The following is a 72,089-nucleotide window of genomic DNA, read 5'->3' as shown; positions in this document are numbered from 1 at the left end:
GGTTAAAGACACAGTCCACTGACCAAACATGTGTTTTGAGGGCTCTTCTGGCCACTTTTATTCAACACAAAAGCCCTTTTACAATACAGCCTCCTAGCTACTTTGGTTGGGTTGGATCCACAGTCTCTCGGCACCGACTGTAATATCATCTGGATAACTGGACTACATTGTCCCTGTCTGCTTCCAGGCCTCTTTCAAGCGATGGCCTGGGCAGGTTGCCTGTCTTAAAGGGGTTGTAAAGCTTCACGTTTTTTCACCTCAATGCATCCTTAAGAAAATGCCTCACTGACAGGGCTGGACTGGGACAGAAATTTGGCCCTGGACTTCATCCAGACTGGCCCATTTTGACAGGTCTCTCCCATGATGGTGGTCTGACAACTCCCGCACCCCCCCCTGGCCACCCAAGCCCCCTCTCCCTCTTCACTAGCCACTAGCCGTTCTACTTTATAAGAGTAGAACGGCTGGTACTGGCACTCTTTTAGCAGTACCAGTGGGGAAGCTAGACATTATTTCACCTGGGGCAAAGAATCAGTTCGGTGCCCCCCCTTATGGGACAAGATTAGGCAGAAGTAAGAAACTCCCAGGCCATAGCTGTTGAGTCAGCTGTCTGTCCCCTCCCCCCATGCTCCTCTGTCCCCCCCCCTGCTCCTCTGCTCCTCCCCCTGCTTCTTTGTTCACCCCAGGTGAGCGATGCGGGGAGGTAGAGACAGAGGGGCGGAGGGGGAGGCAGTCCGCTGTCACTGAAGCCGGCCCACTGAGCCATCGGCCCATCGGGAAACTCCCTGTAGTCCCAATGGCCAGTCCATCCTTGCTCACTGACCTCCGTAGCTGTATGCAAAGTGGGGCTATTTAGTGTCAAATTTCACAATAGAAGCAGTTAAGTCATCCAAGTTGGTTCTACTCTCCCCTCTTGTGTGCCTATTTTGTGTTTACATCAGATATTAGGAGGCTGATAGACTGTCCAGTCACTGCTGGGATGGGAAAGCTGAGCTGTGGAAATGAAACAAAGTACTTTCTGCTGGAAATCGTTAAATGATTGATTGTACAGGTTTGTTTTTTTTATTTTATTAAAATTACAAACATGTCATACTTAGGCCGTGTACAGACGACCAAACAAGTACGATAAAAAGGGGTCCGCCGGACCGTTTTCACCGTACATGTCTGGCCGGGGCTTTCTGTACGATGGCTGTACTAACCATCGTACAGAAATCCGCGCGTAAACAATACGTGGGGCGTGTCCGCGGTGTCGTGGGTGGGCCTGCCAGTTAAATGCTTCCACGCATGCGTCGAAGTCATTCGACGCATGCGAGGGATGGCGGGCGCTCAGACATGTACGGTAGGTCTGTACAGACGACCGAACATGTCCGAGCGGGCAGGATTCCAGCGGACTGTTTTAAAACAAGTCCAGGAATATTTGCCCGCTGGGAAAAGGCCCGGCGGGCAAATGTTTGCTGGTATCCTGCACGCTCGGGCCTACACACGACCGAACATGTCTGCTGAAACTGGCCCGCGGACCAGTTTCAGCAGAAATGTTTGGTCGTGTGTATGGGGCCTTACAATACTTGCTCTGGGTAATGGTTTGCCCAGAGCAGTCCCGATCATCCTCTTCTCAGGTTCTCCTCTGGTGCTCTTGGTTCCACCCCCCCGCTGAGTGCCCCATAGCAAGCGGCTTACTATGGGGCACTCATGATTCGTCACTCCCAAGCCCTGATCTGTGTGTCCACAACCACACAGAGTGGGGCTCGGCCCCGCCCCCCCCCTTCACTGGCTCTGATTGACCGCATCGGGGCAAATGACTCCTGCTGCTATATCTAAACCAATGAGGAGTGAGAGAGCCAAGGCAGCCTCAGCTCTCATTGGATCAAAATTGGGCGCAAGTATGTATTTAGAGGAGGGCTTCAGTGGGGACTGCTTGCTCAGAATGAGCATCAATCCAAAAACTTCACATAGAAAAGTGGGTGACCGCACTCAAATGTGTGAAAATTACAAACAAGTTAATCAACAATCCATCAGTACAAAGAAATCTTAGCTACAACAGGGAGAGAAAGACACTGACGCATTTCTCACTACATAATTCATTATGATTAAGTGCCTGTAGTGTGAAACGCGCCAGTGGTATTTTCTGACTGTTGTAGCTCTAATGTTTTTGAATTGATGGATTACTGAGAAACTTGTTTGTAATTTTCATACATTTGAGTGCAGTCACACACTTATCTACATGAGGTATCCTGCGGCTTGCGACCCAGATCAGCACCTCCTTTGTATGGAACAGGCACAATGGCAAGAGTAGTGGGCTGACCTGGAGCAATGTTTTCACTTGATTGCATCATTCAGAAAACACTCTCTGATTGGACAAGGTGGGGAGGTGGGGCAGTGACCTCATGACCTCCACTTCGTCCAATCTGAGAACAGCTTGCATTCATTTAATTGATGGAAAGTTTTCTCTGGATGGTGCTGTGACGAGCAGCCTCCTGTGTTCAATAAACAGCAGCGCAACTGCTCATCTCGGTTCCTTTGATCGTGAAAACTAATGATCTGGGTGAAAAATTGTTGGCTGAACAGTGACTGCATCCAATTACCTGCAGCAACTACTTGGGTACTCTGACTGCTGTAGGTGCCATACAGGGGTTGCCCATCCATTGGGTGCGCCCGGGTGCCGCCCCCTCTCTCCAGGCCACCTCCTATATGCAATGGATAGAATTATCCATAGCATGAATCTATCCATGGCTGCCGCGCCACCTCCTCATGCGTCCGGTCCCTGTCAGGGCACCGGGCACATGAATTGCAGCAGCCAGAGGCTCTAATAGGCTTCAAAATAGGGTGTGTTGGGGTCGCAGAGTGTGTGACCGGAGCCCACCCAGGTGTGTCACAACAGTGAATTAACCACTTAAGGACCGCCTCCTGCATATATACGTCAGCAGAATGGCACGGCTGGGCAGATGTACGTACAGGTACGTCCTGTACATGTACCCAGCCGTGGGTCGCGGGCGCGCGCCCGCAGCGCGCTCTTGCGACCCGGTCCGAAGCTCCGGGACCCGCGGACCCGATCGCCGCTGGGGTCCCGCGATCGATCCCCAGAGCTGAAGAACGGGGAGAGCCGCGTGTAAACACGGCTTCCCCGTGCTTCACTGTGGCGGCTGCATCGATCGTGTCATCCCCTTTATAGGGAGACACAATCGATGACGTCACTCCTACAGCCACACCCCCCTACAGTTGTAAACACACACTAGGTGAAACATAACTCCTTCAGCGCCCCCTGTGGTTAACTCCCAAACTGCAACTTTAAATGCGTTTTTTGCTGTGAAAATGACAATGGTCCCAAAAATGTGTCAAAATTTTCCGAAGTGTCCGCCATAATGTCGCAGTCACGAAAAAAAATCGCTGATCACCGCCATTAGTAGTATAAAAAAATAAAAATGCAATAAAACTATCCCCTATTTTGTAAACGCTATAAAATTTGCGCAAACCAACCGATAAACGCTTATTGCGATTTTTTTTTACCAAAAATATGTAGAAGAATACGTATCGGCCTAAACTGAGGAAAAAACAATTTTTTTATATATTTTTGGGGGATATTTATTATCGCAAAAAGTAAAAAATATAGATTTTTTTTTCAAAATTGTCGCTCTATTTTTGTTTATGGCGCAAAAAATAAAAACCACAGAGATGATCAAATACCACCAAAAGAAAGCTCTATTTGTGGGAAAAAAGGACGCCAATTTTGTTTTGGACCCACGTCGCACGTCCGCGCAAATGTCAGTTAAATCGACGCAGTGCCGAATCGCAAAAAGGGGCCAGGTCCTTTACCTGCATAATGGTCCGGGTCTTAAGTGGTTAAACAACTGTATTATAAGGCTGCAACATGTATATAGTGGATCATGAAGTCCTTCTTTAAGATATCATTTTTGGTAACAATCTTTATTGAGGCAGGTGGAGACCTCAGATGAGGGGAACCTAAAAGAAAAGCGGCTACCAAGGCAACAACGGGCAATATTGGAGACTGATAAAAATGCAAACAATTCTATTCAATTCAAGGTTTTAAAGAATAAAAACATGGCTCAGAATACTGAGGTGAGGAATATCATCTTCACCGGTTACAAGGTGGAATAATTCTACTTCTAGGTGGACATCAATGGCACGCGAGGGAGATTCCCATTGTATGCAATTCTACAGTCTGACCATAAGAGGGAGCTCTTGCATTTGTACTGCAAAGACAACAAGCCTCTGTGCTGTAGTAGACCAGACTGTGAGGTACCTGTGGGCAAAACCCATGTATTTATCATCAGCTCCGGGGGATGAAGTCATTGGTGTTCGGCAGCGATAGTTTTATCCGGGACTTGACCCCATTTTCATAAATTTCTCTGTAATACAAAAATCTGTGATGTAAGGTATTTTTTTTTTTTTTTTATCTACGGTGTACTGAATTTTATTCTAACTAATTAAAAATACTTGTATAATTTTATAGGTTAAAATAAAATTCATGGAAACACCAGAACAAGAGTGCAGCACTCATTTTATTGTAAAAAAAATAATAAAATACATAATAGATATATAAAATTAAAAATAAATTATTATTATTATATATATATAGTGCATCTTATAACAAATTAATATCATCAAAAAGTTTTATTTCAGTAATTTAATTTCAAAAAGTGAAACTTATATATTTTATATAGATGCGTTACACACAGAGTGATATATTTCAAGCATTTATTTCTTTTAACCACTTAAAGCGGGGGTTCACCCTTAGAGGGCACTTTTCCCCCTTAGATTCCTGCTCGTTTTCTCTAGGGGAATCGGCTATTTATTTTAAAATATGTGCAGTACTTACCCGTTTACGAGACGCATCCTCTCCGTCGCTTCTGGGTATGGGCTTCGGGAATGGGCGTTCCTTCTTGATTGACAGGTTTCCGAGAGGCTTCCGACGGTCGCATCCATTGCGTCACGATTTTCCGAAAGAAGCCGAACGTCGGTGCGCAGGCGCAGTATAGAGCCGCACCGACGTTCGGCTTCTTTCGGCTACGAGTGACGCGATGGATGCGACCGTCGGAAGCCTCTCGGAAGAATGTCAATCAAGAAGGAACGCCCGCTCCCGAAGACCCATACCCGGAAGCGACGGAAGAAGATGCAGCTCGAAAACGGGTAAGTACTGCTCATATTTTAATATAAATAGCCGATTCCCCTAGACAAAACGAGCAGGAATCTAAGGGGAGATTTTTTTTTTTTTTTTAAATGGGTGAACTCCCGCTTTAAGGACAGAAGGTGTTTTTCAGATTCGGCGTTTACAAGACTAAAACTGTTTTTTTTTTTGCTAGAAAATTACTTAAAACCCCCAAACATTATATTTTTTTTCCTAACACCCTAGAGAATAAAATGGCGGTCATTGCAATACTTTTTGTCACACCGTATTTGCGCAGTGGTCTTACAAGCGCACTTTTTTTGGTAAAAATTCACTTTTTTTAATTAAAAAATAAGACAACAATAAATTTGGCCCAATTTTTTTATATATTGTGAAAGATAATGTTACGCCGAGTAAAATGATACCCAACATGTCACACTTAAAAATTGCGCCCGCTCGTGGCATGGCGTCAAACTTTTACCCTTAAAAATCTCGATAGGCAACGTTTAAAAAATTCTATAGGTTGCATCTTTTGAGCTACAGAGGAGGTCTAGGGCTAGAATTATTGCTCTCGCTCTAACGATCGCGGCGATACCTCACTTGTGTGGTTTGAACACCGTTTTCATATGCGGGCGCTACTCGCGTATGCGTTCGCTTTTGCGCGCGAGCTCGTCGGGACGGGGCGATTTAAAAAATTTATTTTTTTGTTTTCTTATTTATTTTTATTGATTTTATAACTTTTTTACACTGAAATAAAAATAAAATAAAAAATGTATCACTTTTATTCCTATTACAAGGAATGTAAACATCCCTTGTAATAGAAAAAAGCATGACAGGTCCTCTTAAATATGAGATCTGGGGTCAAAAAGACATCAGGTCTCATATTTAGACTAAAATGCAAAAAAAAAAAAAATGGAAATTGTGTCATTTAAAAAAATGACAACAAAAAAATGTCTCTTTAAGACGCTGGGCGGGACTGACGTTTTGACATCACTTCCGCCCAGCAATGCTATGAGGACGGGTGGGGGCCATCTTGCCCTCACTCGCATCCCCACACAGCAGGCAGCAGCACCCGATCGCTTCCGCCGCTACCGACGGCTCCGGTAAGCGGCGGAGGGCACGGAAGAGCGGCGGGAGGGGGGCCCTCTCCCTCCACCGATAACAGCGATCTTGCGGCGAATCCGCCGCGGAGACCGCCGTTATCGTTTACAGGACCGCCCACTTAAGAGATGGATACCTCGGTTGTGGCAGCAGCTGCTTCCGTTACCGAGATATCCATCTTTAAAAACAGGACGTATATATATACAGTGGGCGGTCGTTAACCGGTTAATTTTGCCGATTATGGCTTACAGCTAGTGAAAACCCCAAATTCAGTATCTCAGAGAATTAGAATATTACATAAGACCAATAATAAAAAAAAAAAAGGATTTTTAATACAGCAGTTTGCTTACTGAAAAGTATGTCCATGTACAGTATAGTATGCACTCAATACTTGGTTGGGGCTCCTTTTGCATGAATTACTGCATAAAATGTATAGTGCATTATGTCCTTCCCAGGCGGTCCTGTTCCCAGAATAGCATGGTCAGCAATGCGACCCCCACCCCCCCCCCCCTCATCGATGTCCGATCATGCATATATCAGGGCGGAAAATAATTAGTTTGTCATAAGCCCTCACCTCGAGTACCAGGAGAGGAGCGCCCAATTTATAATGATGATGAGAGTTTTTCTGTAACCACTTAAGACCTGGACCTTTATGCAGGTAAAGGACCTGGCCCCTTTTTGCGATTCGGCACTGCGTCGCTGTAACTGACAATTGCGCGGTCGTGCGACGTGGCTCCCAAGCAAAATTGGCGTCCTTTTTTTCCCACAAATAGAGCTTTCTTTTGGTGGTATTTGATCACCTCTGCGGTTTTTATTTTTTGCGCTATAAACAAAAATAGAGCAACAATTTTGAAAAAAATGAATATTTTTTACTTTTGCTATAATAAATATCCCCAAAAAAGATATAAAAAGATATTTTGGCCGATACGTATTTATTCTTCTACAGATTTTTGGTAAAAAAAAATCACAATAAGAGTTTATTGATTGGTTTGCCCAAAAGTTATAGCGTTTACAAAATAGGGGATAGTTTTATGGCATTTTTTATTAATATTTTTTTTTTACTAGTAATGGCGGCGATCGGCGATTTTTTTCGTGACTGCGACATTATGGAGGACACATCGGACACTTTTGACACATTTTTGGGATCATTGTCATTTTCACAGCGAAAAGTGCTTTAAAAATGCACTGATTACTGTGAAAATGACAATGGCAGTGAAGGAGTTAACCAGGAGGGGGTGCTAAAGGGTTAAGTGTGCCCTAAGGGAGTGATTCTTACTGTAGGGTGGCGGGGCTGGACCTGTGATGTCACTGATCATCGTTCCCTATAACAGGGAACAGACGATCAGTGACAAGCCACAGAGAAGAACGGGGAAAGGTTTGTTTACACTCACCTCTCCCTGTTCTTCAGCTCCTGTGACCCAATCGCGGGACACCGGCGACGATCGGGTCCCGCGGGCATGGTCACGGAGCTTCGTACCGGACCAGGCTCAGGTTGCGCGTGCGACCCACGGCTGCCCAGCCATGCCATTCTGCCGACGTATATCGGCGTTAGGCGGTCCACAAGTGGTTAAGGCCGTATTAAACTCATAAACAAACATTTATTATATTTCAGCTTACTGATCCTTAAAGCGGGGTTCACCCTAAAAACTATTTTCTAACATTACATTGAGCTCAGTCTCGACATTGACAGTATGCCGATATTTTCTTAGCCGGCTTCCGGGTAGTGCCTCCCGCGGGAGTGGGCGTTCCTATGCAGCAGTTAGTGATTGACGTGATGACAAACACTACCCCCCCCCGTCGCATAAGGAGCGGCACAAGTTGCCGAAAGAAGCCGAAGGTCGGTGCGCAGGCGCGGTATAGCGCCGACTCGACGTTCGGCTTCTTTCGGCAACTCGTGACGCTCCTTATGCGACGGGGGGGTAGTGTTTGCCATCAAGTCAATCACTAACTGCGGCATAGGAACGCCCACTCCCGCGGGATTCACTACCCGGAAGCTGGCTAAGAAAAATATATTTTTGGCCTATGATGTCAGTAAAAGGATTGTTGCCAGCCCTGGTGTGAAGAGGCGAGTAGTGCCAACATCTGCCACCTGTAAATATATAATGCCAGCCTGGCATGTCAGTAAATGAATACTATAATGTCAGAGGTGTAAATAGATTCATAATGTCAAGAAAAGCAAGAGGGCGCATTATTTATGAAAGGGGATGCATTATTTTATTTTTTTATAATATATATATATATATATATATATATATATATATATATATACACTATATTACCAAAAGTATTGGGACACCTGCCTTTACACACACATGAATGGCATCCCAGTCTTAGTCCGTAGGGTTCAATATTGAGTTGGCCGACCCTTCGCATCTATCTATAACAGCTTCAACTCTTCTGGGAAGACGGTCCACAAGGTTTAGGAGTGTGTCTATGGGAATGTTTGACCATTCTTCCAGAATGTTAATTAGGGATGGAGGTGTGCGCCACAGGGTGCAGCAGGCCAGCCCCAGGCAAAGATTTCAAAGCAGACTGGGGTTACAAAATGTGCTGTTGAAGATCTTTTGAAGAAGCACAAAGAAACTGGCACTGCTGATGACCGTAGACACAGTGGTCAGGAAAGGAAACTTAAAGGGGTTATAAAGGTGAAAAAACATCCGAGGATTAGCGGCCCCCCAGCCCCTCGTTTACTTACCTGACCCCACGAAAGTCCTACGCCGTGAAGGCGCTGGCTTCTCTGCTCATTCATTGGTTGATTGATAGCAGCGCAGCCATTGGCTCCCGCTGCTGTCAATCAAATCAATGACGCGGCGTGCTGGGGGGGGCGGGCCGAGTCATACAGTCGGCGGCTGTAGCACGGGAGCACACCCGCAAGCTAACCCCCTTGGGAGAGAGCTTCCCATGAAGGGGGTTAGCTGATGTGGGGAGGAGCCGAGACAGCCGCCGAGGGACCCCAGGAGATCAGGATCGGGGCCACTGTGTGCAAAACAAGCTGCACAGTGGAGGTAAGTATAACATGTTTGTTATTTAAAAAAAATGCTTACTTCCCTTCCACATCGGAAGATGTACAGCAGTGCCATCAGCACAGAGCTGGTGGAAACCAGTGGGGCCCAGGTACACCCATCTACTGTCCAGAGAAGTCTGACCAGAAGTGGTCTTCATGGAGGAGCTGCAGCCAAAATTCCATATCTCCAGTGGCGGCTGGTTGTCAAAATGTATGGGGGGGACGCAAACAAACTGAAAAAAAAAACCGCTGTCACTGTGCCCATGAAACGCTGCAACTGTGCCCATGAAACGCCACGACTGTGCCCATCAAACTCTGCCACTGTGCCCATCAAACGCTGCAACTGTGCCCATCAAATGCTGCGACTGTGCCCATTAAAAGCTGCCACTGTGTCATCAAAAGCTGCCACTGTGCCATCAAATGCTGCGACTGTGCCCATCAAACTTTGCCACTGTGCCATCACATGCTGCGACTGTGCCCATCAAACTCTGCCACTGTGCCATCACATGCTGCGACTGTGCCCATCAAACTCTGCGACTGTGCCATCACATGCTGCGACTGTGCCATCAAATGCTGTGACTGTGCCCATCAAACGCTGCCACTGTGCCATCACACGCTGCGACTGTGCCATCAAATGCTGTGACTGTGCCCATCAAACGCTGCCACTGTGCCATCACACGCTGCGACTGTGCCATCAAATGCTGTGACTGTGCCCATCAAACGCTGCCACTGTGCCATCACACGCTGCGACTGTGCCATCAAATGCTGCAACTGTGCCCAACTGCAACTGCAACTTCATGTCTCCTGCACTTCTCCCGTCCTCATGTCCCGTCAGGCGTCCAATAGCGGTGCCTGTTGTTTCAGCCAATCAGGTGACAGGTAACCAGACCTGGTGTACCTGATTGGCTGAGAGGCGGGTCGGTGTTAGGGAAGCAATTTATTTGATTCCCTAACACAGCACTGTGTAAACAGCGAACTCATAGCAGTGTGCCTGCTGTTTAACAATTTGGAAGCCTATTAGAGCCCACGGCTCTAATCAGGATGCCTATTAGAGCCAACAGGTCTAATCGGGCACTTCCAAATACACCCCCACTGCTGTAATTCAGATGTCCGGTGCCCGAAACCACGTGATTTGCTGAATGTTAGCTGAAAAAGTTCTGCCGTGTGTACGCATACCAAGTTCACGGCCAACGCCCCTTCGTACCAAAATCCACGGAAAAGTCAGATCAAAGTCCGATCGTGTGTATGAGGCTTTAGAGATGAGATATTATGACATTAATCCAACTAGGATGACGGATCGGAAACAGAAGGGGGGCCCTTCCTGCACTACACTGACCCCTTTTCTCATACTTTTGCATGCCATAAATCAAAATGGTTACTAATAAGGTGCACTGTGTTAATTATTGCTGTTCAGGTTACTACGTAATTATTAATGGGGGCCTGATCACTGGAATGTGCTGTGAGTGTATTTGTGACCATTGATTTTTTATTTTTTTTTGTGATATTTTAACCACTTCCCTACTGCCTCATTGTGAAATGACGGCAGCAGGGACCCCTTCTCGATCCGGATGGACGTCATATGACGTCCTGCGTTCCCGGCGATCTAGGGTGCGGGCGTGCGCCGCGGCGACGCTCGTGACCCGGCGCGGGTGCCCGGCGGCCGCGATTGCCGCCGGGTGCCCGCGATTGTCGGTAATCACGGCAGGAGTGTGGATGTGTGTGTGTAAACACACAGATCCACCTCCTGTCAGCGGTGAGGAGACCAATGTGTGTTCCCAGTACAGAGGAACACACATCGGTCTCCTCCCCTTGAGAGTCCCCTCCCCCCTACAGTTATAACACACCTTAGGACACATATTAACCCCTTCCTTGCCCCCTAGTGGTTAACCCCTTCCCTGCCAGTCACATTTACTCAGTAATCAATGCATATTTATAGCATTAATCGCTGTATAAATGTGAATGGTCCCAAATGGCATAAAAATTCCATAAATCTATCACCTATTTTGTAGACGCTATAACTTTTGCGCAAACCAATCAATATATGATTATTGCGTTTTTTTTTTACCAAAAATATGTAGAAGAATACGTATCGACCTAAACTGAGGAAAAAAAATGTTTTTTTTTAAAAAAAATTTTGATATTTATTAAATTAAAAGTAAAAAATATTGTGTTTTTTTTTAAATTGTCGCTCTTCTTTTGTTTATAGCGCAAACAATAAAAACCGCAGAGATGATCAAGTACCACCAAAAGAAAGCTCTATTTGTGGGAACAAAATTATAAAAAAATTGTTTGGGTACAGTGTAGCACGACCGCGCAATTGTCATGGAAGCGGTTTTAAATAAAGAATTGGAAAAATAGAGAATTCTGATGGAACATTCCACCCCGGATATTTTGATATTTTCCTTGTGAAAAGAGATACCTTTGATCCCCGCTGAGCCGGCAGATGACAGGGCGGTCCCCGCACACTGTGCAGGGATCAACAAAACCTGGGGAATGCCCAGGGAATAACCAAGCCTACTTACCGACCAGCTCGCAGACAACCAATTAACCTGTCTAACAGTATGCGTTAAAAACAGGGGTTTTGTCCGCACACATTTGCAAACGCATGCATGAGCCACAGAGCCGCGTCAAGGCACCCTGTAATCTGTGGTCCTAACACTAAACTGTGCAGGAACCGCCCTGTCAGATCTCCGCTCTCCTCTATGGGGGGGATCGGATGAACCACAGACCATCTGTCCGCGTTCATTCGATCCGATGACGGATGGAAAAATAGGATTTTCCTCTGTCTGCAGATTCGGACCATAGCGGGGACAGATGAGATCGGATGTTCATCCGCTGACACCCGCTATCCCATAGGGATACATGTATGTCCGTATTTCATCCGAAAACGGATGGATGAAAAACGGACATACTGTCCGCACGTGTGAAAGGGCCCTAATCGATATGAGGTTGTGCCACGTAGGAGAAAAGAGCTGGGAAATTTGGGAGGCAGGTGAAGATATGCATTTGAAATGCATACCTTCTCACCTGCTATTGCCTGTGTCCCCATTGGAGTGATTTACCATAACTTCCTGTCCTGATAGAAAGTGTGTGTTGGGGGCGAATCTAACCAACAGACACTACGGGCCAGATTCACGTAGATCAGAGGATCTTTAGATCCGCTCGATCTACCTGATTTAAGATCTGCCGCCGCAAGTTTGAGAGGCAAGTGGCTAATTCACAAACCACTTACCTCCAAACTTGCGACGGCGGATCCTAAATCCCCCAGCGGAATTCAAATTCCGCAGCTAGGGGAGTGTCATATTTAAATCAGGCGAGTTCCCGCGCCGATTTAAATGCGCAGGCGCCGTCCGCGAAATTTCCCGGCGTGCATTACTCCCACTGACGTCGCTAGGACGTCAGTGGTTGCGACGCTTACGTAAACGACGTCCGTCCGTATTCGAGAACGACTTACGCAAACGACGTTAAAAAATTTAAATTCGACGCGGGAACGACGGCTATACTTAACATTGGCTGCACCTGATAAAAGAAGGGGTAAGTATACGACGGAAAACCGCTACGGAAACGACGTAAGAACACTGCGACGGGTCCAAGTACGTTCGTGAATTTGCGTATCTCGCTGATTTACATATTATTTATCGTAAATCAGCGGGAACGCCCCCGGCGCCATTTTTAAATTGAAAATAAGATCCGACAGTGTAACACATTGTAACACTGTCGGATCTTAGTCCTATCTATGCGTATCTGATTCTATGAATCAGGCGCATAGATAGGACCAGTTTAAGTCAGAGATACGATGGTGTATCTGTAGATACATCGTCGTATCTCTTTGTGAATCTGGCCCAAGGTGACAATTAAAAAATAAACATTTGCACTCTATCAAAAATTAGTTGCATTTGGGCTTTAAGCAATTAATTGATCAGCTCAGGTGTGTCTACAGTCCTCAATAACTTACTCTGTCACACTCAGGTTCCAAGCATTGCTGTGCCCACTTGACCACAGACCTACGAGGAGAAGCGGGCATTCATCAGCTGCAGGAAGAAAATGGAGAGATCAATTCCTCTATATACAGCTGCACCGTCACTCCTCCTATCCAGGTGAACAGAGGCCGCACACGCAGCCAGGAGCTTGGGGCAGGGACACAATTGTGACCCCTGTTGATACCCCCCTGAAAAAAACAAAAATGTCAGATCTTGTACTGCAGATGCATGAGATCTGCCACTAAATGTCATCGATGAACCGGCAGCAAAAATGCATAAGCTGGCCACTGATGACTTCTTCTTTCTAAAATGGAATTAACATGTAGCTACAGAGAAAACAAGGAGACGAGAATTTTATTATAAAAGTGTTTATTCTACTATATTAACCACTTAAGACCCGGACCTTTAGGCAGCTAAAGGACCTGGCCAGTTTTTGCGATTCGGCACTGCGTCGCTTTAACTGACAATTGCGCAGTCGTGCGACGTGGCTCCCAAACAAAATTGGCGTCCTTTTTTCCCCACAAATAGAGCTTTCTTTTGGTGGTATTTGATCACCTCTGCGGTTTTTATTTTTTGCGCTATAAACAAAAATAGAGCAACAATTTTGAAAAAAAAAATGCATTTTTTTTTTACTTTTTGCTATAATAAATATCCCCCAAAAATATATATATATAAAAAAAAAATTTCCTCACTTTAGGCCAATATGTATTCTTCTACCTAATTTTGTAAAAAAAATATCGCAATAAGCGTTTATCGATTTTTTTGCGCAAAATGTATAGCGTTTACAAAATAGGGGATAGTTTTATTTCATTTTTATTAATTTTTTTTTTTTTACTACTAATGGCGGCGATCAGCGTTTTTTTTTCGTCACTGCAACATTATGGCGGACACTTCGGACAATTTTGACACATTTTTGGGACCATTTTCACAGCAAAAAATGCATTGTTTACTGTGAAAATGACAATTGCAGTTTGGGAGTTAACCACAAGGGGGCGCTGAAGGGGTTAAGTGTGACCTCATTTGTGTTTCTAACTGTAGGGGGGTGTGGCTGTAGGTGTGACGTCATTGATTGTGTTTCCCTATAAAAGGGAACACGCGATCAATGACGGCGCCACCGTGAAGAACGGGGAAGCTGTGTTTACACACAGCTCCCCCCATTCTTCAGCTTCGGGGGGACCGATCGCGGGACTCCATCGGCAATCGGGTCCGCGGGTCCCACGGTCACGGAGCTTCGGACCAGGCTGGGCACTTAGAGGACGTACCTGTACGTGCTTGTGCCCAGCCGTGCCATTCTGCCGACGTATATGTGCAGGAGGCGGTCCTTAAGTGGATAAAGTAAGAGTTTAGTTATGGCTTTTTTTTATTTTTGTGAAGAAAATTATTAACAATTTCATATGGGTACAGTGTAGCATGACCGCACAATTGTCATTCAAAGTCTGACAGCGCTGACAGCTGAAAATTGGCCTGGTCAGGAAGGGGGTGTAAGTGCCTGGTATTGAAGTAGTTAACAGCCACACTTTCTGTATGTAGATTTCAATGTTCGTTGTCTTCATATAATCAATATGTAGAAGAATACGTATCAGCCTAAACTGAGAAAGAAATTTGTTTTTTTTACATTTTTTTGGGGATGGACGAAGCAAGTTATTACGAAACGGACGTAGGGCGGAGCGACGCACGGACGTCACCTCAAGCTCCACACGATCCCCAAGTAGGACGGGTGTCTGGATTCTGTGTACCAGCCGGCACACTAGATTCAAGGCCTATTTCTTTCTGCTACATTGTAAGTGTAACATTAACTTTTTAACCACTTAAAGACCTCAGGTGTTTTTCAGATTTGGTGTTTGCAAGACTAAAACAGTTTTTTCTGCTAGAAAATTACTTAAAACCCCCAAACATTATATTTTTTTTTTCTAACACCCTAGAGAATAAAATGGCGGTCATCGCAATACTTTTTGTCACACCGTATTTGCGCAGCAGTCTTACAAGCGCACTTTTTTGGGAAAAAATTCACTTTTTTGAATTAAAAAATAAGACAACAATAAATTTGGCCCAATTTTTTTATATATTGTGAAAGATAATGTTACGCCGAGTAAAATGATACCCAACATGTCACGCTTTAAAATTGCGCCCGCTCGTGGCATGGCGTCAAACTTTTACCCTTAAAAATCTAGATAGGCGACGTTTAAAAAATTCTATAAGTTGCATTTTTTGAGCTACAGAGTAGCTCTAGGGCTATAATTATTGCTCTCGCTCTAACGATCGTGGCGATACCTCACTTGTGTGATTTGAACACCGTTTTCATATGCGGGCGCTACTCGCGTATGCGTTCGCTTCTGCGCGCGAGCTCGTCAGGACAGGGCGCTTTAAAAAAAAATTTTTTTTGTTTTCTTATTTAATTTTATTGATTTTATTATTTTTTACACTAAAATATAAAAAAAAAAAAAAATGATCACTTTTATTCCTATTACAAGGAATGTAAACATCCCTTGTAATAGAAAAAAGCATGACAGGTCCTCTTAAATATGAGATCTGGGGTCAAAAAGACCTAAGATCTCATATTTAGGCTTAAATGCAAAAAAAAAAAAAAAAAAAGGAAAATTTGTCATTTAAAAAAATGACAGAAAAAAAATTGTCTCTTTAAGAGGCTGGGCGGGACTGACGTTTTGACGTCACTTCCGCCCAGCAGAGCTATGAGGATGGGTGGGGGCCATCTTGCCCTCACTCAAGTCCACACTCTCCAGGCCGCAGCATCGGATCTCCTCCGCCGCTACCGACGGCTCCGGTAAGCGGCGGAGGGCGCGGAAAAGCGGCGGGAGGGGGGGGGCCCTCTCCCGCCACCGATAACGGCGATCTCGCGGTGAATCCGCCGCGGAGACCACCGTTATCGTTTACACGGCCGCCCGCTGAAAACATGGATATCTCAGTTGTGGCAGCAGCTGCTGCCGTTACTGAGATATCCATGTTTAAAAAGAGGACGTACATATACAGTGGAGGGTCCTTAAGTGGTTAAATAAACATTTTATACGTTTTAATGCGCTATGTGGAGCCATTATTATCTTGCATGTCGGGTGTATATGCTGATGACCCATGAGATCAATGAGATTCATTGCTTAAAAACTGGATGTGTTTGAGCTGCGCAGTTGGAGTGAGAACTTTGACTGATATGCTTTCAGTGATCCCCTGTCATAAGGGATCATGGCAAGTCGGTAAAGAGGAATTTTTACTGATTGGTGGAGGACTCATTACAAGTTTTTGGACACGTTTATTTCATCAGCTTTTTGGATTTCTGCACAGAGCACTGGTGTTTAGCATTTATTGTTTACTAGCTGAATACCCGGCGTTGCCCGGTCTTCCTATCTTAACCTTTTGGGGAGGAAAATCATAGTAATATAAATATACCCATCTTTTATATAAGGGTGTAGGTAAGGGTTAATTTAACTGTCATATATTTTTATTTGGCATATAAGTAATATGTGTACCAGGTATTATTGAAATATCTCCAGGCGTACAGAAGTTATGTGGGAACATACATTTCCCATTGATTTGCATGGGACTATAAACAAAAACCCCGACCCTCACAAATGGGGGGTAGTTAAGGGATAAATTAACTATCCTATAGTTTAAGTGGACATATAAGTAACATGTGACCAAGTGTTATCGAAATATCTACAGCCGTTTGGAAGTTATGAAGTAACATGTATTTCCCATAGAGTTGAATGGGACTTTAAAGGAAAACCCCGACCATGGCAAATGGGGGTGGGTAAGGGTTAAACCACCTATCCTATGTTTGTTGCTGACATATAAGTAACATGTGTGCCAAGTTTCATGTTAATATCTTTAGCCGTTTGGACGTGATGCTGGAACATACATACATACACACACACACACGTTGAGTTTTATATATATAGATTACTCAAGCACCTATGGACTTTGGGCCAAATTCCCAAAAACGTAGCCTAACTTAACTTTCAGCAGTTAAGTTACACAGGCGTTAAATTTCTACCTAAGTGCCCGATCTACAAAGCACTTACCTAGAAATTACACGCCGTGTAACTTAAGTGCCTCCGTCGCAAGGCGGTCCTCCTCTCCGGGGGGCGATTACAATTTAAATGAGGCGCGCTCCCGTGCCAGCCGTACTGCGCATGCGTGTGACGTAATTTCCCCCGACGTGCAGCGCGCAAACGTAATTTACGCCGGGCTTTGTGGATTGCGACGGGACAATAAAGTTGCGACAGGTGAAAAAAAAAATACGCGCCGGGAAAAAAAATTCAAATTTAAAAAAAAAACGCGGCGATCGAAAAAAAGGTCTGGTTTTACATGGTGTACTAACTTTCCACATTGTAAAACCAGCCCTAATTTTGCGCAAGCAAATCGGAACTTACGCAGAAAACACAAAGCTTAAAAGCTTTGTGGATCTGCTTAAGTACTCATTTGCATACGCTAGCCGGCATTTCGACTCGAAATGCCCCCAGCGGCGGATGCGGTACTGCATCTTAAAGCGGGGGTTCACCCTATCGACCAAAAAAAAAAATATTTTTTTTCTTTTACCTTAAAATCAGGCATTGTAGCGCGAGCTACAGTATGCCTGTCCCGAATTTTTTACCCCCGTACTCACCTTGTAGTCGTAGATCGAAGATACCGGGGAATGGGCGTGCCTATGGAGACGGAGGATGATTGACGGCCGGCTCTGGCGCATCACGCTTCTCCGGAAATAGCCGAAATAGGCTTGGTCTTCACGACGCGTGCGCATAGCCTGTGCGCAGGCGCCGTGAAGAGCCGAGACCTACTCCGGCTGTCTTCGGGGAGAGTGACGTGCCAGGGCCGCCCTCTCCATAGGCACGCCCATTACCCGCGGGAGTCGGAAAATACGATCTACGAGAACAAGGTGAGTCCGGGGTTAAAAAAATCGGGACAGGCATACTGTAGCTCGCGCTACAATGCCTGTCTCGATGGTAAAATGTGTCGGGGGGGGGGTGAACTACCGCTTTAAGATCTGACAGTGTAAGTGTCTTATGCCGCGTACACACCATCACTTTATGTGATGAAAAAAAATGACGTTTTTAAAAACGTCACTTTAAATGACTGTGTGTGGGGGAAAACGTCGTTTTATGTCTTGTAAAAAACGACCAAAAAAAATTGAAGCATGCTTCAATTTTATGTGTCGTTTTTCAAAAGTGCACTTTTTACTTCACAGAAATTGACCGTGTGTAGCAAAAAACGTCGTTTTCTAAGACGTTTTTTCATCCACGCATGCCCAGAAGCTACTTATGAAGCAAGCTTCAATGGTAAAACGTGGTGGAACGTAACCTCACTTTGCAAGATCATTGTGAGAAAACGATGGTGTGTAGGCAACTTCGTCTTTGAAAATTGAAGTTTCAAAAACGTCATTTTTTACTTCACAGAAAGTATCGTTTTTTTTCATCACAGAAAGTGATGGTGTGTATGCGGCATTACAGATGTCAGATCTTCTGCCTAACTTTGGAAAAATCCTTTTGAGGATCGTTTCCAAAGTTAGGCACAGAGATACGCAGGCTGAACAGCAGTTCCGCCTGCGTATCTCTTTTGAGAATTTGGCCCTTTATTTTTAGTTTTTAGGTTTTCATTTTCATTTATGTATTGGTTAGTAATTTAATTAATTGCATTAATTGGCATGAGATTGCTTGCAATATAGTAACTGATGCTTTTAAAATTGGACACATTTGTTTTTTTATTATCATATGCTATTAGGCCGGGTTCACACTTGTCCGACAAACGCTCCGACATTGGGAGCTCATGTCGCATGACGTGTGAAAATCAATGTTTCCCTATGAGAGCCGTCTTAACTGGTCCGACACAAGTCGGTCCGACTTTGAAAATGCTCCCTGTACTACTTTGGTCCGACATTGATCCTACTTCAGCCCATTAAAAATCATTGAAGTCGGACCAAAGTAGGAGCTTGGGGCCAGATCCACAAAGAGCCGCCGTAACTCAAATATTCTGATTTAAGTTACACCGCCGCAAAATTTCTACCTAAGTGCCCGATCCACAAAGCACTTACCTAGAAATTTTCGGCTGTGTAACTTAAATCCGTCCGGCGCAAGGCGTTCCTATTTTCATGGGGCGAGACCCATTTAAATTAGGCGCGCTCCCGCGCCGGACGTACTGCGCGTGCTCACTACGTCATTTTCCCGACGTGCATAGCGCGGTTTTACGTTACGCCGAGTTTTGATAATCGCGCCGGGTAAAAAAAGTTGCGTCGGGAAAAAAAAAAGATACGGCGGGGGAAAAAAAATAACAGCGTCGCGGGTAAGAAGGGTCTACTTTTACAAGGTGTAAACAGTTTACACTTTGTAAAAGCAGCCCTAATTTTACGATTGCCACGTAAGTATTTACGGAGATTTCACGAAGCAAAACCGCTTCGTGGATCTCCGTAAGTGCTCATTTGCATACGCGAAGCGGCATTTCGACTCGAAATGCCCCCAGCGGCGGATGCGGTACTGCATCCTAAGATCCGGCAGTGTAAGTCCCTTACACATGTCGGATCTTCTCCCTATATTTTGGAAACTGATTCTGTGGATCAGTTCCAAAGATAGAAACAGGGATACGACGGCGTAACAGTAGATACGCCGTCGTATCCCTTTTGAGGATTTGGCCCTTTGTCCTTACCATCAGACATGTAATTACAGCAGCAGTAAAAGAAATTTATATCACACTGGGATTGTTTCGATTGGTCAAAGAACAAGTCAGACTATCGCAAGTCAGATCAAAGTAGTATCCTGTTCATGAAAGTAGGATGGATGTAGGATCAATGTAGGACATATGTTGCAGAGCAAAGTAGGATGAAAGTAGTACTGCTGTTGTGTAGTATAGTGTGAACCCAGCCTAAGACCCCTTTCACACTGAGGAGTTTTTCAGGCGGTACAGCACTAAAAATAGCGCTGCTATACCGCCTGAAAAACTCCTGCACTGCATACTCAATGTGAAAGACCGAGGGCTTTCACACTGAGGCGATGCGCTGGCAGGAGAGAAAAAAATCTCCTGCCAGCAGCATCTTTGGAGCGGTGAGAGGAGCTCCTTCACTGCTCCTTCCCATTTAAAACAATGGGAAACCGCAGCAATACCGCCCGCAATGCGCCTCTGCAGAGGCGCATTGCGGGCGGTATTAACACTCTTATCGGCCGCTAGCGGGGGTTAATACCGCACCGCTAGCGGCCGATTCTTGCGGCAATTCCGGCGGTATAGCGCCGCTATTTTTTGCGGTGCTATACCGCCACCGTGGCTCCCGCTCCATTGTGAAAGGGGCCTTAGTCACATATTAGTTTGTTACTAGCCTGTTTTTTTGGTATTTAATTTTTGGTGATTGGAATTTCCTTAAAGTGGAAGTAAACCCTTCAATTTGATAGTTACAAAAACAGTTAACATTGCCGGCATGCCGGAAATGCTAGCTGTCACATTTGTTTGTGCTCTCAACCAAACTGCCAAACCATCCAATGGCTGGTTTCATAACAGGTCATTTGTACAGCATCATGGCAGTTGCAGATTAAACAGAGGTCAAGATGGCCGCTTCCTTGGCTGAAAACAATAGGAGGGTTTACTTCCACTTTAATTAATATTCAGATCACATGGTTAGGGGGAAGCGCGATTTATTTTTCTTTTCATTTATTACAGTAAAAAGTAAAAAATATAGAATTTTTTTTGTTGCTCTTCCTTTGTTTATAGCGCAAAAAATAAAATCCGCAGAGGTGATCAAATACCACCAAAAGGAAGCTCTATTTGTGGGGAAAGAAAGGACATTTAGTTTAGCTACAGCGTCACACGACCGCGCAATTTTCCCTTATAGCAAAGCAGTGCCGTATCGCAAAAAAAAGGGTCCGGTCAGGAAGGGGGTAAATCCTTCCGGGGCTGAAGTGGTTAATAAGGCCGTAATCCCATGTAATAGACACGGTACCATTTCCAAATGACAAACGTCCCGTGCAGACAGCAGGAGAAAGTCCAGTGCCAAAGCCACGCACATGAAACCTGCGTTTACACATTGACAGAGAAACCAAACACAGGTCATGCAAACATAAGAGAGAGAAATGGTTATTTATTATCCACATCCCCCGTCCTACAGCTACAAATAGCTCATCATTTGAAGTGCCGAGCAGCTTCCAGAAAGACCCAACGACCCAAAATGTCTGGAAAGATAATAACAGTGGAAGATTTTGAGAAACACGCCAAATACCATCTTAAGAAGTCGGTATTTGATTATTACCGATCGGGGGCGGACGGTCAGCAAACGCTGGCAGACAATGTAGCAGCATTTTCAAGGTAAGTTACAACGTCATGGACTTCTTTTTTTTCCATTACCAAAAGATTTCATTGATAAATAGACAAAGGCTGAGAGCATGAACCCCGGGAAATAAAGATTAGGGTCTGCAGGGACTCGGGGGGGCCTTTTTTTTATAGCATTTTTGCTTTTTGATCAATGGACGGGTACACTTTTTGATGGTACTACTACCCGCAGAGGTCTTAGCTTTGTATATTTACTGATATACAGTGGAACCTCGGATTACGAGCATAAACTGTTCCAGGAGAATGCTCGTAATCCAAAGTACTCGCATATCCAAGTGAGTTTCCCCATTGAAGTCAATGGAAACTAAAATAATTTGTTACGCATGGACTTCAAAGGCATGCAATACCGCATACAACCAGAGGTGGAGGGGGGTGGGCACCGGAGAGCCTCGGAAATGGCCGGTGCAGTGTCACATTCTGCTGCGGAAGTCACGTGGCGGCCAACTGCGCATGCGCAATGCGCTCCAATGGCAAATGCGATGCGTTACAGGGGATTTACGACACTACACTCCAGTGAACCCATCACAATTTGTCACGGAAGTGACGTATTATCATAGACGGAGCAGGGGGAGACAGAGAGAGACACATTCAGAGCGAGAGAGAAATAGAGATATAGAGATACTGAGATACATTCAGAGCGAGAGAGAGATCGTGTACATATATTTTATATAAGGGAAGAAATGCACATAGGGGAGGAAATCCCCTCCCTGAGCCCCGGTTCTCTCTCAGTATCTCTCTATCTGTATCCCTCTCTCGCTCTGAATGTGTCTCTCTCTGTCTCCCCCCCGCTCCGTCTATGATAATACGTCACTTCCGTGACAAATTGTGATGGGTTCACTGGAGTGTAGTGTCGTAAATCCCCTGGAACGCATCGCATTTGCCGTTGGAGCGCATTGCGCATGCGCAGTTGGCCGCCACGTGATTTCCGCAGCATTCTGCGATAGGGACCACAATATGACAACACACCGGAAAGGCCCGAGGACGCCTCGCAAACCTTGGAAACTGAGTATTTCTGTGTCTTTCTGAGCATTTGCGAACGGCGACGATTGGCTGCGATCTGCGCCATTCGGCTCCGGTGCCCCCCCCCCGCCTCAGGCCAAACGTGGTACTGCACATCGCTTTGGCCTGAATCCTGCTAGTTTTGCGAGACAGTGCTCGTATTGAAAAGCGCTTGTTAACCGCGTTACTCGCAATCCAAGGTTCCACTGTACAGTATTTAGAAGGCCCAAATTATAAGCAGTCTTTACCAGCGTGGTTCCACTTTACTCAAGTTGGCTGCCAAGCCCGGGCCATACATGGCAATGACTTAATTGAAAACAAAGCTTAGGATGGTTGTAGATGGGCAGATGGAGAACACAGGCTGTTGTATGGTGAGATTTTTAAACAATAACAACACATTTTCGTGCATTAAGGTTCAAATTGAATGAGCTAGAACCTCTCAACCCCAAGAAAGAATCAGCCCAGTTGTATTTTTTTGCAGCATATCACATTGTTCACTGAAAAAGTTAGAGTACAACAACCCCCATCATTGGTGTCAGTGAGAGCAATATAACCCCCCATCAATTGTGTCAGTGGATGCTATAATAACCCCCAGCATTGGTGATAATGAGTGCAATAATAACCCTCAACATTGGTGTCAGTGGCTGCAATAATAACCCCCCAGCATTGGTGTCAGTGGCTGCAATAATAACCCCCCAGCATTGGTGTCAATGAGTGCAATAATAACCCCCAGCATTGGTGATAATGAGTGCAATAATAACCCCCCAGCATTGGTGATAATGAGTGCAATAATAACCCCCAGCATTGGTGATAATGAGTGCAATAATAACCCTCAACATTGGTGTCAGTGGCTGCAATAATAACCCCCCAGCATTGGTGTCAGTGGCTGGAATAATAACCCCCAGCATTGGTGATAATGAGTGCAATAATAACCCCCCCAGCATTGGTGATAATGAGTGCAATAATAACCCCCAGCATTGGTGATAATGAGTGCAATAATAACCCCCCAGCATTGGTGATAATGAGTGCAATAATAATAACCCTCAACATTGGTGTCAGTGGCTGTAATAATAACCCCCAGCATTGGTGTCAATGAGTGCAATAATAACTCTGAGGTCGGGTTCACATATGTGCAAATTGATTTCGGATTTCCTCCACATCCAACTCGCATGACATGCAAGTGTGACCGGCTCTCAACAGAGCCAGTTCCCAGAGCCCAGGGTGGCCACGGTCCACATTCCTAAAGGGTCCTGTGCGTGTGTTTGGGTCTGGTTCGTGTGTGAATTCAGGCATAGATTTGGACCATATTTGCACCTGAACCGGTGAACAAAGACCCACCAGACCCCATGTTAGGAACCGCAGCCGTACATATGTGAACTTGGGTGACCACGTGTCCCGGATTGAACGGGATTATCTCATAATTAATTTTTTTGTCATGTGTCCCGGGTCCCTTCATTCCGGGACAATACAGTGTCCCGGAATGAAATAAGGACTGGCTGCCACCGGACTGCCACGTAACAAGGGATTGACAAACTGGTTGCTAGGGCCACCCCGCTTGGCGTGTAGCAACCAGTGATGTCAGAGGGAGGCGGCCGCCGCCTCCCTCTCTCCCTGCACTGCGCTCTCCTCTGAGTCCACGACTCCACCCACCTCCTCTCCTCCTCCTCCAGCCGGGGCAGCACCAGAGAGAGCATCACGCATCAGTGAAGTAATTTCTAAATTCTCTGACCTCCACTCCACTGGCCTCTCGGCGCAGTCTGTCAGCGTCATTCTGCAGTGCCAGTGCTGGCTGCGCTAGCCTTAGATCCACCGTCCACGGCTTGGCTGCTGTTCCCGGTCCAGAGTCAGAGAGTCACCCTACTGACCTCCCGCAGTGCATTCAGGCTGCAGCCCGCGCGACATCTCCGACCTCCTCCCGCCCGAGCGGCCCGACTGCCTGCCTGGACCAGGGAACCAAGAAGGAAGAGAAGATCAGCACTGAAGTGTGCTTTCCAGTCACACCACCAGACCAGACCGAGACCAGTCACCAGTCCAGATTAAAAGGTGAGCAAATAGCAGCAATTGACACTGGCAGCTTCTAATGGGGCACAGTGTCACAGTCACGGCAATTGATGGGCACACTGGCAGCATTTTCTCATGGGGCACAGTAGCGGCAATTGATTGGCACACTGGCAGCATTTGATGGGGCACAGTAGCGAGAATTGATCAGCACAGTGGCACCATCTGATGGGGCACTGTAGCGGCAAATTATCGGCACACTGGCAGCATCTGATGGGGCACAGTAGCAGCAATTGATCGGCACACTGGTAGCATCTGCTGGGGCACAGCAGCGGCAATTGTCCAGCACACTGGCAGCATTTGATGGGGTAAAGTAGCGGCAATTGTTTGGCACACTGGCAGCATTTGATGGGGCACAATAGCAAGAATTGATCGGAACACTGACAGCATCTGATGGGGCACAGTAGCAACAATTGGTCGGCACACTGGCAGCATCTGATGGGGCACAGTAGCTGCAATTGTTCGGCACACTGGCAGCATTTGGTGGGGCACAGTAGCGGCAATTGATTGGTACACTGGCAGCATCTAATGGGGCACAGTAGCGGCAATTGATCGGCACACTGGCAGCATCCGATGGGGCACAGTAGCGGCAATTGTTCTGCACACTGGCAGTATTTGGTGGGGCATACTGTTGCCAATTGATGGGAACAGTGTCAGAAATTGATGGGTACAGTGGCTGCAATTTATGGGCACAGTAGCTGCGTTTGATGGGCACCGCCCCCAACCCCCGCCCCCCTCCCACACAGCCTCTACTGCATTGCTGATAATGAGTGCAATAATACCCCTTAACATTGGTATCAGTGGCTGCAATAATAACCCCCAGCATTGGTGATAATGAGTGCAATGATAATCCTTGACATTAATGTCAGTGGCTGCAATAATAACCCCCAGCATTGGTGATAATGAGTGCAATGATAATCCTTGACATTAATGTCAGTGGCTACAATAATAACCCCCAGCATTGGTGTCTGTACTATTACCTCCTTCCTCTTTCCCCACATTTGTGGTCACTAACAGTAAAGTTTAGTCGCCCACCCCCCCTACATCGGTGATCGTGAAAGTTACCACACCTCCCCCAATCCCCCTTCCTCTCCTGCATTGGTGGTCATGGCAGTGTAAGTTAACCCCCCACCCCCTTTTTATTCCGCTTTGGTGGTCAAGGCATTAAACATTAAATCCCACATCCCCCACATTTGTGGTCATGGCAGTAAAAGTTACCTTCCTCTCTATGGTGTGAACTATGCCAGAATATGATGCAGAATAAAAAGGCACTGGACTGCCTACGATGTGAAGCAGCCCTTATGGCATTTGGAAGAATATTACAGCCAGCCAATTATCATTTCCAAAAGCATTGCAATGGCAGTCTACATGTTTTCTCAGCGCAGGTTCCCTTTAAGACGTTTCCAGAATAAATTGCACAGAGGAAAGTGTAAAAATGACTCCTTTAGTAACTCAGCCCCATAAAGAGAAAATAAACCATCTGATGACGACTAATCTGCACTGGAAGTAGTTCGTCTTTACAATTCCTCTCAAGGTTAATTGCTCAAAAAATTAGGCTACTGTAATGAGGATAATCTGCCGGGAACTAATCTCCGAAAAATGAATAAGTAAGTAAATTCATAGATACCTGAATAATGGCGCTCTGTTCCTGCTGGAAACAAAAGTTCACGGAGCGATTAATCGGACATTATAATGATCGGAGTCATTAACAGCTTGAAATTTGTCTGGATCGTGTCCAATTCTTCTACTAAAACATAAAAAATAAAAAAATTCTTTAGAATAATTTGCAGATGTTGTAGTGTGTTCAGCAAACTCCCAAAGCAAAACTCCAGCCAAAAAATGAAGATTCCATTAAAAGATATAATTAAAAAACAGCTTTTTGCTTTACTGCAGGCCCAGGTCTAAACAGGGGGTTCTAGGGTGGGCAGTACTTCTCCCCCTACACTATATTACCAAAAGTATTGGGACGCCTGTCTTTACACGCACATGAACTTTAATGGCATCCCAGTCTTAGTCCGTAGGGTTCAATATTGAGTTAGGAAGGAACTTTCACACATAAAGTTGTTTGCTGCACTTTAATGATGGTATTCCAGAAATGCTATAAGGCCTCGTACACACGACCGAGGAACTCGTCGTAAATGAAACATTTTCCTCGACGAGTTCCTTGTTGGCTTGTCGAGAATCTTGACAAGCTTTCTTTGCGTACACACTGTCAAGACCAAATCTCGTCGTTCTCAAACGCGGTGACGTACAACACGTACGACGGCAGGGGAAGTTCGATTCCACTGGCACAACCCTTGGGGCTGCTTTGGCTAATCTCATGTTACTTTGTGTTAAGTAAAAGTTTGGTGAGAGACGATTTGCACTTTTTAGTTTGTTACAGCGTGACAAATGTGCTATCCCAATTACAAACACTACTTTTACCGAAGGTGCGCTCCCGTCTCATACTTTATTCTGAGCATGCGTGGGTTTCCAAGCATACACACGAACGTGTTTCTCGTCGAAAACCAGACCGACGAGGAAATTGAGACTCCCGACGAGGAAAAAGAGATCTTGTTCTCTTTTTTTCTCATCGAGATCCACAACAGTTTTCTCGCTGAAAAACATAGACAAGACCGTTTTCCTCGGCAAGAAAGCTCTGCCACCAAGTTTCTTGATGGATTCTGTCGAGGAAAACGGTTGTGTGTACGAGGCCTCAGAGACACTATGGCTGTGGTGGAGGAAGTGACGTCATCGCCGGCGATGACGTCACTTCCTCCACCTAGGGTGACCACGTGTCCCGGATTGCCCGGGACAGTCCCGCATTTTGCAGGTCTGTCCCGGGCACCTTCATTCCAGGGCAATACAGTGTCCCGGAATGAAACTAACCCAGCCACCCCCCGGGCCAATCTGATGCCCCCAAAAAAGACCGCCACATCACTGCTTTACTCACTGACTGTACTTGCCCTAGCCAGGAAAGCCTGTAGGAGCACAATCCCCACCCCCTGCTTATGATTGGAGAAATCATAAATCCCGCCTCTTGTATCCAATCACTGTGCTGTGATTCGTTACAGCACAAGCTGATTTTTGGGAATGGAGGGTGTCCCTGAATGGTAGTTTGGAAATGTGGTCACCCTACCTCCACCACAGCCATAGTGTCTCAAGCGTGCGTTCCAACGTGTGCTCCAGCACCCCTGCTTGCACATTCGTGCACTTCCACCTTCATACAAGACCGTATGGACTAGCAGCGTTGCATTCGCTGCACAGCACAAGCGCTGTACTCGTGATAGAAGGGACATCCACACCTATTGGCTGGGCAAAGACGAATCGCAGGACAACATCTATATGCCTGAATCTTCATATTTACATGTGAGTGCTTTTATTACATGTTGAATTAAAAGTTGTACAGTTTACTAAGTTGCGCCTGCTTCTTGTTGTTTTCTCATTTGATGGGTATAATTGATGTAGAGGAGCACTTTGATGGGGACATTTCATGTAAGAGGAAACTCTGATGGAGATAGTTGCTGTAAGGAGGCACTCTTACGCCAACGGTGTAATTGGCGTTCTGATGAACACAGTTGATGTAAGGGGGGACTCTGATGGGGACTCTAATGTAAGGGGGATCCCTGATGCTAATCTGACAGTTACAGTACATGCATACAGTACATTCAGGGCCGGTCACGGCGCAGGCCCATAAGAAACAGAACTAGCGGGCCGTTCATTCAGTGTCGCATGCACCAATGACATTGGCGGCAGCATATATAGTAAATATCTCCTAATCAGTGTAAAGTTTAGGAGATATTTACAGTACCTACAGGTATGCCTTGTTGTAGTCTTACCTATAGGTACAACTTCCCCATGGAGGTTTACAACCTCTTTACTAATATACAGTAATTATCTCCTATGATCGTAAGTGACGTTCAATGTCCATAATATACTTGTTTTCCTGATTGAGATGCTGTATTAAAATAAAGTACTGCAATATGGCCACTAGATGGCACCTTGGTCATATCAAGAGTCCCATGTTCACACCAGATTCCCCCCCATTCATATCAGAAGTAGACGCGTGTGGTTCATTTCATTCCGAATTTAAATTCAGATACGTTTTTTTGTTATTCAGAAATTCGGATGTATCCAAGTTTCCGAATTACAATAGCAATTTTATTTTTTAACCGCTTCCATACAGGGCATTTTCACCCCCTTCCTGCCCAGACCAATTTTTAGTTTTCAGCGCTGTTGCACTTTGACAATTGCGTGGTCATGCAACACTGTACCCAAACTAAATCTTTATGTCCCCCCCCCCCACAAATAGAGCTTCCTTTTGGTGGTATTTGATCATCTCTGCGGTTTTTATTTTTTGCGCTATAAACAAAAGAAGAGCGACAATTTAAAAAAAAAAACACAATATTTTTTACTTTTTTATTTAATAAATATCTTTAAATATATTTAAATATTTTTTTTAAAAAAACGTTTTTTCCCCTCAGTTTAGGCCGATACGTATTCTACATATTTTTGGTTAAAAAAATTTTTGCAATCAATATTGATTGGTTTGCGCAAAAGTTATAGCGTCTACAAAATAGGTGATAGATTTATGGCATTTTTATTTTATTAATTTTTTTACTAGTATTGGCGGCGTTTTGTGATTTTTTTTTACTGTCACCGTGACATTGCGGCGAAAACATCGGACACTTTTGACACGTTTTTGGGACCATTAACATTTATTTATACAGCGATTAATGCTATAAAAATGCATTGATTACTGTGTAAATGTGACTGGCAGGGAAGGAGTTAACCACTAGGGGGCGTTGAAGGGGTTAATATGTGTCCCTAAGATGTGTTATAACTGTAGGGGGGAGGGGACTCTCAAGGGGAGGAGGTCGATGTGTGTTCCTCTGTACTGGGAACACACATTGGTCTCCTCACCGCTGACAGGAGGTGGATCTGTGTGTTTACACCCCATCATTACACACACAGATCCACACTCCTGCCGTGATTACCGACAATCGCGGGCACCCGGCGGCAATCGCGGCCGCCGGGCACCCGCGCCGGGTCACGAGCGTCGCCGCGCGCGCCCTAGATCGCCGGGAACACAGGACGTCATATGACGTCCACCCGGATCAGCGAGGGGTTCCTGCCGCCGTCATTTTACAATGACGCGGTACGGAAGTGGTTAATAACATTTTATTATATTTAAATAGATATGTGGACATGTGCTAGGAGAATGCATGTGTGGTTTTGCTGAGAAGTGTTTTATTGCTGCTGTAAAGATTATCCAGATACATTTTGTTGTATGTATACAATGACAATAAAGTATATCTATCTATCTAACGAATTTAACAATTTCAGCCCCGAGCCTCTTTTTGACACATTTTTTTTTGCTAAAAAATTTCTTAGAACCCCGAAACATTATATATATTTTTCTAACATTCTAGAGAATAAAATGGCGGTCTTTCTGTCACACCGTATTTGTGCAGTGGTTCTAAGGCCCGTACACATGATCGGATATTCCGACAACAATTGTGTGATGGCAGGGTTTTGTCTGTATGCTCCATCGGACAATTGTTGTCGGAATTTCCGACAACAAATGTTGGATGGTCATGCTCTCAAATTGTCCGACAACAAATGTGTTCCTTAGGATTATCCGATCGTGTGTACAATCCGTCGGACTAAAATCCAAAGTACAAACACGCATGCTCCGAATCAATGCTAACCATCAGACAACATCAGCAGAAGTTGCCCAAAGGGTGGCGCTAAAGAGCTGAAAATTTTATAGCAGTCCAGATTGGAACTTTAATGCCATGTCATTGTTTGCTGTATTGACATGTCATTCTTATCAGATACAGGTTGTATCCTCGTGTTCTAAGAGATGTTTCAAGCACAGATCTCTCAACAACTATACTTGGACAGAAAGTCAGCATGCCTATATGTGTAGCGGCCACTGCAATGCAGAGAATGGCTCATCCCGAAGGGGAAACTGCCACTGTCAGAGGTAAGAGACTTCATTGAGATCAATGGTGCTCAGCCAGTGGTTCATGTTCTACAGTAATGATGTGGCCCCCTGGAATCACATGGGGCTTAGAAGGATAAAGGTTGACCTATGATGGGTGTGTATTGGGGCCTTGTAGTATTGGGGTCCCTGCATGGGACTGGCATGGCATGAAGATTTCAGTGTACCTTTCAAAAAGAATGTTTGCTTTGCCGATGTGAGATAAAGTAAAACAGGTTCACCCAACTGCTGCCCTCCTCCCCAACACATTTCTTTCTCTTCCTGGTTGCTTCAATTGATAAAAAAGGATTGGAAGCTCAAGATGGCAACTAACATAGCGCTCGGGGAGTTTACCCCACCGCCATGAGACAGCACTAGGTGACTGAGCTGACAATCACCAAGCACCAGCGTGTCATGATGGAAGAAGAGGATAATTCACATGTTTATTATTAGACATGTGTACTGCCGAGAAATTTGTTTGTTTTTGTATTTGTTTCATTCGTTTTTCTCTTTCATTTTCGGGTCATTCGTTATGATCGCAATTCGTAAATTCGAAAATTAGTAAATTTGTAAATGATTTGTGAATTGGAAGAAATTTATAAATTCGTAAACTCGAAAATCTGAAAATTCAAAAAATGTAAATAATAACTTACTAATAATAACATAACTATTACTAACTATTAAATTATAGATATTGGAATTTCCTTTCAAATTTGGCTGTTAGTGGACGTAATGAATACGAATTTATCCAAAGTTACGAATTGTCACCTCCGGCCAGGCGGGCCACGAGGTCCCTCAAGTACCCCTCCCCAGCATGCACAGCAGGGTAACCACTCCCACTAATTCGTTTCTGAGAGGATCACTCGATGTACCATGACCTGACTGCTGCCACCCTTGGCCTGGGGTGGTAATAACATCCCCAGGCGATTAATGGTGGATCACTCCCAGCACAGCCATGGCTAGAACAGAGGCTAAATTGCCTTTAACCACTTGCTTACTGGCCCATAGTCAAAAGACGTCCTGTTTTTAAAGATGGATATCTCGAGAATGGCAGCAGCTGCTGCCACAAACGAGGTATCCATCTTTAGTGTGCGCGGTCCTGTAAACGATAACGGCGGTCTCCGCGGCGGATTCGCCGCGAGATCGCCGTTATCGGTGGCTGGAGAGGGCCCCTCCCATAAACTAAATAAAAATAAAAAGGAAAACAAAAAATTTTTTTTTTAAAACACCACGTCCCGACGAGCTCGCGCACAGAAGCGAACGCATGCGCGAGTAGCGCCCGCATATGAAAACGGTGTTCAAACCACACAAGTGAGGTATCGCCGCGATCGTTAGAGCGAGAGCAATAATTCTAGCCCTACTCTGTAGCTCAAAAAATGCAACCTGTAGAATTTTTTAAACGTCGCCTATCAAGATTTTTAAGGGTAAAAGTTTGACGCCATGCCACGAGCGGGCGCAATTTTTAAGCATGACATGTTGGGTATCATTTTACTCGGCGTAACATTATCTTTCACAATACATAGAAAAATTGGGCAAAATTTATTGTTGTCTTATTTTTTAATTCAAAAAAGGTGTTTTTTTTCAAAAAAAGTGCGCTTGTAAGACCGTTGCGCAAATACGGTGTGACAAAAAGTATTGTAATGACTGCCATTTTATTCTCTAGGGTGTTAGAAAAATATATATATATAATGTTTGGGGGTTTTAAGTAATTTTCTAGCAAAAAAAACTGTTTTAGTCTCGTAAACACCGAATCTGAAAAACAGGCTCGGTAAGCAAGTGGTTAATCACTCTGGTCTGAGCCAAATAACAGCTCAGACCCCCATTAAATTTGAGGCAGCGCCTGTTCATCAGGAGCAGGGCGCTACAGTTGTAACATGACAAAATGTGGGAAATTTCAAGGGTATGAATACTTTTTGAAGACACTGCAAATAATATAATAATTATTAATTGATTGATCTGATTTTTTATTTGGTAGCGTGTAAAGCTGTTGGGACTGGGATGATGTTGAGCTCTTGGGCTACTTCCTCCATTGAAGAAGTGGCAGAAGCTGCTCCGGACAGCTTACGTTGGATGCAGCTGTATATCTACAAAGATCGCAACCTGACAAAGTCTCTGGTACAAAGGGCAGAACGGATGGGCTACAAAGGGATCTTCGTAACAGTGGACACACCGTACCTGGGGAGAAGACATGACGATGTGCGGAACAAGTTTCAGCTTCCCCCACATCTCAGGTACTCGTTATTTCTAATAAAAGCTTGGCCATAATATTCAAGAATTTATTGTAAATTGCAGAGACACCAGGATTTACTTATTTGACAAAGATCACACAAATCGGATGTAATACTAATATATTTGAAAATTAAATAGGTAGATTCAGGTACAAGAGCCTACAGTTACGGCGGCGTAGCTTAGCGTGTTTAGGCTACGCCGCCGTAAGTTAGCTAGGCAAGTACATAATTCTCAATGTACTTGCCTGCTAATATATGGTGGCGTAGCCTAAAGCGGGCGGGCGTAAGGGCGCCAAATTCAAATGTCTTGGAGGGGGGCGTGTTTTATGGTAATGAGGCTTGACCTCACGTTTTTTACGTTTTTTTTTTAATGCGCCTGGCGCCTACATTTCCCAGTGTGCATTGCGGCTAAGTACGCCGCACAGGCCTATTGATTTCGACGTGGACGTAAACGACGTAAATCCCGATTCGCGGACGACTTACACAAACAACGTAAAAAATTTGAATCTCACGGCGGGAACGGCGGCCATACTTTAACATTGTTATTCCACCTAATAGGTGGAATAACTTTAGGCCTGCTAATGCCTTACGGAAGCGGCGTAAAACTACTGCGGCGGCCGGGCGTACGTTCGTGAATCGGCGTATCAACTCATTTACATATTCTACGCCGACCGCAATGGAAGCGCCACCTAGCGGCCATCCGAAAAATTGCAACCTAAGATAGGACGGCGCAAGCCGTCTTATCTTAGATATGTTTAAGCGTATCTCTGTTTGAGCATACGCTTAAACATAAGTCGGCGTAGATTCTGAGTTAGGTCGACTTATCTACTGATAAGTCGGCCTAACTCTACCTGAATCTACCTAAAAATCTTGTTCTGTTTTTTGGTTAAAAATAACAAACATGTTATACTTACTATACTTACCAGCTCTGTGTAATAGTTTTGCACAGAGCAGCCCCTGATCCTCCTCTTCTCGGGTCCCCCACCGGCGCTCCTGCCCCCCACAGCAAGCAGCTTGTTATGGCGGCACTAGAGCCGAGCCGCTGCTCTGTGTATCCATTCAAAAATGCAGCCGAGGCTCAGCCCCGCCCCCTCTCTCTTCTTATTGGGTCACTGGCTTTAATTGACAGCAGTGAGAGTCAATGGCACCCCGTTGCTGTCTCAGCCAATGAGGAGGGAGAGTCCCGGACAGCTGAGTCTCTTGTGCAACATCTCTGGATAGAGATGGGGCTCAGGTAAGTATTAGGGGGGCTGAGGGCGGCTACTGCATACAGAAGTTTTTTTTATCTTATAATTAGATAAAAAACTGCTGCCTTTAGAACTACCTTAAATGCGGATATAAAGCTGGCCATACCCTCATAGGTTTTGCCAGTACATTCGATTATGCCATCAGAGACATGATGAATGTAGTTCAAAATTACTTGAAATTTTGGAATAAAAAAACATATTCCCTGTTAAAATTTGGAGAGTTCAAGAACAAATTTCCAACCTGTTCCTTCAATTTACTCATCACTACAGGGAAAATACGGTCATCGATTTGACCCCATTAAAGGGGTTGTAAAGGTAAAAAAAATAAATCCTAAATAGCTTTACCTTAGTGCAGTCCTCCTTCACTTACCTCATCCTTCCATTTTGCTTTTAAATGTCCTTATTTCTTCTGAGAAATCCTCACTTCCTGTTCTTCTGTCTGTAACTCCACACAGTAATGCAAGGCTTTCTCCCTGGTGTGGAGTGTCGTGCTTGCCCCCCTCCCTTAGACTACAGGAGAGTCAGGACGCTCACTAACACACAGCTCCTTTCTCTATCTGCAACGTAGAGAGTGTCCTGACTCTCCTGTAGTCCAAGGGAGGGGGCGAGCACGACACTCCACACCAGGGAGAAAGCCTCGCATTACTGTGTGGAGTTACAGACAGAAGAACAGGAAGTGAGGATTTCTCAGAAGAAATAAGGACATTTAAAAGCAAAATGGAGGCATGAGGTAAGTGAAGGAGGACTGCACTAAGGTAAAGGAAGCTATTTAGGAAAAGTTTTTTTTTACCTTTACAACCCCTTTAACTATTAGGCCCCATACACACGGGAGGATTTATCCGCGGATACGGTCCAGCGGACCGTTTCCACGGATAAATCCTCTCGAGGATTTCCGCGGATTTCCATGCGATGGAGTGTACTCACCATCGCATGGAAATCCGCGCGGAAATCCTCTGGCGATGACGTGTCGCTCCGTCGCCGCGATTATGACGGCGGGATGGATTCCAGCGGATAGATTTCATAGCATGTCATCAAATATTTATCCGCTGGAAATGCATCCCAGGGGATAAATATCAGCGGAAACAGATCCGCTGGAGTGTACACACCATAGGATCTATCCGCTGAAACCCATTTGCTGGGATTTTTCAGCGGATGGATTCTATCGTGTGTATGGGGCCTAAGAAATTTGAACAAACTTTCTGAAAATGAAATTCTACTGGTAAAAAAAATCGATATATTGTGCTGCGCTCCAAAAACAAAGTGCTACAGTGATAAATAAAGTGCTACAGTGATAAATAAAGTGCTACGTGTATTGGATCACAAACACTACATAACTAAAACTAGATAACTAAAATGTTTGGTTGCAGCAAGCGCCGACCGATTCAAACACCACCCAACAAAAATAATGGAAAAAAAATCTATATATTGTGCTGCGCTCCAAAAATAAAGTGCTACAGTGATAAATAAAGTGCTACATGTATTGGATCATGAACACTCAATATTCATGCGAAAATGATCAGAAATGGCATACATCAAAAAACACGACATCATCAATAATAAATGGGCGATACATATTCCATGTGAAAAAAAAATGTAAATTTCGAAATTCATTCAATATGGTGCATGCACCAGAGACCATATAAATCTAAACGTGATAAAGTGCAAGTGCTATGAAAACTTCACAGTAAGTAAAAGTTCAAAGTGAATAGTGTCTTCAAAGAAGGTGCTGGTGATTTAAAGTGCTGGATTTCGACTAATAAAAGTGACAATGTGACTTGGGTGATCCTTTTCTTCAGTGCAATTCCACCTAAAGTTGCAGTGGCTCCTTACCTTAGCGCTGTAAGGTGAACAGCATAGGAATAGCCGGGGGTGATCCTGCACCTTCTTTGAAGACACTATTCACTTTGAACTTTTACTTACTGTGAAGTTTTCATAGCACTTGCACTTTATCACGTTTAGATTTATATGGTCTCTGGTGCATGCACCATATTGAATGAATTTTGAATTTACATTTTTTTTTCACATGGAATATGTATCGCTCATTTATTATTGATGATGTAGTGTTTTTTGATGTATGCAATTTATGATAATTTTCGCATGAATTTTGAGTGTTCATGATCCAATACACGTAGCACTTTATTTATTGAGCGCAGCACAATATATAGATTTTTTTTTTCCATTATTTTTGTTGAGTGGTGTTTGAATCGGTCGACGCTTGCTGCAACCAAACATTTTAATTATCTAGTTTGGGTAGCGCGGGAATATTTAATGAGCTAGATTCAGGTAACTGGGCGCACAGTTTTGCCGGCGTAGCATATCGAATATACTCTACACCAAGGCGCGCAGAGAGGCCAGAGCAGTATTCACAAAGCACTCGCCCTGTACGTTGCGGCGGCGTAGCGTAATATGGTCGGCGTAATTCAAAGTAGGCAGGTAGTGGGCGTGCTACATTTAAATTAGCCATGACCCCATGTAAATGAAGGGCCGATCGAACGGCGCATGCGCGCGCATGCTCAGAATCACGTCGCATATACTCCCTAAGATACGACGGCTCAATGCGAACGACGTGAACGTAACCTGCGCACAGCCCCATTCACGTACGACTTACGTAAACGACGTAAAATTCGACGGCTGTTCCGACGTCTTTGCATGGGTAGCGCCACCTACAGCAGGGATAACTTAACGACGGACGTAAACGGCGTAGATTACAGCGACAAGCGCAAGTACGTTCGTGAATAGGCGTATCTTGGTCATTTACATATTCGGCGCGTAAATCAATGGAAGCGCCCCTTGCGGCCAGCGTAAATATGCGCCCAACATCCGACGGCGTAGGAGACTTACGTCAGCCGGATGGAGGCCAAATTCAGGCGTATCTAGTTAAGAGAATAGGGCGCATAGATACAACAGCGCATTTGTTCACTTACGCTGCGTATCTGTAGATACGCCAGCGTAAGTGTTCTGTGAATCTAGTCCATTGTATTTATCGAAATTTTAAAGGTGCTTTAACCACACATTTAGGCCCATTTTAATTTGGAAAACTATTATAAAAGTTAATTTTAATTTATTATCTTCAAGTTTTTTTTTTCTTTTGTCTTTTTATTATTTAGATAGTTATGTGTTAATTAACACCAACCATTACACTTGAATACGTGTTTTGAAGCTTAAATAATTTAATAAGATCAGCACATTTTTCTGACCAACAGTTTTAAAAGTAAAAATAAAATCCTGGCATGTAAACAGTATGATGAGGACGTATAGCCAGATTCATAGAGACTTACGACGCCGTATCAGTAGATACGCCGTCGTAAGTCCGAATGCGCGCCGTCGTATGTTTAAGCGTATTCTCAAACTGAGATACGCTTCACTGTTGCTAAGATACGACCGGCGTAAGTCTCCTACGCCGTCGTATCTTAGCTGCATATTTACGCTGGCCGCTAGGGGCGTGTACGTGGATTTACATGTCGAATATGTAAATGAGCAAGATACGCCGATTCACGAGCGTACGTACGCCCGTCGCAGTAAGCTACGCCGTTTACATAAGGCGTACGTCCGGCGTAAAGTTAAACCACCAAATAGTTGGTCTAAGTCATGTTGCGTATGGATGTCGGAACTGCCGTCTAATTTTACGTCATTTACGTAAGTCATACGTGAAGTGGGCTGTGCATAGGTTACATTCACGTCACAGGCATTGAGCCGGCGTATCTTAGGGAGTAAATTCGACGTGACACTGAGCATGTGCGCGCATGCGCCGTACGATCGGCGCTTCATTTACATGGGGTCACGATTCATTACCATACAACACGCCCCCTACCAGCCTACTTTGAATAAAGCGGGCTTACGCCGGCCCATTTTCGCTACGCCGACGTAACTTAGGGAGCAAGTGCTTTGTGAATACTGGCCTTGCCTCTCTATTTTACGTCGGCGTAGCGCAAATGAGCTGCACTACGCCCGCCTATAATTAAGACGATCTACGTGAATCTGGCTAGTCGAGTCTCCTGAAACTTCCCAACATGGCTCTCTCTCTCTCAACAGACTGGAGCACTTTCTTTAATTGCATGGATGAACACTGTATTTTGTGAAAAAGTTTAGGTACCTTAGCTTTCTCTTCATAATGGTAAGGGGGTGTTTAGGACTGATCATACATTAGGTCAGGGGGAGGCAACCTTGGCACTCCAGCTGTGGTGAAAATACAAACCCCATCATGCTTCTGCCTCTAGGAGTCATGCCTGTGATTGTTAAGGTCTTGCAATGTCTCTTGGGACTTGTAGTTTCAAAACAGCTGGAGGGCCGAGGTTGCCAACCCCTGCATTAGGTGTTGGCGGCAGTACCAGTGCCAGAGAGCACACGTTACCAGGTATTAGGCCTCTTAACCTCCCTGGCGGTATGATTCTTTCAGAAAAAACATGCTGAAAGCGGTACCATTATTTGCAAGGAAATTTGGCGTTTTATATTGTAGGTCTGTAATTTTTAGAAATAACTCACTTAAATCTGACCAAACAAGATTCTAATAGGCATCCCGTGTATTACATTTTTTTAAAAACAAAATTATAAATTATAATATAATAAATAATTATAAATAATTATAACAAATAATAATATAATTATAATAAAAATTATTCAATAATGTAATCAAATTTAAATCACTGAAATTTGCTCAGTTGCAGAATTGTTGCTGTCATTATTTTTTTTTTTTTATGACGAATTTCCCCACAAATCGCTATCGCACAATTCTGCAAGTGATTATAATTTATTATCGCTGTTTTTTAGCTGATCTAAAACTATTTTTGACATAAAGGGACACTTTTGGTTGCTATGGACAATCTACAGTTTGCAGGGAGAAAAAAAGGTTTTTATTATATAAAATGACATGCAGGACACTGGGCAGACCACTAGGGACAAGGGGGGTGTGTTTTTTTTACATACAGTACTGTAATCTATAAGATTACAGTATACTGTATGTAATGTGTTTGTTTACGTTTTTGAATTTGGCGCCGTTCTCCGCTCCCGTGCGTCGTAACGTCGCAGGGAACGGAGATCGGCGTCACACGGAGGCACTATGTGAATCGAGCGAGGTCCCGCTCGCTCACACAGCGCGGTGGCATCGCTGGATCCAGGGACAAGGTAAGTAAAAAGTGCCTGTGGATTCAGCGAGGCGAGCCGAGACTGACTCGGGGTTACCGATAGTAGCAGGAAAATCTAACCCCGAGTCAGTCTCGGGAAGACCGCCAGGGAGGTTAAAGTGGTTGTAAATCTCAGACATGAAATATGAACAAAGCATATCCCTCTATAGTGTGCACTTGTCTTAATAAAAAGCACTAAGTGTAATTTCTGTCTAAGACTTTGTTCCTCTGCTATCAGCGTGAATTACTTCTGACAAGGTTTCCCAACATTAGAGAAAAAAAGTGACAGGGGAGGGACCTCCAGCAGACTGACAGCCTCAGCTCTGTTCCTGTGTGCTTTGTGGAGGGGGGGGTGTCATTTCTCTCTGAGCTCTCCTCACTGAGCTCTGCAAAGTGTACATTCAGCTCTCTGCCCCCTTTTTTCTGAACTCTCAGATATGCACTTTGAACAGATGTAGATAAGAGGAGACTGCAGATAGACAGATACAACTTATGTAGGAGGATTTTATTTAATCTCTGTGTATCATAATAAATGGCCCTTGGCTTCTAAGCAACTGACCCATTCGTTATTTCTGCTGGTAAGAGGTTGTATAAGGAGAGGTGGGTGGGGCTAGGTAAGCTGGGAGCGTGACCCACAGAGTATGCATTTGGGTTTCCCCTCTCACAATGGGCCATAAATCATGTCTTGTGTGCCATGTCTTGGACTCTATGGGAAGAACTATCCTTAAGAATGGGAGAGTTACATGAAAAGCTGCTTATTTTTTGGAACTCATTAAGCACTAAATTAAGCCCAGAGCATAATAGAGAAGAAATGTCTTTGACAATCTGTATTGCCCCAAAACAAGTGTGGCACTTTTGGTAACCATATCTTGAGTAAGATATAGTTTATGGATGTAGGAAGGACATCCTAAGGCCTCGTACACACGACCATTTTCCTTGTCAGAATCCATCAAGAAACTTGGTGGCAGAGCTTTTTTGCCGAGGAAAGCGGTCGTGTGTATGTTTTTCGTAGAGAAAACTGTCGTGGAACTCAAAACAAGTTCTCTTTTTCCTCGTCGGGAGTCTCAATTTCCTCGTCGTGTTTCTAGTCGGGCTGGTTTACAAAGAGAAACACGTTTGTGTGTATGCTTAGAAACCCGCGCATGCTCAGAATAAAGTATGAGATGGGAGCGCACCTTCGGTAAAAGTAGTGTTTGTAATGGAGATAGCACATTTGTCACGCTGTAACAGACTGAAATGCGCGAATCGTCTCTTACCAATCTTTTACTTAACACGCAGTAACATGAGATTAGCAAAAGCAGCCCCAAGGGTTGTGCCAGTGGAATCGAACTTCCCCTTTATAGTGCCGTAGCCTGACAAGGAACTCGTCGAGGAAAACGATGTGTCTTTTACGACGAGTTCCTCGGCCGTGTGTACGAGGCCTAAGACTTGGAGCACTTGGATTTTGGTGTGCCGTTTTTCAAAACCTTTCACAGTGGGCTTCACAAGTTAGAGCGGTGTCTCTTTCATGCTTACTTTTGGTAACCAGGTTTGACAAAATTTGAAGGAATGTTGACCTTTCGCTTACCAACAACTATATTGATCTTGTTTGCTGTTAAATTTCAGAAAGCTTCATCTCAGGTGTGGTTCTTTTCTCTGGATGTTCAGAAAAAATGAATTCCTATCACTTTAGTAGATAAAAACAAAAACAAAAGACAGTTATTGCACATGGGAATATGGGAAGGAGGGTAAGGGACAGATCAGGATATCTATCAAAGTGAGGCATTTTTCTAGTCCGACGTGTTGGTCCTTTTTGTTGTTTATTCGAAAGTAGTGATGAGTGTCGTCAGCGTAGGAGTGGCTCCACGCAAGCAAAAAGTGACTTGCTAGGGCGACATGGACACCCCCGCCCATATTAGAACAGACCATTACCCCAAGCACCAAGGTCAAAAGTCTCCGAGTCATTTTTGACTCCGACATGACAATGGATGCACAAATTGGGTCAGTAGTCAGCGGATCCCACCATCTTCTGCGTCTGCTACGAAGACTTGTTCCTTTCATCCCGCAAAAATACACTGCAGTAGTGGTAGGTACAATAATCAACTCCAGGCTCGACTATGCCAACTCCCTTTACCTTGGTCTCCCAAAATACCAGATTGCCCGTCTACAAGTCGTCCAGAACACGGCGGCACGACTGACAACAGGAAAAAAAACCCTGTGAATCAATTACCCCCTCCCTGAGGTCCCTCCATTGGCTGTCTGTAAAGGACCGAGTCACATTTAAAGCCCTCTGCCCGACGCACACATGTGTACAAGGAACCCCCCCCCCCCCAATATCTGTGTGAGAAAATAAAACACCACAACACCAATCGCGTTCTTTTGTCCACTAACCAAAATCTACTACAAATCCCCAAGGCCCGCTACAAGACCAAAGGAGATAGAAGATTTGCAGTCCAAGGACCTCGACTGTGGAACGCACTACCAACCAATATCCAAACGGAAGTGAATCACCTGGCCTTTAGGAAAAAACTCAAGACCCATCTTTTCTGAAGGCTAAATTGAAGGAAATGGATACCAAGCGCCTTGAGGCGATTCAGTTCGCATTTGTAGCGCTATATAAGGTATTCACTCAATCACTCACTGTGAGCAGAGCCGAGCTGAGCCAAGCCTAGCCGAGTACAAAGTACACTCGGCTCGGTCTATTTTGGCGGCGCTCGATCCTCTTCCCCACAAAAACAGCGGGGGTCGGCGTATAACACGTACCCACGATTTCCCCTGATTTTAAGGGGGAAATGCTGTGTTATATGCCGATAAATACGGTAGTTCTTGTGCCCGGAGTTCAGCTTTAAGTTATACGGGATGTAGCAATGCCAAAAACATTTTCTACCATCCAGACACCTGCAAAGTTTCCTTAGCTTTCAATAAAAGAAGACACCAAAACTGCCGATTTCGCTGCTGATCATTCAATATGTGAATTTGAAAAGTAAAGGCACATTTGAAATGACTCCTTTTGGAATTTGATATGTTACAGAAAAGGCTAACTTTGCAGACCAGGCATTTACTATACATAGTTTGGAAGCTGTGATAGCAAAGATAACCTTCTTCGTTTTATTTCCAGAATGAAAAACTTTGACACTGAAGAGCTGGCTTTTTCATCGAAACAAGGCTATGGAGAAGACAGTGGTCTAGCCATCTATGTATCACAGGCTATTGATGCCTCTATCACATGGGAAGACATAGAGTGGCTTAGGGGACTTACTTCCCTTCCTATTGTAGCTAAAGGCATATTAAGAGGTATGGAATGTAGTAAGACATACAATTTAAATAATAACATTTTTAAGTATTTTTTTTTTAAAACTGGGCTTGAATTATCAAAATGTCAGCTATAAGAACAGTAAGTAATATTATTCAATGATCAGATTAACTTATTTTCCAGGTGCAATTTTCTAGTTTAGGTTTAATCTGATTGTTCACATATTGTATGGGACAATACAGTTGTTACTTCAAATAATATGATAAAGTTGTCCCATTTTGCTGTTACAATGAACTGCAATGGAGTATAGATTGAATCAGTGGCGGCCGGTGATTTTTTTTTTTGGTGGGGGGCAGAAAACAGTATAACACCCCCCGGTCGGTCAATAGCACTTACCCCATCACCCGTGGCTTCCCCTGCTGGGCGGCAGCGGCCTCTTGTTCTCCTGCTCTCCATGGGTCATCACGGCGACAGTGGTGGTGGCTTCCATTTCCACCCTCCTCGGTGGCCAATCGGGAGTCTTCTCTATTCTGCCAATCGGAAAATGGGTCTTACACCCGCTTCTGATTGGCCGGATTTAGGATCAGTGTTTTAACAGCGAATGTTCATTTGCTGTTGTAACACACCTGGATGGGATTGGAGCGCATTCTCTGCGACCCAAGGCCACCCTATTTTGAAGCCTCTGGCTCTAATCAGGTGCTTGAAAAAAAACGGCCGCTGTAATTAATGCGCCCGATGCCCTGAAAGGGGCCTGACACATGAATTGGGGATGTCCGCAGCTGCCGTGGATAGATTCGTACTATGCATGAATCTATCCATTGCATATGGGGAGTGGTGTAGAGAGAGGGGGCGGAGCCCGGGCACCCCTAATGAATTGAATATTGATAGAGTTGCAATAGATTAATAATAAAAATGCAATAGATTATAGATAGACAAATGATTGATCGAATTAAAAGAGATTATTGATACAACTGTCAATTAAAATATTTACAACACTTAAAGCGGGAGTTCACCCATAAAACAATTTTTCCCCTTAGATGGATGCTCGTTTTGTCTAGGGGAATCGGCTAGTTGTTTTAAAATATGAGCCGTACTTACCGTTTTCGAGATGCATCTTCTCCGTCGCTTCCGGGTATGGGTCTTCGGGAGCGGGCGTTTCTTCTTGATTGACAGTCTTCCGAGAGGCTTCCGACGGTCGAATCCATCGCGTCACGAGTAGCCGAAAGAAGCCGAACGTCGTTGGCTTCTTTTGGAAAATCGTGACGCGATGGATGCGACCGTCAGAAGCCTCTCGGAAGACTGTCAATCAAAATAGGGCGGAGAAGATGCATTTCGTAAACGGTAAGTACAGCTCATATTTTAAAACAACTAGTCGATTCCCCTAGACAAAACGAGCATCCATCTAAGGGGAAAAAGTGTTATGTACGGGTGAACCCCCGCTTTAAGATTAATTTAACAAATACATTTGTATAACCCGATCTATAGAGGTTGATTTACTAAAGGCAAATAAGCTGTTCATTTTGCAAGGTAAGTTGCACTTTGCAATGAAATTTTGCCCAGAGCCTGTGAATTAGGTGAAGCTCTGTTGACTTCCATCATCCAATCATATGCCAGCAAAAATACTGTTTTTTTTTTGTTCCTTGCATGTGATTGGGTAGCCTTTGCAACGTGAGATTGCACCACATTCACTCTGGGGCAAATTTCCTTTGCAAAGTCAACAGCCTTTAGTGAATCAACCCTAAAGAGGCCATAATCCAAGATGTGATTAGATATTTTATAATTTCCTATCCCATAAGATTCAATCCACATCGTTTGACTTTATTGTGTCAAAGTTACCACCTTTCCTAGGAAGGAGTACTGACCTTAAGATCTATTTCCTATTTATATAACACCGGAGACAAGTCTAATTTTTACTAATTTTTACCACCCATGCTAGTAAACTAACAACAGGGAAACACACCCTACTTGTACCTATTTTGGCATGCCATGTCCTTTTCTGTAACACTTTTTTATGCAAAACGATGTCTTTATTTTCCAGCTGATGATGCTAAAGAAGCTGTTAAACGTGGAGTAAGTGGCATCCTGGTGTCAAATCATGGTGCACGCCAGTTAGACGGTGCTCCAGCTACAGTGAGTGGTGTTTATTATTACATTTATTATACCAAAAGTAATGCAAAAGTGGGCATAACTTTTTTATTGACTTACATAGTGTAACGGAACCCCAAATGGCACAGGGGTTAAAGCCGTTTAAGATATTCCATTCCCAAACCCAAGACAGCTATCGACACTCCACAGTCAGGGAAAACGAACCCCAATAACGAGACACACAGCTCTGTTTGAGGTTCCACACGAATAGCCCCTTTATTGAGAAAATCAGTCTCTTATATACAGTTAGTAACCAAAATGAACAATGACCCAACTCCACCCACAACATCACACAAGGAGCCCTAATACACATATTTTTGGTAGACAGCGTGACTCCAGGCTGCTGAGCTAATTTACATGAGCTAATTAACTACAGCTGATGTCTCAGACACATGACCTTTAGACTGTCTGTTAACTTGCAATACACATTTATCACAGGACTCCTTCACACAATACAGGGACCATTAGCACAAACCACAATGACAGATCCTCAGAGCCATCCTAGATTCATTTACATCACAACAGACGACACTAACACCTAACAGTATGTGTCCCCACATTGAATGAGTCACTCTTTCAATTAACCTTTAACGATATCCTGGAATATATTGTAGATAATCATTACCGCCCCATCTCCGCTAGTCCAAGATATTCTGACTGTCCATTATTTTCTGGCTCAAGAGCTTCTCGGTCCCACGGGCCCTCCCGTTACACATAGGATGTTCAAATTTCACTTCCTCTATTGTCATCATTCTTCTTTTTTTTTACGGCAATTAAATAATAGATTCCAAGCAAAAGCAATGTACCGTCATTGAGTTCTTGACAAAAGAGGGGTGCAAGGTTTCCAACATCCACAGAAGGCTACAGAATGTGTATGGAGATGACACCATTGATAACAGTCACCGATGACAAGTGTCATCTCCATAAAAATTCTGTAGCCTTCAGACAGCCTGCACCCCCTCCTTTGTGAAGAACTCACACGTTGCTTCTGCTCCATTATTGACATGCCATAACAAAGACGAAGAATAAGAGTTCCTCTACCAACATGTGAAATTTGAATGACCTACAGTATGTAAGTTAATAAAACTTACATAAAAATTACTTTCAGTACAGCCTTCGTATTTATGAAAACTGAAGAAAGAATTTCTGTGTTGTCAACCAATGGCAGTATGAGATAATATCAAAGCTTTCCACTACCCCAACAAAATCCTATTGGCCTATCATTGTGTTGGGCTGCCTAATGTCCAATTGGAATGCTGTGGAAGTAGGAAAGAATGGGTAAGCTTTGGTACTATCTGTATAACTATCTATCTGAGCTTTTCCTGTCAGGATGGGCATTTGGCAATAATACCAGGGTATTACAGGTTTTACTGCTATTATCACAGATTGTCTTTAACCACTACCCGACGGCCGTACGACTTTATACGGCCGCGGGGTGGTTCCGAATCTCTAACAGGCCGTAGAAAGACGGCCTGCGCGCGCATCCAGCGGCGCGGGCGCGCGCGTGCTCGCCGCATCGCTGAGATGCTGATGCGAGTGCCTGGCGGCTGTGATGTCCGCCAGGGACTCGGGATCGGCGGCTACAGGGACAAGACGTGGAGCTCTGTGTGTAAACACAGAGATCCATGTCCTGTCAGGGGAGAGAGGAGACCGATCTGTGTCTCTTGTTCATAGGGACACAGATCGGTCACCTCCCCCAGTCACCCCCCCTCCACCTACAGTTAGAACACAATTTAGGGTACACATTTAACCCCTTCCTCACCCCCTTGTGTTAACCCCTTCAATGCCAGTCACATTTATACAGTAATTAGTGCATATTTATAGCACTGATCGCTGTATAAATGTGAAAGGCGCCAAAAATGTGTCAAAAGTGTCCGATGTGTCCGCCATAATGTCGTAGTCACGAAAAAAATGCTGATCGCCGCCATTAGTAGTAAAAAAAAATAATAAAAAATAATAATAATTCTGTCCCCTATTTTGTAAGCGCAATAACTTTTGCACAAACCAGTCGCTTCTTGCTGTTTTTTTTTTTCCAAAAATATGTAGAAGAATACGTATCGCCTAGACTGAGAAAAAAAATGTTTTTTTAAAAAAAATTGGGCTATTTATTATAGCAACAAGTAAAAAATATTGTTTTTTTTTTCAAAATTGTCGCTCTATTTTTGTCTATAGCGCAAAAAATAAAAACCGCAGAGGCGATCAAATACCACCAAAAGAAAGCTCTATTTGTGGGGAAAAAAGGACGTCAAATTTTGTTTGGGAGCCACGTGGCACGACCGCGCAATTGTCAGTTAAAGTGACGCAGTGCCACAAGCTGAAATTTCACCTGGTCAGGAAGGGGTATATGTGCCCAGTAAGGAAGTGGTTAAAGGGAGGCTGCTCACATAATTTGTAATAAAAGCATCTTTGCCATTCTGAAGCTTCCCTCCAACCACTTTACATATTACTTTATATATACTGTGATTCTGTACTTGCCAATTATGCTGCAGAAATCTCCATACACTGAGTTTGGCTGCAGCATTTTAACTGTAGGCAGCTGAAGCTGCTGCCTGTTCACTTCCTGGATTTACACAAACACTCAGAGGCACACCTTCAGCTCTGCAGCTCTCATTGGCCATCTTATGACTCACCCTTCCCCTCTATTCTTGGCAAACTCTCACAAGAGTGAGAGAGAGAGAGCTGTGCACGATGTCTTAAGCCTATGTCAGGCATGTCCAAAGTCTGGCCCGTGTTCCGGTCTAATACAGCCCCCCCCAGGAATTTTTGTAAAACCTATCTCTTGTGGCCCCCGACCCCGGAATCTCTGGATCTCTCAATGCTGATGCCACAGGAACTGCACATCCTCAGTCTTCATTCTTGCAATCTCTCGAACGCTGTGGGAACTGCACATCCTCAGTCTTCATTCTCGTGATCCCTCGGACACTGCAAGACTGGATGTCCCCAGCATAAAATAGTTAATTTGCATTTAATTTTAATGGTTCAAAAAATGTCAGGCAAAATAGTCGGCCCTCACGCATGTTCACTTCATCAAATCTGGCCCTCTTTGAAAAAAGTTTGGACACCCCTGGCCTAGGCTAATGACCAGACAATAAACAGGAAGTGGGCTGTATAAGGTGTTTACTGGCAGAAAAAAAATGTTTTATCATCCAAAGTTAAAATAACAACAAGGGCAGAAGATTTAATAGATGGAAAGATGAGATTGTTAAGGTTCGAAAATCAATATAGACTTTCAATAAATCATTCAATCCACCTTTCATATTTTATATCTCATACAGGAGCAAACAATGCATTCCTGATCATTGAAAATATTTTTCATAAATGCGTAACAACGCCAAAATACCGGGATTCTTGTACACAAACCATCAAACAGGAAGATTGGATGACTGTACACTGACAATTAGACTTCATAACAATGACAACAATAGGATTCTTGAAGTTTATTTTCAAAAATCAAAAAAGTCCAAAGAACAATGCCCAGGGTAAAGAGCAAGTGTTGACGTGTTTCACGCTAACAGGCGCTTAAGTCTAACACATTATACACAGCGACTGACACCAAGCTATGCAGTGGAATAACGACCTTACAGGATGTCTCCAATTTACAAGCCGACCTCAATGTTTCATTGGGCAACTATGTGGCAGAAGAGGTTTAATGTAGATAAATGAAAAGTCATGCACTTGGGGACTAAGAGCATCATACATACTGGGAGAGTATAACTGCTGTAATCAATGGTGGAGAAGGATCTGGGGGTTTTGGTAGACCATAAGACAAGCTGCGGTTTCCAAAGCAAGCAAAGTCCTTTCTTGTATTAAGAGAGATATGGACTCCAGAGAGAGAGATATCATTTTGCCCCCCTGTACAAGTCATTAGTAAGACCTCATCTGGAATATGCAGTTCAGTTTTGGGCCCCAGTTCTCAAAAGGGATATCGGGGAACTGGAGAAAGTGCAGAGAAAGGCAACCAAACTGATAAGAGGCATGGAGGAGCTCAGCTATGAGGAAAGATTAGGGGAATTTAATTTATTCTCTCTTGAGAAGAGGAGATTAAGGGGGGATATGATCCACATGTATAAATACATAAGACGTCCATAAAGTGAACTTGGTGTTGAGTTATTTACTTTAAGGTCATCACAGAGGACAAGGGGGCACTCTCTACGTCTAGAGGAAAAAAGATTTAATCTCCCAATACGAAAAGGTTTCTTCACCATAAGAGCTGTGACAATGTGGAATAGACTCCCTCTAGAGGTGGTTCTGGCCAGCTCAGTAAATTGTTTTTTAAAAAGTTCTGGGTTCTTTCCTAAATGTACATAATATGACTGGATACTAATATTTATAGGTAAAGTTGATCCGGGGAAAATCCGATTGCCTTTTGGGGGATCGGGAAGAAATATTTTTTTCCCCTGCTGCAGCAAATTGGATCATGCTCTGCTGGGGTTTTTACCTTTCTCTGGATCAACTGTGGGTATAGGATGGTGTATTTGGGATTGCATACATTTTTTTTTTTTATTGGTTGTACTAGATGGATGTCTTTTTTCAACCTGACTAACCATTTAACTATGTACCATTTAAGTACATCAATTTACATGTCCAGCTGTAATCAATCTGTGTTTATTCTCTAATGATAAGACTTAGTGCCAAACACATCGAGTTCCTCGGCCAGTTCAGTCCTGGAGCCGCCGAGGACCTCGGCGGGCCGAGTTCTCCCATAGAACAACGAGGAAATAGAGAACATGTTCTCTATTTCCTCGCCGAGGTCCTCGTCGGCTTCCTCGGCCGAAAGTGTACACACGGCCGGGTTTCTCGGCAGAATTCAGCCAGAAACTCGGTCGGAAGCTGAATTCTGCAGAGGAAACTGGTCGTGTGTACGGGGCCTTACACTTAAAACCCATAAAAGCAAACATGCCCATACGTTCCAAACAAACATAACATAAAAAAACACCAAAAGAATACAAAATAGACCAAATATAAAGCTCTGTTTCCCTGTCTCTTGCTGGCACCTAAGATTTTTTAATTGTTTTCAATCTTGATTTCTAATCATGAGAACTAATTTAGCTAATATGTGAATATAAGTGTGGATTTATATTTATGATCCAATATCATATTATCATATTATTTTCCAAATTTAATAACCACTCGGACTCCTTTTGCCTTCAGAGCTGCCTTCATTCTTCCTGGCATAAATTCAACAAGGTGTTGGAAACATTCCTCAGAGATTTTGGTCCATAATGGCATGATAGCATCAAACAGTTGCTGCAGATTTGTCGTCTGCACATCCATAATGCTAATTTTCTAATCTAGGCATGGCATGGTATCTAATATATGGCTTTCATACAAGGCTAATCAAGTGTAAGAGTAAAATACAACACCTCTATCTCTCTTATTTCTATTTTTCCTTTACGTAGATTGACGTGTTGCAAGAAATTGTGGCAGCAGTAGAAGGTAAAGTAGAAGTCTATCTAGATGGTGGAGTGAGGAAAGGAACAGACATCCTGAAGGCTTTAGCCCTTGGAGCCAAAGCAGTTTTCGTTGGACGACCTGTATTATGGGGCTTGGCCTATCAGGTAGATTGGAATTCTGCCTGTACTGTGAATAATATCACACTAGGTATAGGGGCTATGGCTACATTTTTATTGTTTTTGTTTTTTTTTCCAGGGAGAAAATGGTGTGAAAGAAGTTCTTAATATTTTAAAAGAAGAGTTCAAATTGGCAATGGCTCTTTCAGGTGAGCTGAGATACAGTATGTCATAAATAAATAATTTGTATATAATACAGGAAGTAGAATGTTGTTGGACAGTACTAGCACTGGGCAACAATTTAAGAGTTAGAAAACCACTTAAGAAAAGGTGCTGGGATGCTAGCGATATCATTTACCTAATATCACCACATGGCCATATTTGGATAATGTCATTGACCTTACTTTAGCAGCGAGTTATAAACTCATATGGCCATTTTTAGTTTGCTTGTTAGATTTGGTGCAGTTACACATTGGAGGTCTTTGGGTAGCATTGAGCAACTCTGGGCTTCTGGAGTACCCCTGAACCTTTAAGGGACAATCACAAATGTGACTCCCGCTAAATCAGCCACGGCCAGGACTTTATTGGCCTAATAAGGCCAATGATGTGGACAATGGCTCTTTTGGGTAGGTTGAGATATGTCATACACAATTTGTATATGATAAGGGAAGTAGAATTTTTCTTGGAAGTACTAGCATTGGGCAACAAGTTAAGACAGTTAAGCCTCATACACACGATCAGATTTTCCGACAGCAAATGTGTGATGGTAGGGTTTTGTCGAAAAATCCGACCATTTCTATGCTCCATCAGACAATTGTTTTTGGAATTTACGACAACAAATGTTTTTATAGCATGCTTTAAAACTGTCCGACAACAAATGCGTCTTGTCGGATTATCCGATTGTGTGTACACAACTTCCGTCGGAAAAAAATCCAAAGTACAAACACGCATGCTCAGAACCAAATGCTAACCATAAAACAACATTGGCAGAAGTTGCCCAAAGGGTGGCGCTAAAGAGCAGAAAAACTACGTAGTTTCATGTATGTTGGTTGCAAAAGTTCTGCCGTCTGTATGCAGAAAAAGTTCAGGGCCAACGCCCTTTGGATTCCACAGATTTGTCCGATGGAAATTTGATCGTGTGTATGAGGCTTAAGAACCACACAACTTCAACTGCCCAGCCCATGCACACCTTACTTTAGAAGCTAGTTACATATTGATTTGAGTGTTTACTTTGCTTCTTGGATTTGGTGCTGTTACACGCTAAAGGTATTCAGCTGTCATTGAGTGAGTATTAGGCTTCTGGTCTATCCCTGAACCTTTAGGGAACAAGCATTGGTTTGGTCCAAGATTAGGTTTAGATCAAACCCAAAAGAAAGCTGTCACTCCCACCAAATTAGCGCCCAATCTGCCACGAGAAAGGGCATAATTGACCTAATATAGTCAATGATGTTGACAATGGCCCTTTCAGGTAGGAAGAGATATGTCATAAACAATTTTGATATGATCGGGGAAGCAAGTATTGCTGGAAGGTATTAGAATTAGCAAACAATTTGAGAGAAAGAACCACAAGACCTCCACTCCCCTGCCCATGCGCGTCTTACTTTCACAGCTAAGTATAAAATTATCTGACTGGTTGCCAGCTTTGGTTTGCTTGTTGGATTTGGTGCAGATAAACACTGGAGATCCTGGGGCTTCTGGTGTATCCCCAAACCTTTAGAGCCCATTCACACCTAGGCGTTTTGTCGCCTGTAGTGTGACGCCCGCTGCCGCCCCGACACGCCAGAGGGATGAGTTAACATTGCCCTCTATGGAGATGGTTTATATCTCCACGCCGAACGCCTGTCGTCTGCCACCTGCCGGCGTTCGGCATAGGAGATGGCAACCATCTCCATAGGGGGACAATCTAGGGGCACATCTAGGCAGACAATCGTGGCGTTTTGTTGCCGCAAATCGCGGTACAAAACGCCGCTATTTGTCGCCGCAATTCGCGGGACAAAACGCCGCGATTTTGTCCGCCTAGATGTGAATGCAGCCTTAAGGAACAAGCATGGGTTTAGTCCAAACGTACTTCAGATTGTACACCGAAGCAAGCTGTCACTCTTGCCAAATCAGCGCCCAATCACCCATGGCATCATTGATCTAACTTTGACACATGGCCATATCTTGTCAATGACATTATCCAAATATGGCCATGTGGTGATATTAGGTAAATGATATCGCTAGCATCCCAGCACCTTTTCTTAAGTGCGTCTGTGGGGCTATCAGAACACAACAGCTCGGCAGGGGGAATTTGTTGATCTGCACTGTTATGCCGTGTACACGATTCTGACCGTGTGTAGGCCCCATCGGACATTTTCTGTCGGAATTTGAGAGCTGGTTCTCAAATTTTCCAAAAACAAAATCCGTTCTCGTAAATTCCAAGTGTATGTAGACAATTCCTACGCCCAAAACGCATGCTCTGAATCAAGTACGAGACAGAAGCGCTCGTCTGGTAAAACTAGCGTTCGTAATGGAGATAGCACATTCGTCACCCTGTAACGGACTGAAAAGCACAAAGCTGAAAAACGTGAATCGTTACTCACCAAACTTCTACTAACACGAGATTAGCAGAAAAAGCACAAAGGGTGGGGCACTTTCTATGGAACTTCCGTTTTATCATGCTGTACGTGACCGCGTAGACGTTCGCAATTTCCAACAACATTTGTGTGACCGTGTGTATACAAGACAAGTTTGAGCCAACATCCGTCGGAAATGTATCCACGGTTTGGTTGTCGGAATGTCTGATCATGTGTACGCGGCATTAGTGCGCATGGAGGAATCTGTTCTATTTTCTGTTCTGCCCACAGACTGAATGAATTGAATCTATGGGTATATGGCCAACTTCACAGTACTAGTGCACAGAGGCTGTTGTAAGCTCTTGATTCTGCTATTGATTCTGTGTGAAAAAGGAGACCATCTGCCTTCACAAGAGTCTATTTCAAAGTCTTGCAAACCTTGAGAAAGTCAGAGAATGCTACCACATAGAGAGACACCCATATGGTGGCAGCTTTGCAAGTACTACTGCTTTTCTGTGGGATCAGGGCACAAGGTCTATTTCCCTACTAGAAAGTGAATTTTGGTGTGTAGTAAGAGAAAGAAAGCCTAGGGTTTATTTTTGTATCTTACGGTATTTTTTATTTAGTAGTGTATTTAGGTTTTGTGCTGCCCTAGGCCTGACTAAACTCGTGCACCTCCTAATTTAAATATGACCCACCCATTCTTGCCAAGGCCACACCCCTTGCTGTTTAAGACCCACCCTGAAATTTTCGAGTGGGGACACTAGTTCTGAGGGCCTGGGGGGGGGGGCAGGGGGCAATGGATTGCCTTAATTTGTATAGATTTCCTCCCACTTCCTGTCTGGCTATGGGGCAGGAAATTAAGGGAAATCTCTGCAATGGGACAGGGATGGTAAAAAATAAACTGACAGGGGCTATAGCCCTCCTTTACTCTATCCAAAATGAAAAAAAAAGTGTTGCCTATAGTTCTAATTTAAGCACAACTTTGATAATTTTATGGAGAGGACTAAGAAGATATACCGTATTTTCCGGCGTATAAGACGATCTTTTGGGCTTAAAAACTTGCCTCGAAACACGGGGGTTGTCTTATACGCCGGTACCTGTCTCGGGATCCATTATTCAAAAGCCGCGCCTCCTCCTTGTGGTGTTCCGTGATAGGCGGAACACTTGGTTTCCCAGCAGAGCCTCTGTTCGTTGTTCCGCCTATCACGGATGTCTTCTCATCCTCGGCTTCGGACGAGAGGACCTCCGTGATAGGCGGAACACAGGCGCCTATCACGGAACAGCACGAGGAGGAGGCGCAGTACAGGAATAAGGTATGGTACAGTGAGGCCTGTTGACTTCACAGTGAGACATGGGGTGGCACAGTGAGGCATGTTGATGGCACAGTGAGGCATGTTGATGGCACAGTGAGGCATGTAATGGCACAGTGAGGCATGTAATGGCGCAGTGAGGCATGTTGATGGCACAGTGAGGCATGTTGATGACACAATGAGGCATGTAATGGCACAGTGAGGCATGTAATGGGCACAGTGAGGCATGTAATGGGCACAGTGAGATTTGAAAAAGATGGATAAAGCCTGTTCCTGTCAGCGTTTTTTCCTGTCAGCGGTTGTTCCGGCTACCCCTCAGCTTCCAGACAGACTAGTAGGAAGAGGGTCGTCTTATACGGGGAGTATATCCCAAAACCAAAATTTTTGCTGGAAAATTAGGGGGTCATCTTATACGCCCAGTCGTCTTATACGCCAGCAAATATGGTAACCATGCCAATGGTGCAGCAGAAAACATATAGCACGGTGAGGAAGGTTTGTTGTCCAGTATGATGGGACATTCAAAATTAGAAGCAGAGCCCCCCCCCCCCACACATTTGAAGCATTAGAAGTAGTGTGGCCACGTTATGGGGGTGCTAGACTAATTTGCCTCTTAGCCCAGTCCGCCCCATCAGACTGGCGATACACTAATGCCCTGTACACACGATCGGTTCATCCGATGAAAACGGTCTGATGGATTTTTTCATCAGATATCCGATGAAGCTGACTTTCATCAGTCTTGCCTACACACCATCAGTTAAAAAAAACGATCGTGTCAGAACGCGGTGACGTAAAACACAACGACCTGCTGAGAAAAATGAGGTTCAATGCTTCCGAGCATGCGTCGACTTGATTCTGAGCATGCGTTGATTTTTAACCGATGGATTTCCCCACAGACGATGGTTTTTTTCTATCATTTTTTTAACCATCAGATCATTTTAAAACAGGTTCTAAGTTTTTTCACCGATGGGGAAAAAAACGATGGGGCCCACACACGATCGGTTCGTCTGATGAAAATGGTCCATCAGACCGTTTTCATCAGACGAACCGATCGTGTGTACGCGGCATTACAGTGTAGCGCAAGCCGGTGGGGACTCTTTCCGTGATGCCTCCTGCAAAGTGCTGCGTTGTTGGCCTAGGCCAGGTTTTATTGCTGTGGACAAGCTGGGTAAGTTACTAAATGCTGGAAATACTGCCATTCTACTGTTGGAAGTACAATAAAGCTGACTGCTAACAGAACTACAAGTCTTTTGATGCGTAAAACTGTTTAAATATGTATTGGAATTTAACATTTAGCTGTGAGCCTAAAGTTTTACTTAGACACATCGTACTGCTTGTCTTATAAAAAAAAAAATCCACTCTATGTAATATAACATTAGTTCCCAAATGCATTTTATAAGAGCTTTATCCTAATTAGTTTTAAATACCTTCATGCAGTGACTGGAATAGGCAATTTAGGTGTAATACTTTAAAAGCTTATATAATTTAATCGGTTAATTAAAAGTGGATTTGCGGCATAGGTGTCAAGCTTCCCCGACACCTTTCATGGAGAAATTTCACCCTGAACCAAAATGTTCACGTGATGATTGACATACTAAACAATTCACACATCAAACTTTTTTTTTATTTTGTTTTTATAGTTTTAATCTGTCCATTAAAAGCTAATTCTTTGATGTTATTTTTCAATCTCATCAACGACAAGGCCGCTTATAAACAATTTTGTATCGCAGCTATTCATTAATCTACCATTCCTTTTTTTTTTTTGTAAATTACCTAAAGCGAGAGCTTATCTTCTTACTAGAGCTTAACACTGATTAACACTGCAGAAAAGTGTGAATTTTATATTGATGATAATTCAGAGACTAAATACTGGGAATCAATGTTTCTGCAATACATTATAATGAAAGGTGGTTGGTGGTCAGTTATTTCTATTTTATGTTTGCAAGATTTATATCTATTATATATACACAATTTATTATATATCTAATATTAATTATTATAATATTAAATATTTATTTATAGTATTATATTTATAGTACTACAGTTATATATATTTAATTATATTATATATTCATTTATTGTGTGTGTGTGTATATATATATTGTAAGATTGGGGTGATCAGACTCCAGCGGTAGGTGCGTTTTTAGTGAGTACGCCAGTCCAGAACTGAATTTTTAAGGGCCTGGTAGCCCACTTTTATTTAAAAGCACAAAAAGTTCACAAATACACCAGTAGCCCTCGCAGGGGGGTTCCACCATTACTGTATCTTGCATACTCAACACTTTAGCTTCCTGGCTTTCATTCTTGCCATCCGGCTGTTTCAGGCCTTTAGCCTAGGCCTAAGTTCTGTTCCTCAGAACAAACAGATTCAGGTAGATTCAGAGAGAATGGTGTAAACTTGCGGCGGCGTAGCTTAGCGTGTTTAGGCTACGCCGCCGTAAGTTAGCTAGGCAAGTACTTGATTCTCAAAGTACTTGCCTGCTAAGTTACGGCGGCGTAGCCTAAAGCGGGCGGGCGTAAGGGCACCTAATTCAAATTTGTGTGAGGGGGCGTGTTTAATGGTAATGAGGCTTGACCCGACGCGATTGACGTTTCTTTTCAACTGCGCATGAGCCGGGCACCTACATTTCCCAGTGTGCATTGCGCACTGGCCTATTGATATCGACGTGGACGTAAATGACGTAAATCCCTATTCACGGACGACTTACGCAAACAACGTAAAAATTTTGAATTTCGACGCGGGAACGGCGGCCATACTTACCATTACTATTCCATCTATTTGATGGAATAACTTTAAGCCTGTAATGCGTTACGTAAACTGCGTAAATGTACTGCGGCGGACGGGCGTACGTTCGTGAATCGGCGTATCTACTAATTTACATATTCTACGCCGACCGCAATGGAAGCGCCACCTAGCGGCCAGCCTCAATATTGCAACCTAAGACAGGACGGCGCAAGCCGTCGTATCTTAGATATGTTTAAGCGTATCTCTGTTTGAGAATACACTTAAACATAAGTCAGCGTAGATTCTGAGTTAGGTCGGCTTATCTACTGATAAGCCGGCCTAACTCTTTCTGAATCTACCTAAGAGTTTCCTAGAGATAAGCTCACTCCTCGCTTACTCCTGATGAGCGCCTTGCTGCTCAATCACCAATGACATCTGCCTCCTGCAGACATGCATACTCTAGCTGCACCCATGCAGCTTCTCTGACTCCTCTCAGAGGGTTGGGAATCCACCTGACTCCCAGGAACAGACTTCCTGTCTGTGGGTCGAGCTCTGAGCCATGTCAGATCAGAACTAAATAGCTGAACACACAGCTGTGCAATTAGTGCATCTTTCTCTCCAAAATATGCCGTAAACCAACAATCTTTAAGATCCCACAGAGTCCCACCACCACAATATATATATATATATATATATATATATATATATATATATACAGTGCCTTGAAAAACTTTTCATACCCCTTGAAATTTTCCACATTTTGTGTTGTTAAATGTAAATGTATTTGGTGGGATTTTATGTGATAGACCAACACACAGTGGCACATAATTGTGAAGTGGAAGGAAAATGATAAATGTTTTTTCCAATTTTTTTTTAAAATAAATATGTGAAAAGTGTGGCGTGCATTTGTATTCAGCCCCCCTGAGTCAATACTTCGTAGAACCGCCTTTCTCTGCAATTACAGCTGCAAATCTTTTGGGGAATTTCTTTACCAGCTTTGCACATCTAGAGAGGGACATTTTTGCCCATTATTCTTTGCAAAATATCTCAATCTCTGTCAGATTGTATGGAAAGCGTCTGTTAACAGCAATTTTCAAGTCTTGTCACAGATTTTCAATTAGATTTAGGTCTGGACTTTGACTGGGCCATTCTAACAAATTAATCTGTTTTGATCTAAACCATTTCATTGTAGCTCTGGCTGTATGTTAACCTCCCTGGCGGTATGATTCTTTCTGAAAAAACATGCTGAAAGCGGTACAATTATTTGCAAGGAAATTTGGCGTTTTATATTGTAGGCCTGTGATTTTTAGGAATAACTCACTTAAATCTGACCAAACAAGAATCTAATAGGCATCCCGGGTATGACATTTTTTTTAAAAACAAAATTTTAAATTATAATATAATAAATAATTATGAATTATTATAGCAAGTAATAATATAATTGTAATGTATATGGGGAATACAGCGCAGGTCTTATAAATGAAATTATTATTAACGTGATGTCAAAATAAATTTGTACATGTGGCTGCTGCAGCAAACATATGTCAGATGAACATATAGTATAGAATGTAAAGGGATAAATGCTGCGCTGCTAATAGGGTGTGTGTATACAGGTCAATACCAACATGACAAGGTAAACAATGTACACACTACAGTAAATAAAAGTGCTTAATTGTGCAACAAATACAAAGGTGAAATAGTGCACTAGGGTAAATAATAGTCCATATAGCTGTGATCAGCTAGGATATAATTGGACGTTTTGTAGTCTTCATAAAAGGACCCAAGTTGTGTTGGAAAGAAAATCCACAGCAAGTGTAAGACAGCTGGTTAAAGCACCTCCACCTCAAGTAAATATTCTGCTTACCGAACACCAAAATATAAATCGCATGTAATACTGTATCTGATGGATAGCCTCCGTTCCCCAGCTAGGTTCCTCCACACCAGATAGAAAAAATGGATGATCCTCAGCCAGAACGCACTCATGCGTTAAACCCAGGAGTGAAAACAAGAAGGGCAAACATAGAGTAGTACTGCTACTAAAACGATTTATTGTAAAACAAAGTTATGCACTCACATGTCCATAGTAGTACATTAGCGTGTGTTTAAAATGTTAAAGCCGGCCGGCTTGTATAATCCGCTCGTTCCTTCCGGATGGTCGCGGGCAAACAATGATGACGTCAGCACGCCGCTCCTCCCTACGCCGTTTCGTCAGTAAGATGACATCTTCCAGGGGCACGAGCGGCGTGCTGACTCGCCACTACTTATGTGCACTCAGTGTCCAAAGGGCCGCCCAGACTTGACTTCCGGGATCATGGACACGGATCCGCCATTTTTGATGAGGGATCCTAGCCTTAATAGTGTATATCTTATCAACAGTTGAGTGTTGGCGCTAGCAATAATTCACAAAATTGAATTAAAAGGATATAGCGGCTAATCTACTCACTATGGCTAAACTTTCTGTAAAAAATATATAAAAATTATTTCCAGAACAGAAAGGATTATTAATTACGATCATTCAAACCAATCGGATTGATTCGATTTAGACTGTATGCCGCAAACCTTTCATTACTAAAACACACCTTAGTTGCAGGTGTGACTAGGTTAAAAAAAACACATTTAACTTTACCTAGATCTAGGTACACGCACTTATGATAAGGTGCATAAATCCCAAATCAGTTATTGGTTGAAAATGTGGCATCATGAAAATTTAATGAAAATAATATAATAAAAATAAAAATTATTCAATAATGTAATCAACTCAAAATCACTGAAATTTGCTCAGTTGCAGAATTGTTGCTGTCATTATTTTTTTTTTTTTTATGACGAATTTCCCCGCAAATCGCTATCGCACAATTCTGCAAGTGATTATAATTTATTATCGCTGTTTTCTAGCTGATCTAAAACCATTTTTGACATAAAGGGACACTTTTGGTTGCTATGGACAATCTACAGTTTTCAGGCAGAAAGAAAGGTTTTTATTATATAAAATGACATGTAGGACACTGGGCAGACCACTAGGGACAAGGGGGGTGTGTTTTTTTTACATACAGTACTGTAATCTATAAGATTACAGTATACTGTATGTACAGTGTTTGTTTACTCTTTTGAATTTGGCGCCGATCTCCGCTCCCGTGCGTCGTAACGTCGCAGGGAACGGAGATCGGCGCACAGGAGGACGCTGTGTGAATCGAGCGAGGTCCCGCTCGCTCACACAGCGTGGTGACATCGCTGGATCCAGGAGAAGGTAAGCCAGCGCACGCTGCAGGCTCTGCATATCTACCCCGAGTGTGACTCGGGGTTACCGATTTTGGTAGAAAAAAATCAACCCCGAGTCACGCTCGGGGATACCGCTAAGGAGGGTTAAGGGTCGTTGTCCTGCTGGAAGGTGAACCTCCGCCCCAGTCTCAAGTCTTTTTCAGACTCTATCAGGTTTTCTTCTAAAGCCTCATACACACGATCGGACTTCCATCTGACTTTTCCGTGGATTCTTGTCCGAAGGGCGTTGGCCGTGAACTTGTTATGCATACACACAGCAGGACTTTTCAGCCAACTTTCACCAAATCACGTGTTTTTTCAGCTCTTTACTGCCACCCTGTGGGCAACTTTTGCTATTGTTGTCTGATCTTTAGCATTGGTTCTGAGCATGCGTGTTTGTACTTTGGACTTTAGTCCGATGGACTTGTGTACACATGATAGGATTAGCCGACGTAGGACATTTGTTGCCAGAAAGTTTGTCTGTTCTCACAGTGAACATTTGTCCGATGAAAAAGTTGGTCCGATGGAGCGTACACATAGTCGTATTGTCCGCTAAAACAGGTCCGTCGGACGTTTGTTGTCAAAAAATTCTATCATGTGTATGGGCCTTTAGATTGCCCTGTATTTGTCTCCATCCATCTTGCCATCAACTCTGACCAGCTTCCCTGTCCCTGCTGAAGAAAAGCATCCCCACAAGATGATGCTGCCACCACCATGTTTCACAGTGGGGATGGTGTGTTCAGGGTGGTGTGCAGTGTTAGTTTTCCACCACACTTAGCGTTTTGGTTTTAGGCCAAAAAGTGGTCTCATCTGACCAGAGCTCCTTCTTCCACATGTTTGCAGTGTCCCCCACATGGCTTCTCACAAACTGCAAACAGGACTTCCTATGGCTTTCTTTCTGCCACTCATTCATAAAGGGCAGATTTGTGGAGAGCACGACTAATAGTTGTCCTGTGGACAGATTCTCCCCCCTGAGCTGTGGATCTCTGCAGCTCCTCCAGAGTTACCATGGGCCTCTTGGCTGCTTCTCTGATGAATGCTCTCCTTGTCCAGCCCGGTCAGTTTAGGTGGACGGCCATGTCTGGGAAGGTTTTCCGTTGTGCCATACTCTTTCCATATTCGGATGATGGATTGAACAGAGCTCCATGAGATGTTCAAAGCTTCAGATATATTTCTATAATCTAACCCTCTAAACTTCTCCACAACATTATCCCTGACCTGTCTGGTGTGTTCCTTAACCTTCATGATGCTGTTTGTTCACAAAGGTTCTCTAACAAACCTCTGAGGGCTTCACATAACAGCTGTATTTATTAGGGTTGTCCCGATACCACTTTTTTAGGACCGAGTACAAGTACCGATACTTTTTTTGAAGTACTCGCCGATACCGAATACCGATACTTTTTTTAAATGTGTCCCCAAATGCAGCCATGCCCCCCCCATATGCAGCCATGTCCCCCACATATGCAGCCATGTCCCTCACATATGCAGCCATGTCCCTCTAGCCATGTCCCTCACATATGCAGCCATGTCCCTCTAGCCATGTCCCTCACATATGCAGCCATGTCCCTCTAGCCATGTCCCTCACATATGCAGCCATGTCCCTCTAGCCATGTCCCTCACATATGCAGCCATGTCCCTCACATATGCAGCAATGTCCCTCACATATGCAGCCATGTCCCTCACATATGCAGCAATGTCCCTCACATATGAAGCAATGTCCCTCTAGCCATGTCCCTCGATGCGGCGGCGCGATGTGGCGGGGGGGGAGTATTCTATTTAGGTATCGGGGGTATTTGCGCGAGTACGAGTACTCCCGCAAATACTCGGTATCGGTATCTGGACAACCCTAGTATTTATATTGCGATTAAATTACACACAGGTGGACTTTATTTACCAATTAGATGACTTCTGAAAGCAATTGGTTCCACTAGATTTTAGTTAGGGGGTATCAGAGTAAAGGGGGCTGAATACAAATGTACACCACACTTTTCACAAAAATTGGAAAGACCATTTATCATTTCCTTCTACTTCACAATTATGTGCCACTTTGTGTTAGTCTATCACATAAAATCCCAATAAAATACATTTACGTTTTTTGGTTGTAACATGACAAAATTTGGAATATGTCAAGGGGTATGAATACTTTTTCAAGGTACTATATATATATAATTTTTATTATTATGTTTTATATTTATTTATACTGTATATCCATTAATTGTGCCTGTATATATTATATATATTTATATATTAAGACTGATGCGTTTTTGCCAAGTTCCATGCTAAAAATGCAACAAAATCGCAATCTCTTTTAAATCCTATTGGTCTCTTCACACCACTGCTCTGTGGGTGCGGTGCATTTTTAAAAGTCCCACATGCTATATCCTTGGTGAGGTTTTCAAAACCACGCTAAAAACACAGCTCTCCATTGAAATTATTGGAAAACGTGGCAAAAGCGCATCAAAAAATGCACCGTGTTCACCTTGGTGTCTTTTTTGAGTCACATATCCAAGTTTCACTGGTGCATGCTGGGTAATAGGGCGCCAAGAATATACACTGGAAGTGCATAAAAAATGCATTTGCATTGTTACCACGTTTTTGCAACGGAGCAGTGTTAAAGCAGCCTAAAGTGGAACTAAACCTAATTTGCAAAAAACTGTGAGCAGCTGTGACACGCTATGTCTCTTCTGCAATAAAACATGCTTACCTGCCTGCTTGTGGTCTTCTATTGCATGCGCAGCTCAATGTGCATTCCCGGCACACCCCGGCTCTGGCCTGAAATGAATACAGACATAGTTTTGGTTTTATCCAGCTGTGTTTACCCAGTGCAACTTATAACATCCAAGTGAAAGATATAACGCCTTTGAAATTTTTTTGTATCCATCTCCTGGCTTTTTCCTGTCCACAACTTTATCTCGGAGATCCCGGGGACAGTGCCTTGCCACCCATAGTTGATTGTTTTCTTCAGTTGCACTACCAGGGACAGGAAAGCTCTTTTCATGCTGAGCTAATCAAAATTACCACAGCTGATCACATTAAAAGTCAGATGGCTTTGTGTGCCTTTGAGAAGGTTATTAGATACACTGACTGATTTACAAGTCATTTTTAGGAGGGAGGGATCCTTTTTCCAACTTAGTGATTCTGTTTTTGAATAAAAAATAAATAAAAAAATCCTGACATGTTGGTTTCTTTAAAAAGCAAAAAACTGTGCCCATCTTCATTTCAGGCTGCAAAGCAACAACATTTGATTATTATAAAGAGGGGCACTTCTTTTCTAAACCCACTGGGCCAGATCCACAGAAGAATTACGCCGGCGTATCTATTGATACGCCACGTCATTTCAAAGTTCCTGCGTTGTATCTTTGTTTTGTATCTACAAAACAAGATACGACTGCATCTGGGCTCGATCCGACAGGCGTACGTCTTAGTACGCTGTCGGATCTTAGGTGCATTTTTTCGGCGGCCGCTAGGTGGCGTTTCCGTCGAATTCTGCGTCGAGTATGCAAATTAGCTAGATACGGCGATCCACGAACGTACGTCCGGCCAGCGCATTTTTTTACGTCGTTTGCGTTCGGCTTTTTCCAGCGTATAGTTACCCCTGCTATATGAGTCGTGCTCAATGTTAAGTATGGTCGTCGTTCCCCGCATCGAATTTTAAATTTTTTACGTCGTTTGCGAATAGGGATTTGCGTAGAATGACGTCACCGTCGTAAGCATTGGCTTGTTCTGGTTTAATTTTCGAGCATGCGCACTGGGATACCCCCACGGACGGCGCATGCACCGTTAAAAAAAAACTTCGTTTACGTCGGGTCACGACGTATTTACATAAAACACGCCCCATCACATCGATTTGAATTGCGCGCCCTTACGCCGCCAAAGATACACTACGCCGCCGTAACTTACGGCGCGCATTCTTTGAGGATTCAACAAAAAAAAAGTAAGTTACGGCGGCGTAGTGTATCTTAGATACACTACGCCCGACGGAAATATGCGCCGATGTACGTGGATCTGGCCCACTGTATAGTTTGTGGTCTCAAAGAAAACATCAGTTCTCAGCTCATGAAGGAAACCCATTTATTTATTTATTTAATATTTTTATTTCTAAATACTGTATGTGACACAAAACATCTCCTGTTTCTTTTTTTTTCCTTTCTTTTCTATAGGTTGCTGCTCTGTGAGTGAGATTGATGGGTCACTTGTACGACAAAACTTTATTTCTTCTAAAATATAGATATCTGAATGGAAAACACATATTTCGCCCAATGATACATTTATCCTTTTGAAGTAGATAAAATACATACATGTTATTATCATACATATGGAGTTTTTATCCTTCTTCATAACCATGTATAAAGCATTGTAATGAAAATGTACAACTAATAAAGTACAGGACACTTTATGATATTTGCTCTTCTTAAATCAGACAATATAGGCAAAACATGGAGAACTTTGAAATGGATATTTTTATTAGAAAACTGGACCAAGAGAATTCTATAGAGGAGTGTAAGTCTAGCCCAAAATTTTTCTTTTTGGTTTGGCTAGGGGGGAGAAGTATTAAAACTAGTCTATTATTATTTGGATAGATCACCATTCATTTATAACACCACATCCCTTGATATACTGTATTGAGAGAAAAAATATTTTGAATGAGACTTTTACAGGTGCAGCATATTCATTAGACACACATTTTTCTACATGGACCACCAATGTAAGGGAGAATTCTAAACTAACAGCACTAGCAGTGCTGTGTCTTGGCCTAGGCCGACAAGCTGTCGGCTTATGAGGCAGACTTGGGCAGTGACTGATGCCAGTTATGGAGTGTACTTGGCCGGGGGGGGGGGGGGGGCTGGCATGCGACTGGTAAAAAAAGCGGTAAAAAAACTTCTGGTAAAGTTGGTCTCGGCTGTGCCGGGGGCCGGTCTCAGCTCCCCTTTGCTTGGGCTTGGCTGTGCTCAGGCGGGGGAGGCTCGGCTTCCCGCGCCTTGGCTGTGCTCAGGCGGGGGAGTGGTCTCGGCTCGGTCTCGGCTCTGCACGGGCGGGGGGGCGGTCTCCGCTCAGCTGGGCTCGAGCAGAGGGGTGGGCTCAACTCCCCTTGGCTCGGCTGTAGGACTCTTCAAAGGACCTTTCAAGTGAAGGAGGCATCCTTACCTAGGAAAGCAGGGGCAAGGCTATGGGTACCACATTATTAAGAAAGGAAAAGAAAACTTTAACAATGAGACATAGCACAGAAGGTAATTGTCAGCAGTAAAAATAGCAAAAGAATTAGGGTTTAATATTACTTTGCATCTACAACAACCTTCAACCTGTCCATAGAGAAAATTTGAGCATCTCTTGATGTGTGAAGGAGGAGCTTCCTTGGCTAAATTATTTTGTTTAGGCAATGGGTCTGAAGATGTCCCATAGACAGGGGCGTATCTACCGCAAGGTGTTGGCCTTGGGCGGCATTTTTAAGGGGGGCAGCACCTGTCTTTTTGTGGTTGTTCCAGGACAGTTGGCTGTCTTGAAATGGTAATCGGAACAGCTTAGTAGCCACTCGATTGCTATTACAAGAAGCAGGAGGGGACGCCCTCCTGCTGCCGCCTTCAGTGGCTCTCTTGTACTCTCCCGTCCCACCGGCTTTTATCAGCTGTGCGTAACAGTAAACCGGAAGCAATGACATAACATCACTTCCGGTTTACTCGGAAACCATTGGTGCCAGTTTTTACACATCTTGGTGTTTTGAATGTTTTTAAGTGCAGAGGAGGGATTTAGGGTCTTATAGACCTCAGATATATCCATAAAGAGTACCTGTCACTGTCTATTGCTGTCACTAGGATGTTTACAGCAATACGCTGATCTGAAACAGATGAGGGGTTCTGACTTTATTTAGTGCATAGCTGTTATTGGCCAATGTTTCGGAGTGGATTGGAGAGACACAGCTAGGCATCTAACATTTTCAAAAGGATGTCAGCAATGGCAGCCTCAGTATTTCTCTCACTACTGGATATCTTAAAAGTGAAGATGCCTGCACATGGTTTTCAGAGCTTAAAGCGGGGGTTCACCCCAAATTTTTTTTTAACATTACATTCAGCCGAGTTGTCATAATGACATTAGGCTGTTTTTTTTTATTTCATTGCCGTACATACCGTATTTTTACCGCCGCTTCCGGGTATGTAATCTGCGGGACTGGGCGTTTGTAATTGATTGACATCCTTCCGACCGGCGCATACAGCGCGTCACGAGTTGCCGAAAGAAGCCGGACTGCGAGTCGGCTCTATACGGCGCCTGCGCACCGACGTTCGGCTTCTTTTGGCAACTCGTGACGCGCTGTATGCGCCGGTCGGAAGGATGTCAATCAATTAAGAACGCCCAGTCCCGCAGATTACATACCCGGAAGCGGCGGTGAAAATACGGTATGTACGGCAATGAAATAAAAAAAAACAGCCTAATGTCATTATGACAACTCGGCTGAATGTAATGTTAAAATTTTTTTTTGGGGTGAACCCCCGCTTTAAGAAATAACTAGAGTAAGAGAGGGTTATAACACCTGTCAGATTTATTTTTACAATCTGTGTTCCATTGGGAGATTTCCCTTCGCTTCCTGTACCATAGACAAACCAGGAAATCAGAGGAATGTCCCTGGTAGACATCATGGTCACCAAATCTAGGTCTCCGTTAAAAGATTTCTGCTCTATTAGACCCCTCTTTCACACTGAGGGCGTATTGCAGGCGCTATAGCATTAAAAATAGCACCCGCAATCCGCCCTTAAAAAGCTGCTCCATTGTCTCCAGTGTGAAAGCCGGAGGGCTTTCACACTGGAGCATTGCGCTAGCAGGATGGTAAAAAAAGTCCTGCTAGCCAGATCTTTGGAGCGGTGTGTTTACCGCTCCTCCACAGCTGCTGCCCATTGAAATCAATAGGACAGCGCGGATATACCGCCCGCAATGCGCCGCAAATCTGCCCATAGCTTTGGCTGTAAAAATAGCGGGGTTTTACCATCGACGCTATGGGCGGCTCAGTGTGAAAGGGGTCTTACTGTTCTGATGACTACCCAAAATTGGGTATTTTTTTTTTCACTTTAATTTTTGATGAAGACGATAAACAGGACAAATAGAGAGGGGTAATCTCTCTAATGGGAACACAGACAGCAATACAAATCCAACAGATATTCTAATCCCTCTTCACTCTATCTAAAACAAAGAAAAAAATGCTAATTTTAGTTATACTTTAAACCCGTCTCCAAACTGTGGCCCTTAGCTTGCCACTATCTGGCTTTGGCTTTTGGGGCACTATTTCTTCAACTGACACTAACGATGTAACACCATTTCTCCCACTGAAACCAACAATGGGGTGTTATTCCTCCCACCCAACCAATCATGGGGCATTGTTTACTTCCATTGATGTTGGGTATTTTTAGCTTGAAGAACAGTACACTGGCCTTTGTTTTGGAAAGTTTGCAGGCCCCTGCTTTTGACCAAGAGAGGAGCATCAGACCAAATTCATAAAGGAGTCCAAAACAGTTTTAACCACTTAAGGACCGGACCAATATGCTGCTAAATGACCCAAGGGGTTTTTACAATTCGGCACTGCATCGCTTTAACAGACAATTGCGCGGTCGTGCGACGTGGCTCCCAAACAAAATTGGCGTCCTTTTTTCCCCACAAATAGAGCTTTCTTTTGGTGGTATTTGATCACCTCTGCGGTTTTTATTTGTTGCGCTATAAACAAAAATAGAGCGACAATTTTGAAAAAAATTCAATATTTTTTACTTTTTGCTATAATAAATATCCCCCAAAAACATATATAAAACATTTTTTTTCCTCAGTTTAGGCCGATACGTATTCTTCTACCTATTTTTGGTAAAAAAAAATCGCAATAAGCGTTTATCGATTGGTTTGCGCAAAATGTATAGCGTTTACAAAATAGGGGATAGTTTTATTTATTTTTATTTTTTTTACTACTAATGGCGGCGATTAGTGATTTTTTTTTCGTGACTGCGACATTATGGCGTACACTTCGGACAATTTTTACACATTTTTGGGACCATTGTCATTTTCACAGCAAAAAATGCATTTAAATTGCATTGTTTATTGTGAAAATGACAGTTGCAGTTTGGGAGTTAACCACAGGGGGCGCTGTAGGACTTAGGGTTCACCTAGTGTGTGTTTACAACTGTAGGGGGGTGTGGCTGTAGGTCTGACGTCATTGATCGAGTCTCCCTATAAAAGGGATCACTCAATCGATGCAGCCGACACAGTGAAGCACGGGGAAGCCGTGTTTACATACGGCTCTCCCCGTTCTTCAGCTCCGGGGAGCGATCGCGAAAGGGGCGGCTATAAATGAATAGCCGCGCTGTCGTCCCGGATCGCTCCCGCGCGGGAATCCGACCGCCGCACACAGCGGGGGGGGGGGGGCGTCCCGATCGGACCCACGTCTAGGCAGGGACGTACAGGTACGCCAGTGTGCCTGTACGTGCCATTCTGCCGACGTACATATACATGCGGCGGTCTGGAAGTGGTTAATGATTCACCAATGCACTTTGGTCGTGAAACACACTGAAGATTTTGTGAATCATTAAAGCTGTTTTGGAATCCTTTATGAATTTGGTCTGGTGCTCCTTCTTTTCAGTCATGTTCCTGGGTACCCATTGGAGGATAGCCATGTTTGCTTGTAGAGCTATCTAACCAGAGCAAGTGCAATAACCAGCAGTAACCAACAGTGAGGCCCAGGAGGCCCAGGAGGAATAAAGATTTGGAGCCACCTTGACTTAAAGTGGACCTGAACTAAAAAATTAAGGATTTGCTATGTTACAGAAACCTTTACAAATGCTAATTATAACTAAGCAGTACCCAGAAATACCTGCTGCTGTCCAAGGATTACTCGAGCATTGTGACATGATAAAGGGATCAGTAAACTTTAACAGATATAAAGAAGAATTTCATGGGCCATTTTAAAGTGGTCCTCCCCCTCACCTGATAATAATTATTGTGCTGTAAAAAATGTAATATACAAATCTAAAAGTAATTGCCTAGTTCCTCCTATATTGTGTCGCCTTATGCTAATGTGCTGATCTTTCTCCTCCTTGTATCTCATTTTGAAAAGAAGATGCCATTTGCAGCTTCTTCTTCCTTGTTGTAATTCCGGCCTAACAATGGCATCTCAACTTATCTCACTTAGGCCTGGTACACACGATAGGATTGATCCGCGGATACGGTCCGCCGGACCGTATCCGCAGATAAATCCTCTGCGGATTTTAATCCGATGGAGTGTACACACCATCGGATCGAAATCCGCGCCGAATTCCCATTGCGGTGACGTGTCGCGCCGTCGCCGCGATGATGACGCGGCGATGTGCGCGACGCTGTCATATAAGGATATCCACGCATGCGTCGAATCATTACGACGCATGCGAGGGATGGGTTCGGACGGATCGATCCGGTGAGTCCGTACAGACCACCGGATCGATCCGCTGGTGCTGATTCCAGCGGATAGATTTGTAAGCATGTCTACAAATTTTTATCTGCTGGAAATCGGAAATATCAGCGGATAAATATCCGCTGGAACGTACACACCAGGGGATCTATCCGCTGAAACCGATCCGCTGAGATTTTTCAGCGGATGGATCCTCTCGTGTGTACGGGGCCTTACAGTTGTGTGAAAAAGTAATTGCCCCCTCCGATGCAGAATCATGAAGGAACTGTGATTAACCACAATTTTTTGGAAAGCGGAGTTAAATTTCACTTGCCACATCCAGGCCTGATTACTGCCAGACCTGTTGAATCAAGAAATCACATAAATAGAGTCTGTCTGACAAAGTGAAGCACGCTAACAGACCACAAAAAAGCCACACATCATGACACAATCTAAAAAAAATCAAGAATAGATTAGAAACAAAGTAATATATATGTATCGGTCTAGGAAGGGTTTCAAAGCCATTTTTAAGGCTTTGGAACTCCAGTGAACCATTGTCCACAAATGGAGATAACTTGGAACAGTGGTGAACCTTCCCAGTAGTGACTGGCCTACAAAAATTACTCCAAGAGCATGACGACGACTCATCCAGGAGATCATAAAAGAACCCAGAACAACATCTAAAGAACTGCGGGCCTCACTTGCCTCAGGTAAGATCGATGTTCATGATTCAACAATAAGAAAGGCAAAAATGGCATCCGTGGGAGATTTCCAAGGCCAAAGCCACTTTTGACCAAAAAGAACACAAAAGGCTCATCTAACATTTACCAAAAAACATGTTGATTATCCCCAAGACTTTTAGGCAAATATTCTGTGGACTGATGAGACAGAAATTAAACTTTTTGGAAGGTGTGCGTCCTGTCTCATCTGGCATAAAACGAATACAGCATTTCATAACAAGAACATAACACCAACAGTCAAACATGGTGGTGGTAGCATGATGGTCTGTGGCTGCTTTGCAGCTTCAGGACCTGGACGACTTACCATAATTGATAGAACCATGAATTCTGAGCTCTACCAGAAAATCCTAAAGGAAAATGTCCAGCCATAAGTTAGTGACCTCAAGTGCACTTGGGTTATGCAGCAGGACAATAATTCAAAACACAACAGCAAGTCCATCTCCAAATGGGTCAAACAAAGCAAAATGTAGGTTTTAGAATGGCCTAGTCAAAGCCCAGACTTGAATCCAATTGAGATGCTGTATCATGTCCTCACACAGACCGTTAAAACCTCCAATGTGGCTAAATTAAAACAATTCTGCAAAGAAGAGTGGGCCAAAATTGATCCACAGCAATGTGAAAGACTCATTGCCAGTTATTGCAAACGCGTGATTGCAGTTGTTGCCGCCAAGGGTGGCCCAACCAGTTATTAGGTTTAGGGGGCAATTACTTTTTCACATAAAGCCAGGCAGGTTTGGACAGTTTTTTTACCTTAATAAATGAAACCATTTAAAAACTGCATTTTGTATTTACTCTGATTATCTTTGTGTAATAAAAAAATCTTGTTTGATGATCTGAGTCATTTAAGTGTGACAAATATGCAAAAAGAAAAAATCAAAAAGGGGGCAAATACTTTTTCACACAACTGTGTGTGCGGTACAAGATAATGGGGCTGCTTGTTATTAAATAATAACAAACCACCCCACATCTCATACGGCGCATGCGAGAGTTCATGCAAAATCTCGCTGGTGATGTAGCCCTCCAAGGGCGCACATGTGGGGATGGGGCCATGTCACCAGAGTCTCAGGGAAGCCAGGAACAACAAATATACCAAATTGTAAGTTTACCAAAATGTTTTTATTGCACAGATTACTTTTATGGTGTTTATGTATGCTCATGTAGTGCTTCATACACCATGTACTGTGTTTCGGGAAGTAAAGGTCCACTTTAACTTTACTTTTCGCTACATTGTAACCTAAATCAATTAAAGGGGGTGTAAGGGGGTTTTCCACTGTCAGCTATTATTTTGAAAATCCTTCCACATACAGACCAATGACGATTTTCTGAAGTACTCGGATAAGCTCAGCCTTCAATCTATTTTCCATTTGGAATTGTGTTGTGCCAAAAAAGGCAGAGCACTTCTAAGTACTGCAACATTTTGCACTTACAAAAAAAAGATAGGTGATCACTGACGTTCAAGCAAAAAAACCTATTTTCAGTATTGGTCAGCGTTAAGAGGGTTTTTTTCTATTAGAACATAGAGAAAATCCCTTTATTATCAATTAATTCAAACCTATTAATTCCTGAAAATGTAAAGTACTTTACTACAGGGGTCTCCAAACTTTCTAAACAAAGGGCCAGTTTACTGTCCTTCAGACTTTAGGACAGTGTTGCCAACCGTCAGTATTTTTACTGGCAGTCAGTAAAAAATTGGCACTTTTCTCCTGCCAGTAAGGCCTCGTACACACGACCGAGGAACTCGTCGGAAAACACACATCGTTTTCCTCGACGAGTTCCATGTTAGGCTTGTCGAGGAACTCGACAAGCTTGCTTTGCGTACACACAGTCAAGACCAAATCTCCTCGTTCTCAAACGCGGTGACATACAACACATACAACTGCAGGGGAAGTTTGATTCCACTGGCGCAACCCTTGGGGCTGCTTTTGCTAATCTCATGTTACTCCGTGTTAAGTAAAAGTTTGGTAAGAGACGATTTGCACTTTTCAGACTGTTACAGCGTGACAAATGTGCTATCTTAATTACAAACCCAACTTTTACCGAAGGTGCGCTCCCGTCTCATACTTTATTCTGAGCATGCGTGGGTTTCCAAGCATAC

At 43.7% G+C, this 72,089-nt stretch overlaps 1 protein-coding gene across 1 annotated transcript; it reads left to right on the top strand.

Annotated features, from left to right (window-relative positions):
* The first annotated feature begins 21,249 nt into the window (after positions 1-21,249).
* On the top strand, positions 21,250-64,262 carry HAO1 (hydroxyacid oxidase 1). The gene is made up of 8 exons (XM_040351698.1): positions 21,250-21,493; positions 30,391-30,542; positions 32,515-32,770; positions 42,232-42,407; positions 44,405-44,496; positions 49,911-50,069; positions 50,161-50,230; positions 64,027-64,262. Exons 1-8 carry the CDS (start codon positions 21,357-21,359, stop codon positions 64,092-64,094), a joined length of 1,110 nt encoding a protein of 369 aa, XP_040207632.1. The 5' UTR covers positions 21,250-21,356; the 3' UTR covers positions 64,095-64,262.
* Positions 64,263-72,089: the final 7,827 nt, after the last annotated feature.

The sequence above is a fragment of the Rana temporaria genome, chromosome 4, assembly GCF_905171775.1.
Source record: "Rana temporaria chromosome 4, aRanTem1.1, whole genome shotgun sequence".
Lineage (NCBI taxonomy): Eukaryota > Metazoa > Chordata > Amphibia > Anura > Ranidae > Rana > Rana temporaria.
This window is presented reverse-complemented; position numbering and strand designations above follow the sequence as displayed.

Coding starts and splice junctions, on each gene's coding strand:
- HAO1 (XM_040351698.1), top strand. CDS start 21,357: ATGTCTGGAAAGATAATAACAGTGGAAGATTTTGAGAAACACGCCAAA. Junction 21,494..30,390: donor AATGTAGCAGCATTTTCAAG/GTAAGTTACAAC, acceptor CATTCTTATCAG/ATACAGGTTGTATCCTCGTG. Junction 44,497..49,910: donor TAGACGGTGCTCCAGCTACA/GTGAGTGGTGTT, acceptor TCCTTTACGTAG/ATTGACGTGTTGCAAGAAAT.